The 72089-nt window shown below is 41.3% G+C and overlaps 2 pseudogenes; both read right to left on the bottom strand.

Annotated features, from left to right (window-relative positions):
* Window positions 20296-20935, bottom strand: LOC103694732 (60S ribosomal protein L19 pseudogene; annotated as a pseudogene).
* On the bottom strand, window positions 45851-66274 carry LOC134484518 (Y-linked testis-specific protein 1-like; annotated as a pseudogene).
* Between the last annotated feature and the right edge of the window lie 5815 nt (window positions 66275-72089).

Here is a 72089-nt window from a genome sequence, read left to right as displayed (position 1 = left end):
TGCTAAGACTGAACCCCCAGTGAATGTGATTGTAGGGGGAAGGGCGGTAATGGGGGGAGGATGGGGAGAGGAACACCCACCCCCCAAAAAAAAAGAAAAAAAAAGAAATACATTTAAATGAAAATTGTATACTTACAATTATACAGAAAATATTCTAGATTTTGTTAAAAAACTAATGAACAATAAATATACTTACCAAAAAAAAAAAAGAAAGAAAGAAAGAAGGAAAGAAAGAAAGAAAGAAAAAGAAAAAAAGAGAAAAAAAAAGAAAAAAAGAAATGGTGTCCAGGGCAAGAAAGATGGGATATAGATTTTAGCAAATAATAATGTGGGAATATCAGTGGGGGATAGTTTAGCCATTCAGAGGTTAGGAAAAGTGAATGAGTAAATACTATCACTCTGGGGAAAGGAGAAGGGAGATGTAGGAGCAGTCACAGAACGCATGGCAAATCTCGTTATTTCACCTGCATCAATACATGAGACCTCTTGCAGAAATATGTTCACAATATACATTTTTCATATGCTTGTTATTCTCTATAGTTTTTTTATTTTAATCATTCCAGAAAAACTAAAAATAGAAAAGGTAAGGATATCATATTATTCTAGAAGTTATGATCTCTGCAAATTTCATAAATACCAAAAATTAGAGTCTATACTCTTAGACATTGAAAACTAATTACTCTATAGAACAGCTCATACACGAGAAACATTGATTAGCAATACCCAGGCTCCATGCAGGTGGAAGAGCCATGGGTCTACAGAAGACTAAAAAGAGGAAAAGTCAAAATAAGAAGACAAAAGTATGCAGTCATAACAATGAAGGAATTGTAGAGTGAGAACAATAAAAGACTCAACCAAACAAATGTCAGGCATTATAAATACAAAGAAATCTGAACCCAGGTGATCAAACTGAACCCCGCAAACAGCAGAAACACAGTTCCTGGAAGCATCCAGAAAAGAAACAGAAATTTCCCACGAAAGAGGGATAGCAATTGACATAAATGCCAGAATCATCTTCAAAAACATCCTCCATAAATGAAAGAATGTAGCTATCTAAAGAAAACTCCATGAATTATGGAAACTATCTTACAAGAATGTGTTTAAGGAACATGTATGGCTTCACATTGGAGAAGGATGTCGACACTATTGTAATCCACACTCAGTCTTAGCCACAGCTCAGCAACAGCTCCTTATGTCACCTGAAAGAAGAATGATAAATTGTGTGAAAGAACCAGTGAAGGTTTGACCCAAAGGTTTTAAGTCTGTATCACCTAATATTCCAAGGAGGTAATCTGTAAATTCCAGGAACACTATAATGCTATAAAAAAGCCATTTAAAATGAAAATATACAACATATAAGGCCAGATATTTTGAATGTTCCTATGCTTTTTCTGGTTTAGAAAGTCAGAGATAAAGGTTAGGGTTTAGGAGATTTATATTTGAACACAAAACGAATTCTAAAAATTAATCACAATTTGGTTATTTGAAAACCATTCAATAGAGAAGTACCTGATATTTGAATGAAAAAATTCAGTTGTGGACATCAAAGCCATAACCTACTGTGTGCCAGTCAGGCCCTGATCTATATTTCAAGCTCTTAGGATTTTGAAAAAAGTTCTCATGTTTTTCATGTTAGCCTTGTATTAACTGCTCTGAAGGTCTCATATGTGAAGCTCTGGCCTCCTACTTGTCAAACCCTTCTCAGATTTTTATGGTATAATTAAAGGTATGAGTCATTACTAGTAAATGAAAGCAAAGCAAAGCAAAGAAAACAAAACAAAACCACCTTTGAAAGTATATGTTTTTTCTTGAGTGTGTGCCTTCATATATCAATGTGTGTGCATCTCTATGCTTATTAGCATATACGACTGCACATGAATATGTCACACTTCACAAATGGATAACTAGAGTCCAACTTTCCAGCATTGAGTCATGGACCCAATGATGTCATGAATCTTGCACAGCAGTTACTCTTATCTTAAATCAATTTTGAAATCACTTCCAACAGTTCTTTTAAAAGCAAATTAATTTACCACTAAAGAAATGATGTGAAGTTTAAATGTTTCAGTATATTTTTTCCTGGATGTCTACATAGTTTATATTAAAATATGATAGTAATTTGAGACACTAATTTCAATTTCTTTCATGTCCCTACATGAAAATTCGAGCAATGGTGTCTATAAATCAGACCTACACATGAGAAAGGATGAAGATGCATCTTTGTGGAGAGGAGATAATCAAGCTTAGTTTGCCTTTCACAGTAAGGTAAGTTCTTGTCCCAACTTTATATTTATAACAGACTTAATTTCTAATCTACATACAGACACAATATTTTTACCTTTACCTATTTTATTCCTCATGAAAATGTAGAATATTCAAGGTTATGTATCACAAGGTAAGTTATTTTATTTCCTTGGAGTTAAAGAATAATACATTCTTTTTCTCATTCCAAAAAATCAGAAATAAAACATGGTATAAAATATTTAGAAATAATTAAAATAAATATTTGATATAAAAATAGTGGTGATCACTTCAGGACATATCAGAGCTAAGTTGCATGGCTAGAAAGAGTTATGTCCCGTTTTTCATTATGTATATTTTTAAATTTGTTGTTTTTTTAATTACCAAATGGTAACATCCCCTGCCCTTCTGGTTCTTTGCTATAACGGTTATATTTTAAAATGCTGAATTGTTCAAGATGAATTCAGTAAATATGTGGCCTATAATAAATTTTGATTTGAAGAATAGAACAGAATGTTTGGTAGTGAGAAAATTTCTGTATTTGGAAATGCAACATTGTGAATTGCTACAGAACTGGACTATTGTGAACCCTCTGTCCAGTTGCAATGCAGTAGGGGACACAGAGGCAACACAATAACCGTGCAATTCATGTCTGTATCAGTTAGATGGGACAGAAATTCTTTGTACAAATGATCAAAATAATAAAAGGCTCGTTGGGTTCCAAACCCAATGTATGTTTTAGGGGTAGATGTGGAAGTTTCTGATGTTAAAGTTGACATAAAAGACTTTCTGTGACCTAGACTGAAACATACCTTATAAATCTAAAATCTTGTCCCAAGTCTAATGACAGAATAAAGAAAGTCCTGAAATCTTTTTCAGCGCCAGCCATTTGTATAAAAATAAATTCCACACTTGGAAGTGCATTGGAAGAGCTGAGGTGTCATGCTAGATGAGGAATGGTTACTGTAGCAGAAGGTGATTGCTTGTCAACCCAAGTCACAGTGACACTCATTGGAAATGGCTCACTGCACATCACACATCAGAGGATGTGCTATGTCTAAACATCATCGGGTAACTGCTTACTGAAATGTAGAAAAATAAGTGAGAGAGGTTCCCATTGCACAGGACATACTCTGGCAAGAGACAGAAGAACCGTGTGTCACAGATCAGAAAAAAATTCCTCCAATTATCAGTTTCCCTAGTCTATGTCATAGATGAGAAAGTGTACTCCAATTATCATTGTGCCTAGGCTATGTCACAGATGAAAAAATGTCCTCAATTATCAGTGTACATAGTCTATGTCACAGATCAGAAAATGTCCTCAAATTATCAGTGTACATAGTCTATGTCACAGATCAGAAAGTGTCCTTCAATTATCAGTGTACCTAGTCTATATCACAGATGAGAAAATATCCACAATTATCGGTGTACCTTGTCTATGTCGTAAATGAGAAAATGTCCTCAATTAACAGTGTACCTAGTCTAATCATGCCCACATTTGAAGAGTCATAGAAACATAGTAACTATGTCTGAATGCGTAATGGAACACATGCAAACAAACGTCATCTTAGCCTAGACCTGCATCTCAGTGAGTCTCCTTTGTTGGGAAATGAAGCCTCTTCAAAACCCATTCCATAAATATTTTCTTTGTAAGAAGAGAGTAAGTATGCAAAGCATCTTTGTTCAGTTTGGGGAAAGATTCTAGATGATCTCCAACTTTTTGATTTTAAAATATCTAGAAGTACATTAAGACTATTGTAGGTGTGATCTATTTCTCCATCTTCAATATATATTTGAGATGAACTTCTTCCAAAACTTTGATATGTTGATTCATTAAAGTGTCTCCTTCAATACCCCATCTCCATTCCATTGTTTACTTGATTATTTCTCATTTCCATTTCGATTGTTAATCCCTTTCCCGGTTTTCCGGCCAATATCCCCCTAGCCCCTCCCCCTCCTCTTCTATATGGGTGTTTCCCTCACCATCATCCCCCCATTAATGTCCCCTCCCAACAATCACGTTCCCTAGTGTTCAGTCTTAATAGGATCACGGGCTTCCCCTTCAACTGGTGATCTTGCTAGGATATTCATTGCTACCTATGTGGTCAGAATCCAGGGTCAGTCCATGTATAATCTTTATGTAGTGGCTTAGTCCCTGGAAGCTCTAGTTGCTAGTCATTGTTGTTCATAAGAAGTCTCGAGCCCCTTCAAGGTCTTCCAATTCTTTCTCTGATTCCTTCAACGGGCATCCTATTCTCACTTCAGTGGTTTGCTGTTGGCATTTGTCTCTGTATTTCTTGTATTCTGGCTGTATCTCTCAGTGGAGATCTATATCCGGCTCCGGTCGGCCTGCACTTCTGTTTTTCATCCATCATGCCTAATTGGGTGGCTTTAAATGTATGGGCCACATGTAGGGCAGGCTCTGAATGGGTGATCCTCTGTGTCTGTTTTAATCTTTGCTTCTCTATTCCCTGCAAGGGTATTCTTGTCCTCCCTTTTAAAGAAGGAGTGAAGCATTCACATTTTGATCATCACTCTTGATTTTCATGTGTTCTATGCATCTCGGGTAATTCAAGCATTTGGGCTAATAGCCACTTATCAACGAGTGCATACCATTTGTGTTTTTCTGTAGGTGTGTTACCTCTCTCCAGATAATATTTTCCAGTAAGAACAATTTTTCTATGAATTTCATAAAGGCATTGTTTTTGATAGGTGAGTAATATTCCACTGTGTAGATGTACCACATTTTCTGTATCCATTCCTCTTTTGAAGGACATCTGTGTTCTTTCCAGCTACTGGCTATTATAAATAAGGCTGCTATGAACATAGTGGAGCATGTGCTTTTTTATATGTTGGGGCATCTTGTGGGTATTTGCCCAAAAGAGGTATAGCTGGATACTCAGTTAACTCAATGTCCAATTTTTTGAGGAACCTCCAGAATGATTTCCAGAATAGTCTTACTATTCTGCAATTCCACCAACAATGGAGGAGTGTTCCTCTTTCTCCACATCCTTGCCAGCATTTGCTGTCACCTGAGTTTTTGATCTTAGCCATTCTCACTGGTGTGAGGTGAAATCTTAGGGTTGTTTTGATTTGCATGTCCCTTATGACTAAAGATGTTGAACATTTCTTTAGGTGTCTCTCAGCCATTTGGCATTCCTCAGTTATGAATTCTTTGTTTAGTTCTGTACCCCATTTTTAATAGGGTTATTTGTCTTCCTGCGGTCTAACTTTTTGAGTTCTTTGTATATTTTGGATATGAGCCCTCTCTCTGTTTTAGGATTGTAAAGATCTATACTCAATCTGTTGGTTTCCATTTTCTCCTAACCACAGTGTCCTTTGCCTTACTGAACCTTTGTAGTTTTATGAGATCCCATTTGTCGACTCTTGATCTTAGAGCATAAGCCATTGGTGTTTGTTCAGGAAATTTTTTCCAGTGTCCATGTGTTCAACATGCTGCCCTAGTTTTTCTTCTATTAGTTTGAGTGTATCTGATTTAATGTGAAGGTCCTTGATCCACTTAGACTTAAGCTTTGTACAGGGTGATAAGCATGGATCGATTTGCATTCTTCTACATGTTGACCTCCAGTTGAACCAGCACCGTTTTCTGAAAATGCTATCTTTTTTCCATTGAATGGTTTTGGCTCCGTTGTCAAAAGTCAGGTGCCCATAGGTGTGTGGGTTCATTTCAGGGTCTCCAATTCTGTTCCATTTCTCTATCTTTCTGTCTCAGTACCAATGCCATGCAGTTTTTATCACTATTGCTCTGTAATATTGCTTGAGTTCAGGGATGGTGATTTCCCCTGAAGTCCTTTTATTGTTGAGAATACTTATAGCTAACCTGGCATTTTTGTTATTCCAAGTGATTTTGCAAATTGTTCTGTCTAACTCTTTGAAGAATTAGATTGGTATTTTGATGGGGATTGCATTGAATCTGTAGATTGCTTTTCGTAAAATGGCCATTTTTACTATATTAATCCTTCCAATCCATGAGCATTGGAGATCTTTCCATCTTCTGAAGTCTTCTTCAATTTCTCTCTTCAGAGTCTTGAAGTTCTTATTGTAAAGATCTTTTACTTGTCTGGTTAAAATCCCACCGAGGTACTTTATATTGTTTGGGTCTACTATGAAGGGTGTCATTTCCCTAATTTCTTTCTCGGCTTGTTTCTCTTTTGTGCTGAGGAAGTCTACTGATTTATTTGAGTTAATAGAATACCCAGCCACTTTGCTGACATAGTTCTCTGGTGGAGTTTTTGGGGTCACTTAAATATACTATCATATCATCTGCAAATAGTGATATTATGACTTCTTCTTTACCAATCTGTATCCCCTTGATTTCCTTTTGTTGTCTGATTGCTCTGGCTAGAACTTCAAGAACTATATTGAATAGTAGGGAGAGAGTGGGCAGCCTTGTTTAGTCCCTGATTTTAGTGGGATTGCTTCAAGGTTCTCTCCATTTAGTTTAACGTTAGCATCTGGTTTGGTGTATATGGCTTTTACTATGTTTAGGTATGGGCCTTGAATTCCTATTCTTTCCAGGAATTTTATCAGGAAGGGGTGTTGAATTTTGTCAAATGCTCTCTCAGCATCTACTGAAATGATCATGTGGATTTGTTCTTTCAGTTTGTTTATATAATGGATCACGTTTTCCGTATATTAAACCATCCCTGCATGCCTGGAATGAAGCCTACTTGATCATGGTGGATGATTGTTTTCATGTGCCCTTTGATTTCATCTGCCAGAATTTTATTGAGCATTTTTTCACCGATAATCATAAGGGAAATGGGTCTGAAGTTCACTTTCTTTCTTGGGTCTTTGTGTGGTTTAGGTATAAGAGTAATTGTGGCTTCATAGAAGGAATTTGGTATTGCTCCATCTGTTTCAATTTTGTGGAATAGTTACGATAATATTGGTATGAAGTCTTCTATGGAGGTCTGATAGAATTCTGCACTAAACCCATCTGGACATAGGCTCTTTTTGGTTGGGAGACCTTTAATGACTGCTTCTATTTCCTTAGGAGTTAGGGGATGTTTAACTGGTTTATCTGTTCCTGATTAAACTTGGGTGCCTGGTATTTGTCTAGGAAATTGTACTTTTTTAATCTGTAAGCCCCCCCCCCACACACACACACTCACACACACACAAACACACACACAAACACACACACACACACATACACACACACACACACACACACACACACACACACACACCGAGGTCAAAGGACAACTTGTGAGGGTCAGCACTCTCCTTCCATCATGTGGGTCCTGGGTATCACACTTTGGTTGTCAGGCTTGGGATAAGCCTGGGTCAAGCATATTCAAAGCATGATGATGCCTTTATCACTATAGGCTAGTTTTTGCTTCCTGGATTATACACATGGATTAAGGATACAAGCTCTTGTCCCTACTCTCTTCTTTCAAGATTTCAAGTTCAGTCCTTGCTTCTGCCTGGCTGTATGGTGGCTGTGAGCTTTCTTTTGGCTCCTTCCAGGCAAAGTCATAGAGGAGGATCAATAACAGTTAATCAGTATTTTCAACACATTACTCTATTATCATGGGTCCCCAGTGCATGGTCCAGTATTGCAGGGCAATAACCAGGCTAGCTTTTACTTGCTCCTAAGAATCTTTTTTAACGATTCTCTTCTAATCATCCTGGTCTACAAAGCAAGTTCAAACCCAGCAAAAGCTATGTTGTAAGATTTTGTCTCAAACATAAAGTGCAACAAAATACAATAAAAAATAAAATATAATTATCACAAGAAAAATAAAATTATATAGCTATAATCATAGAAAGATTATTTGTCCTCAATATTTATGCTTGCATGTCAGAACAGGATTCAATGTACAATTGTCTTAACACTCTTCCAGGCAAACCACAGATCCAGGGAGGGGCTGATGTGAACTGAGCTGTTCTCGCCATACTGAACGTGTTACCTTTCATTGTCTGTGGCTAAGATCTTTATGAACAACCCTAAGAAACCTAGGCTCTCCTGTTCTGTCTTCAACTCATTTAGTCTCTCAGAAACCACGTTAGGAATCCCAGTGTGTTCCGTTACCATAATCTTTCTCTGCCTGAGTCATCTCATCTGTAAAATAAGAACAAAAAGCCCCTTTGTTTAACACTTAATGTTGCTGAGACCCGGGAGCTGTCCTATGTTCTGAACACAGAGTACAGTCAGACATAGCCTTCAGTGCTCATGAGAGTTAAAAGCTGAGCTGGGAGAGATACATAATTAATACGATCATATATTTATATAATAAAGATCTTGATAGTGGAAAAGCTTGAAAGAAAAAAGTAAAACAAGGAAAAGAACAGATAATCAAAACAGAAGGTACAGTTGTGGTTAGACTGGACATCACGCCCACTGCAAAACAGGAAGGATGGCAAAAGTTCACTTCCGAAATAAATTACTCTACAGTTCCAATTCTGTGCTCAGAAGAAAAAAAAGTGCCCATGGACTGACCCTGGACTGTGACCTCATAGGTAGCAATGAATATCCTAGTAAGAGCACCAGTGGAAGGGGAAGCCCTGGGTCCTGCTAAGACTGAACCCCCAGTGAACTAGACTGTTGGTGGGAGGGAGACAATGGGGGGAGGGTGGGGAGGGGAACACCGATAAGAAAGGGGAGGGGGGAGGGGGATGTTTGCCCGGAAACTGGGAAAGGGAATAACACTCGAAATGTATATAAGAAATACTCAAGTTAATAATAAAAAAAAAAAGATAAAATTTTTAAAAAGTTTTGTTTTTTTCCCAGACAACATCTAATGGAATTGCTAACCTACTGGACTAATTGAAGAAATGTTAAAAGGGTGCCAGAGGGATGACAAAGTAATTAGGAATGCATACTGCTTTTACAGAAGATCTGAGTTTGGATTCAGGCTACCGTGTCCTGTGACCAACAACCACTAGTTATCAGCTCCACGGGACCTACTGTCCCCTTCTGGCTTACTTGGACATCGTGCTCGTATGTGTATACACACACACACACACTCACACACACACACACACACAGATAATTAAAAATTAAAAAGTAGACTTTGAAAAAGAATGTTACAGAAGAATCAATTAAGGAGATGAAATAATGAGTCAGAAATTCATATCCATACACAGAAATCAGTGCATGAGGAACAGAGTAAAGAAAGCAAACTAAAATTAACATTTTCAGTCATGATTGCTCTATAACATGAAATAATAGCAATATATTTTCACATCTGAAGTAAATATAAAATACACAGCAAGCTAGAGCAGATGGGAATGAGTAATTGGAAATATAAGATCCCACGGGCTACGTATTAATACAATTAAAGAAGTATTTAACTAGGGGTGAGTCTGGAATCTTTGACACATATTGTAAATACCAGGTGTGGTGGGAACACATAAAGCAAGTGTTTTAATATTTTTAATACATTTCGATGCTGAGGATCAGGGACTCCAGAACATCTGCTTACATCCTGCTACTAGAAAAAGACTGGACTCATCTTTAGTGCCCATTCTTGGGAAGTTAAAAAAAAAAGCCGGGTTATGTCTACTGGGTTTGAAGAACATGTGGACTTTGATTAATTGGTAGCCAGAGTGCCTGCAACATCTACAAAACACAGTACTGGAGAGAAGAGTGAAAGATTCAAAGAAGATCACACTGTGCCTGGCCCACCTTCTGCTGACTCTTCTACTGAAAAACTTATACAAGTAATTTCCCCTCACATTCCAGGTTCATATAAACCTTCCTCTCTTGCCATAGAGATCTTGAATCTTCCACTTTTCCAGTAGTTTATGGAACAATCCAAATATTTCTAAGGATCTATAGGTCATTCCACATTTGTCCAGGTGTCCAAAGTCTTCCCACAGATCCTAAAAAGAAATCATACATTATCCTCTTCCAGAAGTAGTGTCTTTTTTTATTCGATTTTTATTAAATTGGGTATTTTTTATTTACATTTCAAATGCTACTCCATTTCCTGGTTTCCAGGATAACATCTCCCTAGCACCTCCCACTCTGCTTCTATAGGGGTGTTCCTCTCCTGATCCACCCCCACATTCTGCCCTTTCCCAACAATCCCATTCACTGGGGAGTTCAGTCTTGGCAGGACCAGGACTTACCCTTCCACTGGTGCAGGACTCCCAGCAGCCAAGATGTTTCTTTTCGCCTCATGTGCACACACGTGTGCTGATAAGCCCACAAACCCTCTATTCCTCGGGGAGAACATTGCCCTAGAGATATAACAGCCAGAATATAGGTATCGAGGCAATGGCAGACTGAGAGTTCTGCAGAGGCAGACAGTCTCCACTGCCCCTTCTGTGACAATTAGTGTTGAATGTCTGGAATTCTGAAGTGGCTTTTGTTGTATTGACTGCCTTGCTAGCAAAAATGTGAGAGCATCAGTAAACCACACAGAGGTGGCTCATATCTCACAGGTGAGGCACTTGTGCTTGCCCAGATGTCCTTCTATGGTGTGGATGTGTTTCTCTCCCTCTCCAAGCAGGCTTCCATGCAGGGAAAAATTCCGTTATCTCTTTCTCCATAAAAGGATATTCAGCTCTGGATTGAAAGTCAAACCAAAAGTCATGTGTGCCATGGAACAACAATGGGGTCAGATTCTTTTTCGTTTGCAAATGTATTCCGACTGATACTTTGGATTTATAATTGAAAAATTACTACCAGCAGGTAATGAAATTAAGATTTAAATATCTCACTCCATTTAAATGGCAGTTAAGCTTAGGGCTGGATCAGGAATCAACACATTGTTGGTTAAATACTAATCGGGCTGTGATGGCATCCTGTAATTAGATAGGGCTTGGGGGAAAATAAGATTTCCTTTGCTACCTGCCACTTTAGCTCAAGGCAACTTTGAGGCTTCAGGGTTTCCATTAGAAGGAGTAGATGGTTGAAGCAGTTCTCCCAGCTCCAGGTGAGAGTCTAATTCTAGACCTGGGTAATAAGATCAACAGTTAGATCTAACTGCAGACAAACAATAGGATGCAGTTCAGGCTGATCAGCCACACAAAGCCATTAGGTGGATCAATGAAAAGTAAGCATTTCTTTTCCTGAGCAGAAAAATCCACTCTGGAGCTGCGCGTGGGTGGCTGCAGGCTCGAGTCTCTACAGGTGCTCTCTGAGCCACCTGCAGGTATAGGATGGGATACAGTCTTTGTCCCAAGCCTACAGTTAAGATGTACTCATCCTGTCTCCGGGCTAGAAGGAACTGAAGTTCAGAGATGTCTTTGTTCAGGTCCACACAGCAAAGGGCAGGGCAGAGAGAGATTCACTTTCGGTATGTCTGACTCTTTAAGACATCCTCAGAGACACTGCTGCAAATCTCCAACCCCAACCATTGATCCCAAAGAAAAGTGACCATCAAGATATCTAAGACTTGACTTCCACTGTGCACGGAGAAAAACTTCTGTACGAGATGAGGTCTCTTCTAGTGTGCACAAGGAAAACCTTCCTCCAGTCCCTCCCACCAGCTCTGGGGTGGCAGGAGAGGAAGCAGGCAGGGTCCTTCCATCTTGACAGTTGCAAGGGTTTTTCAGGCTCAGTCCCCACCTTCCGGGTTTAGGGTGGGTTGGGGGTGGGGGTTTGGGGAGCCCTCCCTGGACTATCTGAGATTGAAGAACGCACAGAGGGGCTCTGAGCCACGTGCGCCCTCTAGCGCCTTTCAGAGGGACTATATCTCCCTGACTTCTCACCTGTGAGACCTGCATCCACCTCTGACCTGGGCACAGGAGTATTCCTCCAATTTGAGTAGGCCACCGGCCGTTTGGTACGTCAGTGAGCACCTAATAGGGCTACAGGAAGAGCATTTAGCTGCACAAAATCTTGTATTTGGTCTTCAGCGCTACTTAAAGAACAAAACAGGGCCTTTCGATCAACCCCTTTCTTTTTACATCAAAAACGGATAAATGGAGCCTAATTGCAGTTTCTACTTATGTATTTTATCTATCCATTTCCTTCTATCTTTCTTTCTTTCTTTTTTTTGTGTGTGACAGATATGTATGTGTACTAATGTGTTTGAATGTGTATCGTGCAGACATATGTGATATGATGTCATAGATTTTCATTGCTTTCCTATCAGATAGTCCGCAACAAGGTCTTTCAGTCGAAATCAGACTCATTGATATGAGGAGTTCTGCTTTCCACTTTCCTCTCTGGATTCCCTAACTCTGCCTTCCCAGGCTTTTATTATATGCAACCTCCACACCCAAACCCTTTGACTCCTCCCCCAATTTATGTGGGTTTCCCGGGGAGGGGAGTTGTACCTAGGTCTCTGTGGTTCAATGGAAAGTGCTTTAGTTGTGGACCCATCTCCCTGGTTTCTGTAGTGTATGTTGAATGCTCATATTTGACTGATCAAGTGTTTTGAAATTGCAAAGGAATGATACCTAAGCCATCTCAGGCCAGGAGGCCATGGCTCTTTGTGCATTTGGATTGTAGGTGGCGGTCCTCAGCCTCATCAGTGTTTCTGACGCTAAAATTGTAAACTTTTCTTTTTCCTTCTTCATTTTTTTATATCAGTGTCTATTCATTATCCACAGTGCTGGGTTGCATCAAGACAACTTCCTTTAACTATGTCATGTGCTTTACCCCATCCAACCTTCCTGCTCACCCCCATCCCCCACCCCCTGCCTAGTCTCCTTCCTTCTCTAGGCCTTTGTCTGCCTTCCTGACATATGGACATAGTTGAGTTTTTTTTTTGTTTGTTTGTTTTGTTTTGTTTTGTTTGGTTTTTTTTTTTTGTTTGTTTGTTTGTTTGTTTTGGATCTGTTAAGAACCCATAAAGACTCTGTAAAGAATTACAGGAATCACAAAGGAGACAAAAATTACAGTATTTGCTTCTTGGTGTCTGGTTGATTTTGCTTAATGTGGCAGTCTCCAGTTTTCCTACCAAAGACCTTAATTCCATCCCTTTTGTGGCTGGATAAAATTCCATTGTGTATGTGTACAAGGACTTATTCAAAGGTCTAAGGATGGATGCTCAGGCTGATTCCACATCTTGGCTACTGAGAATGGTGCCACAGAAAGCATGGTGTGCATGTGTCCTCTGATATGTTGCCCCTGAGTCCTATGTGCACGATGTCCAAATGCTCAGGCTGACTGCCATTCACCGAGAGGCTCTGAGCCTAAGCTGTGTGCTCTCTCTCTGGATGGAGGCTTTGCATGAGATGACTGTGTGTGTGTGTGTGTGTGTGTGTGTGTGTGTGTGTGTGTGTGTTCGATGAATGACTGTGCACCCTTACATTGGGACTCTTCATGGAGTTTACGAAAGCTATAGCTGTGTTGGTGAGCATTGGAGATAGATGTTTACAGCACCCCATCCCTCTATCCCTCCTTACCCCTCTGCTTCTTTCTGCTCCTTTTCCCTTCCCCTTATTCCTCCACTCCCCCTTTCAAGACAGTGACTCACTATATGGCCTTGGCTGGCCTCATGCTTGCAATAATTCCCCTGCCTCAGCATTCCAAATACCAAGAAGTCCTTTCCTTGGAGGAAGAGAAATAATTTCAGAGGTGCAGTTGTGGGTATGTTTTGCCAGGAGAGGAGTAGACACCAGACAGTCTGACTTTGTACAAGGAAACTAGGACCAATGCAGATAGCATTGGGGACAGTGAGGTTGGACACTATGCCCACTCCTTGTCCCTGGCACCTAGAACCAGAGCATTGGCATGTCATGTTTTCTAAGACATCAAGTCATTTCAGTGGTCAGATAGAACATGGCACAGGGATCCTTGGGAACATGTAAAGCAGAAATTATTACCTACAATTTCTAGTCTAGGAGAAGAAAGGTACACCCAGAATCTGTGTGTGTGTGTGTGTGTTTGTGTGTGTGTGTGTTTGTGTGTGTGTGTGTGTGTGTGTTTGTGTTCGTGTGTGTGTGTTCATTAGTGGGGTCATAGCAGGAAACAGGGTGGATAGCTGGATTTCAAGATTCTCTGAAATTAGTGTATTTTCCACGTGGTATCCTGGAGACCATGGCTTCTGGGTAGAGATACGGCTGTGTGGGTCTGTTTGGTATCTGATCTTTTAAATAGAGAAGGGCTTATATTGGTAGTGCCCATCCCAAGCAAAATGGACAAATACCATTGGTTTCCCCTATTTTGGGGGCACTAACATTCTTTAAATATTCATTGTGCTCATAGAAAATGGGAGAAGGAGGTCTGCGGGAGGAAGGGGGTTGAGCATAGACCTTGCTGGATGCAGAGGAAGAGGTGCTCCTACTCTGTTAGCCAGCAGACTGGCCAGGACAGCATCAAGTGAACAGGCAAAACATGTTGTCATAACTTGGGGGAACCAGGGTGAATTAGGATGAAAAGCATCTTTCCTGTCCAAAGCCATATTCTCCAGGGCCTCTGGGCCATCTCAGACACTGACTAACAAAGGAAACAATATCAGAGCTGAGAGATCCACATCTGAAACTAGTCATATTTCTCAGTTTCCCCTCTGGAAGAAACAGATCAAATACAGTCAGGACCAGCTTAGGCACAGCCCTGGTTCCAGCTGCGTTTTCCAGTGCAACCACCAGCCTTGTTAGTGAAGGTGCTCTGGCACTGATGAGTGGGGTGCGTTCTTGGGTTTTGGTTATTCTAATACAACCACTGTAGGAGACATCTGTTGCTGGACATAGCACTGTAGTCATGGCCATGCCTGGTTGGTTTCTATTAATATCATTCATGAATCACAGGCTTAAGTGGATGGAGGGGTGAAAAGGGTTTACAGCTGTGGGACAACTTCCCTACTGGGGACTTGGCAGGACTTGGTCTACCCTGGACTTTCTCCAGTATCCTCCTGTTTTGTCCTCTCCAATTAAGGTGTTAAATCAGAGAGAGAATGGGTCCAGGTGGTATCATGGCTCTGACATCACTGAAACATCATATGATCAGGCTGAATTAGCACACACTCGATGTTCTCATGCTCTTCTTCAAGTCAGTGGCCTCTGCACTGAGCCCCATGATTATTGATTAGTGAGTGAATGTAAGACTGAAAGGGGGGGGCTGCAGTATTTCCATGTACTGGGTAGCCGGATGTCTTCCTGTTGGCAGAGCCCACATCAGAATGACTATGGCTCCAGACAGAGTGCCCTGGGCTGAGAATTTAAATTCTGATCCTTGAATCTCTAAGGTAATGAGCCATGTCCCAGCCCCTGGTGTTTTGTCTGATGAATCTGCAAGTTGCATGTTTAATATGTAAGGAATGGGATCTATGAGGAATGGGAAAAAGAGAGTATTTGCCTCCTCTGACCACCCTGTCTGTTCCCAGGGAGGTTGTGGCAATGGCAGGGTGCCCTCATCTTCTCAGTGAACTGGACTTCGGGGTTGTTCTCAGGACCTTGGAGAGGGCCAGAGAGGCTGCTTTGTTCTGCAGGATGTTTCTGACTCTTGAAGGTTCTGGATGAAATCCAGGTGAATGGATACCTTTACTTCACAGAGAGGGAAATCAAGAGGCTCGATTATTGCACCAGCATCTAGAGTCTGTGGGACATGTGAGGAGGATTCTGTACTTTTTCAGCAGTGGTGGGGACACTGGATACTGCAGTCAGAGCCTGAGCAGTTCCTGTCCCACTCAGGGACCTCCATTCAGGTAAAGCTGGAATCCCTACTATACCACAGGGGGAAATCAGTGAGTTTATTACACAGAGAAGGTGACTGTCACTGTTTCTGATTTGAACATGGGCATTTAGAGAGAGCTATATACACAATTCTGTGGCTTTTCAGGCACCATTGCTCAAAAGATATAATTTACAAAAAGGTTGAAGGATAAAGTGAAGTTTAAAAATTAGGTAAAATATAGTGATTGAATATACTTGTTTTTATTTAAATTTTTTAGATCTATTTTGATATTTTATTTGTCCCTGCAACTATGTGCGTGTGCTATATGCATACGGTACCCTAAGAGATCAGAAGAGGGTGTCTGATCCATTTGAACTCAACTTATGGATGGTTTTGAGCTGCCACGTGGGTGCTGGGAATGGAACTCGGGTCCTCTGCAAGAGCAGCCATTGCTCTTTACGACTGACCCCTCTCTCTAGCCCATCACTTGTTTCTCTTAGGTGATTTTCTTTTGTAAATAAAGTTCAAGGATGGTTTTATGAGTTACACCGTTTGGGTCTAAGAATGAGAGTGGATTAGAAAGAGCGTGAAACCAGAGGCCATATACTTCCTGATCCTCAGTAAGGACAGCTTCAATTGTGTATGTGTGTGTGCACACACGACTGCGCGCGCGCATGCGTATTGTTTGCAGATTCCCTTGGAGGACAGAAGAGGACCTCAGATTCCCGGGAGCTGATTTACAGGCAGCTGTGAGCTGCTTAAATGTATCCTAAAAACAGATTTTGGATTCCCTGCAAGTTGGAACATGCTCTTAACTGATGGGCTATCTCTTCAGGCCCATGCGTTTCTCATCCTTGACTGAGGTATCTTTAGGAAAACATGCACTGTCGCTGCAGGCAGCCTTGCCTGGTTCGGTTGAGTTGATGTTTCTGAATCTCAGCCATCAGGAGTCAATGGCTAGACACCAGAAGATAGCTTCTCTCCATTTTAGCGTCACTCTTAACTCTCCAGTTCCTCTATCCTCTCTTGTTCGAACCATCGGCACAATGCTGCTTCCTCCAGGATTCAGGAGGTGTGTTCTTGTCCATTGAGCAAGGACTTGAGGGTATGAGTAAAGGTCAGCATGACTCAGTGCCTTTGATGTACTACTTATGAAATGTTTTGGCTGGAATTAGGGCTCGGCTGGTTCAGGTATGTAAATTAGTGACAGCCTCAAAGTCTCTTGAGTTGATCCTATTCTATAACTTTAGAGGTTCTCAGGGGAGCATGTCACCAACCACACCACCTTTACCCCTGAAAGAATGTCTGAACACAGTTTTTGGGGCTGAGATACTTCAGCAAGCTGTGAGAATGTGGAGTCAACCTGCTGTCCGGTCCTCAGCTTCCCAGCTTCTTTCACATGCAGCTCTTCAGCTTGACATCACAAACTGGAGGGGAAGAGAGCTGGGAGCTCATTACCATGGGTGTCCTGGAAAGTTTGGGGGCGAGTTCTGCATTAATTAAACCTCATTTAAATAACTAGCACATGCTATTTATTTTCTTGGAGAGCTGCTCTGAGGGAAGCAGAGAGGTGTCTCCTACAGGAAGCCTGGTGGCCTGTGGGACTGCCGCCCATCTCTTGGGGATGTGAGGGGGAGGCAAGTGTGCTATTTTAAACTCTCTGTTATTGAAGGAAACACCCATTACTGGAACATTGTGGGGAGGTTTGTCAGCTGTTTCTGTGAGAAAAGGCCTTCGGTCAGCCAACGACTTCTCCAGTCCTTTCAACGCTGCTCTCTGCCGTGCATAGAAGATGGTCTAAAATCTGCCCATCTCATCTCCCGAAATCATGTGTTCTACTTCATCTGTTATGGGGCTGTGCAGAATGGTGGTGAACTTGGGATCATGTGGCCACCTTAGTGGTCATGAGTGGGATTCCACAGGAAGAGATGTGTTCTCACACCAAACACCCAGATCTACCTGATCTTTCCATGGGTGCTTAAAAAAGAGGGGCATCTCTGCACCAAAAAGCAATGATTCCTCTGTACATATGTATATTTTAATCAGTTCGGGGCTCATGATCTAGTCTAGGTAAAACAACCATCCTATGTTCCTTTTCTCTCTGATTTTTTTTTTGCAATGGGCTGCACAGAATGACTTCATCTCTCATGTGTACAGGAAGAAATGAGCCAGATTCCTTCAGTTCTGTAATTAAATCACATACCATCATGCCTTTCATGCCTTTGGCTTCACCCAGCAATCATCCTTCCCGGAACTACTTACCCATCCTTCTGGGCCAGAGTTCGGAGTCATAAACAAAAGTACAGAAGGGTCAAACCTGAATCTGTTGAGTGTGCAGCTCAAGAACTCACACATGCCGGCACTTACGAGGCTGCAGACTGGAGCTGCACATCCTTAACATTATGATATTCCAGAGGATGGGACGGGCTGTGTACACATGCCAATTTCATACTTCAGGGAGATACAGGACTTCATGTTCTTGGGTTTTGGAGTCACCCAGACCCAAGGAAGGTTCTTCAGGCAAACATCATGAGTCTTTAAGCAAGACTTTAAAACAATGGTACAATTATCATATATGTGAAGAGACCCAGTGGTGGTTTGAATATGCACTGCACTGGAAATGGCACTATTAGGATGTTGGCCTTTTTGGAGGAGGTGTGTCCCTGTGGGGGTGAGTTCTTGAAATCCTTCTGCCAGTCATGTGGGAGACAGTCTGCTCCTGGCTTCTTTTAGATGAAGATGTAGAACTCTCATCTCCTTCTCCAGCACCATGTCTGTCTGCACACTGCAATGCCCTCTGCCTTAATGATAATGGACTGACCCTCTAAACCTGTAAGCCAGCCCCGATTACAAGTTGTCCTTGGTCATGTTGTCTCTTCTCAACAGTGAAAACCTAAAGAAGACCGCAGAGTAGATAGTTCATGGGGTTGCTTAAATGTCCTTGTTACCATCACTCTTTTATCTTCTTCAAAGGCCCAACCCACTCTCATTACATTCCAGGGTGCTTCTCCCATCTTGGTCCTCACAGGACTCTCCTATACAAGGCACCCTCCCTCAGAGTCTTCTAATGTCTACAATACCACCAGCCATGGCATTCTCTTCATTGATAGGGTGAAGTCTATTCGTGAGGGTGGCCAAAAAGTCTCCATGTGGTTTTGTAGAGTAGCAAAGCATCTCCAGGGACAGGGCACAGATTCTTGGACTTAGAGAGACGGCTCAGCCACGAAGAACACTAGTTATTCTTGCAGAGGACCCAGGTTCTATTCCCAGCATCCATATGATGGCTCACAGTTGAACTGTTAGCCAGTTTCAGGAGATCTAATGCCCTCTCTTGGCCTCCTCAGACATCACACAGGCACGTGGTGCACACAGTTCTGTGTAGCCAGAACATTCAAACATTCAATAATATAAACACATCTGATTTTTAAAAGGTATGAGCTTTGGATTATGGGCATGGGTGATGCTCAGTGTGGATCCCAACAGCTCTTTTTTAAGGGGAGGAGGGACACCAGGAGTTTGAAACCCGGTGGCTGTAGGTGAGGGAGCACCGTATGGTCATGTCAGTATAATGCCTCCTGGTTTGGAAGTGCTCATCTCAAGGCTCTGATGTTGCCCATGAGGCAGAGTTCTCAGCACTGAGCTTGGGAACAGTTAGCACTGGGGGAAGGCGGCAGGTGAATGACTATGTCTTTCTTCAAATACAATGAAAGAGGTTCTTTTCCCCGTGTTTTCTGTCATCATACAGTTCAAAAAACCCCCTTGGTCCAGATGAACTTAATTTGGAAGTCATTAGAGTGGGATGCAGGGGTGTGAGCTGACAGTTCATTAAGGAAATATTTTATGAACCAAGAAAAAAGTGCCAAAGTTAACATTATAAACATGATAAATGAGCAGGGTGGCTGCAAAACTTCATAAAATAAAATAACAACACAACATGCAGGTGCTCGTCTCTGTTGGCCCGACAGGCTGCTGACAATGTGTCCTGATTTGTCTGTGTTAAATGGTTGATGCTGTAGGTTGCCCACATTGCCAATGATATCTCTAATCTGAACTTGACAGGAATAACTTTATGTTTTTGTGAACAGAGATTACTAATGCCTTAATCATTTTCGGTGATATGGGCTCGGGGGTTTGCCAGCCAGTCAGGGATGAAGAGGCTTAATGTGTTTCTTCTTTAAAAACAACAACAACAACAACAACAACAACAGCAACAGCAGCAGCAGCAGCAGCAGCAGCAGCAGCAGCAACAACAACACCCCAAAACAAACAAAAAACCAACAAGTTTGTATTTTTTTTTATAAAAAACCACAACAACTTCAAATTCACTAGAAAAGTAAACTGTAATTTATGTTGTCCAGTTGGGGACTTGTTCCTCTCTCTAGAGCGCTATTGTATTAGGGTTTCCAGAGAAACAGAAATGGCAGAATGAATACACATTGTCTTAGTTAGATTTCCATTGCTGTGAACAGACACCATGATCAAGGTAACTCTTTTTTATTTTAAGGCTTTTTTAATTTAATGTCTGATCATGTAAGGGCACAGTGAGGTCCCTATGCACAGACGTGAAGGAAGCTTTATTTTTTGGTCTCTTCTCCCTTGGACAGAGTCTTGATGATCTCCTCCTTCTTGGCCTGGAGGCACTCCTCCCACGAGTTTTTGTGCTACCTTGGTCTTACACCTGGGAGTCTCAGCCTGGTCAGCCAGTAGCTTCTTGTGGACCTCTTCTGCCTTCTGTTTCTGCATCTGCTACAAAAGAATCCATTGGTATTTGGATACATTCCTTTTGACCTTCAGGTACAGGCTGTGATACATATGGTGGGCAATCTTCTTAGATTCCCAGTGTCTCCTGAGAAGCTGGTGCAGGATCCTCATCCTTCTCATCCAGGTCACCCTCTCAGGCACCCAAGTGTTGGCAATACCCTTTCTCTTCCTTATGAATATGCCTGCCCTTCAAGGTGTTTTTCTGGCAGTGAGCCTGAGAATGGACAGTTACAGGCTTCCAGATGATCAGGCCATCCACAATCAGCTTCCTGATCAGCTGAGGGGAGTTGGCATTGACAATATTACTGGTCTCATTGGGGTTCAACTGGACCTTCTTTTTACCACAGTGGAGGACACTAGAGACAATCCTATTCTGTAGCCTGAGCATGCTCATGGCTGCAGATGCAGCAGCCAAGGTAACTCTTATAAAGGCCAAGATTCCATTGCAGCTGGCTTACAGTTTCAGAGGTTCAGTCCATTATCATCATGACAGGAATCATGGGAGCATCCAGGCAGAGTTGGTGCTGGAAGAGCCCAAAGTTCTTGATGCACAAGCAGCAGAAAAGGATTGTCTGTACCACTGAGCATAGTTTGAGTATATACAAATCTCAAAGACCAGCCACCACAGTGGCACACTTCATCCAACAAAGTCACACCTAATCTAACAAGGCCACACCTACTCCAACAAGGCCACACTCACTCCAAAAATGCCATACCTACTCAAACAAGGCCACACCCACTCCAACAAGGCCACACCCACTCCAACAAGCCCACACCTACTCCAACAAGCCCACACCTACTCCAAAAAGGCCAAACCTCCTAATAGTATCACTTCTAATGATTCAAGCATTCAAACACATGAGTCTATGGTGGCCAACTCCTATGCAAACGACAAAACACATTAAAAGGTAATTTGGCTTACAGGACACTGTCTAGATATTCTAACAATGGCTGTCTCATTCAAGGGTACTGAGAACCCTATTGGCTGCTCAGTCTATGATGCTTGATGGCTCAGCCATCTTAGCCTGGTGCTGAAGGCACGTGAGTTTCCTGTAGCCATTGGTCTTCAGTCTAAAAGGAAATACCAGAGAAGGTGTTTCGAGTATTAGCAAAGGAATGCAGGAGACACAGGATTAATGAACTTTCCAGTGAGAGTGAAGGCAGGCAGACAATAATCAAAGCCACCTTCTTTAACATTCTTAAATCTGGATTGCCACCGGAAGGTCCCAGCCACACTTAGGACAAATATTCCTGATTCAAATAACCTGATCAAGAAAATCCCCAGGGTTGGGGATTTAGCTAAGTGGTAGAGTGCTTGCCTAGCAAGCACAAGGCCCTGGGTTTGGTCCCCAGCTCTGAAAAAAGGAAAAAAAGAAAGAAAGAAAGAAAATCCCTCACAAGAGTGCCCAGATGTGTGCATTTTAATTGAATTCAGAACCACTCAAGTCAGCAACCAAGATTAGTGATCATGTCTGCCAACTCTCTCATACAATTTATTATTCTTGTTTTCTTTATATTTTGGGCCCAAGATTAACCAAGCCGTGCCACTCATATTGCTTAGCCTTGAAGCCTTCATCTACATTCTGTTCTCACTAGAAATCAAGAAGCACATTGTATGTTCACCCCTCTCCTGGCTGATCCCTGCCTCACTAAGGAACCAGCCAGGTTGCTCTCATTGCAGTCTCAGAGACTGGATGGCTGATAATGAGGCTTCAAGTCCATGATCAGAATCCTGGTAAATTTACTGAATCCTGCTATCTGGCTTGTAGATGGTGCGTTCTGCCTATATTTTCATGGGATAAGAAAGTCCAGCAAGCTCTCTGGGAGTTCTTTTTGAACATAGGTGCACCAATAACACAGAGGAGGATTCATCTTTATAACTGAAGTCACACCCTCCAAAGTGCTGCTTCCCAGTGATGTCATCTTTGGTGACCTCTTCCTAGTGGTGGGATAGGGGAGACATTTAGATCACAGCAACCTCTACCGTTGGAGATGGCTCTCCTCCAGCCTTCACTGGCATAATCACGCTTCTGTGTGGAGGCAGCACAGGCAATGTAAGTCCCAAGCATGTCCCTGTTATGTCTCCTTGGCCCTAATGTCCCCTGTACCATGTCCCTCACCCTGCAACAGCTGCCCTTATGTGCACCAAAGCTCAGCTTCCCTGATGTCAGGCACCTGGGATCTACCTCTATCTCCTTTTAAACTCATTTGTTAGCTAAAGGACCTGGGTCAGTATGTAAACTGCTTGGTGCACATGCATGGAGACCTGAGTTTGGATCCGCAGAGCCAACTTACAAGTCTAAAGCTGTAGCATGCACTCTGACCCCAGAATCAGAGAGACAGAGACCTGGGGACCTCTGAAGTTCACTGGACACCCCATAGTCAATGTTTTACTAAGGGTTATATTGCTATGAATGGACACCATAACCAAAGTAACTCTTATAAAGACAACATTTAATTGTGATTGGCTAACAGGTTCAGAGGTTCAGTCCATTACCATCAAGGTGGGAACATGGCAGCATCCAGGCAGGCATAGTGCAGGAGGAGCTGAGAGTTCTACATCTTCATCTGAAGGCTGCTAGGAGAATACTGGCTTTCAGGTATCTAGGATGAGGGTCTTAAAGCACACACCCACAGTAACACACTCACTCCAACAAGGCCACTTCCACTCCAGCAGGGCCATACCTTCTAAAGCTGCCACTCCCTGGGCTGAACATTCACGCGCGCACACACACACACACACACACACACACACACACACACACACACACACACGCAGGCACACAGGCAGGCATGCACCCAAACCTTCACAGCATCAGTTCCCAGATCCCAGTGAGAAAAGCCTACCTCAAAAACCAAAACAGGCACTGGCAAGATAGCTCAGCATGCAAGGTCACTTGCCACCAAGCCTGAGGATCTGAGTTCAATCCCCAGGACTCACCAGGTTGAAGATGAGACTGTCTTCTACAACATGTCCCTTGGTTTCTACATGTGTGTTGTAGCATGTATGTGTCTCACCCGACTACGTAAAATTATTTAAACGAGGAATGGCACCCAAAATTGTCCTCTGACCTCTACATGCATGCACATACACAAGTCATGAGTGTACACACACACACACACACACACACACACACACACACCACTTGTCTTGGAGACCAGTTTCATGTAGATGTTTTTCAAGATAATACTGGTCTTAGTGCAATTCTTGTTCTATTGTCCAAAGGGAGACACATCTCTAATAGGGCTGGGTATGCAGTAGGCTTTTCCATCTAACGAATAGGAAATGGGAACGCTATGTTTCCCAATTTCAGGATGAAAATCAATGCATTCTGCTCTGTGACCTTGCACCTTCCTGCTTATCTTCAGAAGTGATAGCCAGCCATTTCTGTCACCTGGTCAATTGGAAGTGCCAATATGACATTGGGGTGGGACAGGGATGAGAGACAATCTGGTACTGGGCTACACACTAACCCACAGCTGGAGGGAGCCGCTCCCCGCTTCATTTGGCATAGTAGGGGCAGCACCAGTGGGAAAAGGGCTTATGCCTCTTAAATAAGAAACAAGCTTATGCAGTTTCATAGGAAATAAGCTGACACAAGCTTTGGTTTCTGGTGATTCTTGATATGAGTGAATGGAGACACAGTTTTCAGCTTTCCCTAATAGACTCTGGGTTGTCCTGAAGGTTTTAATAGCTGTCACATGTTTCCTTTTAGCATTCTCATCTCAATGCTCCAAATTCCCACTCGTTGTGTATAATACCCTTATGGTGCTTGAATCACTCTGGTCAGGCCATTATTCCTCATAATTTCATAATGTCTCCTTTTCAAACACACTGCTTGTGATGAGGGAGACAGCTTGGGGTGAGACTGAGGGACTGGACACAAGGTAAAAACTAAGCATGGGTAAAAGTTCTTGTACCAAGAGTTGAAGAATTACTGGGATTTATTGCTGGCTCTTCTGGCCTATACTGGTGAGATTCAGGCCACAGAGAGACCCTGGGTCAAAAACAAGGTAAATTGGACCTCTGGCCTGCATGTCACACACATGAATACATACACACATAGCACTAATGCATATATGCATACACACAAATGGGAAAACATGTTATTAAACATCCATGCATGTAACAAATTTTCCTCAGAAAACCCCCAGAGTACTTTCTTTAAAGAGGTAATAGTTGCAAAAACAGATGCAAGGGAAAAGAAATTGAAATGGAAAAGTTTCTGACACCCCTTCATTATATGGGGATTCATGTAGACTTAGATTTTTTTCAAACCTACTTTAATAAGGATTCTCAAATGCTTAGAGCTCCCTTCTAGCCCACTGTCCAAAGGTAGGGGAGAAAAGATGATAAATAGGGCAAGTGGATGTGGACCTGTTTAGAAGTAGTTCTTTGGGACATATCCAATCTGAGCTGTCAGGACACCGGCAGTCCAGTAGTGTCAGGATACCAATAGTCCAGTTAAAAAAAAGGTAAGCAAACACAAATCAGCACTGGTAGCACAATTTAGCAGAAACAGTCAGGCCTCCACCAAACTGCCACTAGTCAGCAGGAGTGACCAGAACCAACTTGAATACCAGGAGCTCTTTGCCACACCTCAATAAACTAAAGGTCAGTGAGAATCAAGACCAAGGAGGGATTGCAGGGCAAACAATGTAAGCACCCCATCAGTGTCTACTGAGTCATACTCGTAATCTCTCCAAATGTCACATGACTTGCTTTAACGAAACCCCACATGAGTCTGCAACACAGGACAACCAGAAATTTCCACTTCAGTCACCAGAATGTGAGTAACAAGAGAGAGACTGAGACATGTGGAACAAACAGGGATATCCCCTTGTATTGTAACATGTCCCCAAATGACTGGGAGGGGAAGATATTTCTTTGCCGAGCTGCTAAATTCCATTTAAATCACAGTGGCATCCAACTGGCATGTTTCCTAAAATTGTCTCTGTTGTTACCTGATACACAGGCCTTATACTTTGTGGCTGATATTGGACCTTCATTCAATAGCTCTAGCCCTCCTTTTGCTCCTTAGTAGGTTCTCCTTTCTTTCACATTCAACCCACTAACACTAGTTAGGACAGAAAAGAGGAGAGAGGGAAAGGGGTTCTAATACCATTAGACGACCTCCTGTTGATTAGGGGCATCGAGTAACTTGGGGGACAAGTTTGATCTTCATTGTCAGGATGTTTAATTTCTTCTTTTGGCGTGACTATTTAACACACTGCAACCAACAGCAGCACACTTATGGGGCTCTAGCATTTATATGTTGTCTGAAAGGTCTCCAGCATTCCAAATGTTACACACTTGCAAAATATATCTGCTGCTGGCAAAATCAGGCCCCTGCTAGAGCACCAGGCAAATCATAGTCAGCCACTGTTGACAATCGGAAGCAACCCTATAACCCACAGCCTAGATTAAAACAAAAACATACTCATATATATCTATGTTTTTAAATACACCAAAATTCTCACTGCAAATAGCCAGTTTCATTTGGATATTAGTATAACTGACTTTCTATTCTTTAATCCACGGAGGGCATCCTGATTAGTTTGAATCAGTCACACTAGCTTTGTTCTTTGTATATCACTGGTGTTGAGGTGCATCAGAAGACTCAGTGAGATACACCAAAAATCTTGTGAGGAAAGATTTTTTTTCTGCCTGTCAAAAATAGGGAGCTATCCAAGACAGTTTCATCTCTTTTACTCTTCCTCCCATCCAGTTTGGAGTCCTGCTGTGGATGAGTGTGATGTGTTCTCTGGGGATGCGGCAGCCATCTTGTGACTACATTATAGCCAATCTGCTGAGGGCAGTAAGATGAGAAAGATGGATGAGACAAGAGTCCTTTGGGATGACTGGGCTGTTGAACTGATGCTGTGTGTGCTTTGGTGTTTCTTCCCAATTAATTCACACCCTTTGGATTAAGGGATACTGATTGGTTTTATATTACTGTGACCAGACATATTCCCAGCAGATATATTTATTGTGTTTGCCCTTCTAAGGCCAGAATTATTGCCAGCCTCATTTGAACTCATCTTCTGTCCTATCGGAACCCCAGTTTGCCAGCCCCTCCCCAGGCCCTCCTTAACAATTAGCAACCACACACTCAAATAAGGACCAATGTCCCAGGAGGTGGATGTGATACAATAATTAAAACACACACACCAGGAAGGACAATGGAATATTATTTAAAATGTTTCTGCCCAGAGAAGAGTGAAGTCAATATAATTTTAAAGTTACATTCTTTTATCTCCCCCTCTCCCCGTTAAATGTTTGATAACTATCTGCTAAATATCTGACTTTTCTCAGGACCACACACCACAGATGATATCCACACCTGCCTTCTTCATGATTACTGTGGCTGTTAAGTTATACTTCATGGACTAAAGGTATTTACTTTTTTTGTGAAGCATAAGGCAGATAAGGTTTCTTACTGAAACTTCACATTTTCAAATGCAAAGTGCCGCCCTATTGAGAAACAATGCAAAATCCTTCATAGCTCAACATGGCTTCCTGTCTTCTAATTAGAAATTTAACGCACATTGCATTGTCATGGATGGAATGTGAGCCTTACAGAGAGACTGTGGTCTGACAGAGAAATGGCTTTCAAAGGATTTGAGGTGGGGTTCTTGGGCTAAGGACCTGACTTAGCCAGTAAAGTGTTTGCCATGAAAGTATGAAGGTCTGAGTTCGATCCCTAGGACCCACGTTAAAAAATAAAAGTCAGACATGGTGGCCTGGAATCCTGGTACCAGAGAGGTGGACAGATGCATCCCCAATGTTCTCTGGTCCACCAGCTCGACTGGTATGTTTGGGGTGTAAGTGTGAGACTTTGTTGCAAGAAAACAAAGAAAGGCAGGGTGGAATTGTCTCAGTTACTTCTCTTTGGTCTGATGAAATACTGTGTGAACTATCTCAGGGAGGAAAGGGTTGAATTCATCTTGATCAGTGCCCATCAGGAAGAAAGTCAGGGCAGTAATTCAAAGCAGAGAATTGAAGGCAGCAAGTGAAGCAGAGGCCATGGAGGAACAACTGCTTACTGGATTTTTCTCATTGCTTGGTCAACGTGCTTTCTTCTGTAACCAGGACCGCCCACCCAGAGGTGGAGCCAACCACAGTGGGCCTCCACACACCAATAATTATTCCAAAAGATGTCCCACAGATCTGTCCACAGGCAAATGCAATGAAGGCAAATCCTCAGCTGAGGTACTCTGAAGTAAAAAAAAAAATTAATAAATCCTGACGCAGGGATACTCACCTCAATGGTTTCTGTTCCCAAATGAAAGAAACATGCCCAGCCTCTATATCTAAAGCAGCCCATAGCTTGGTAGCTGCCTACCCTCCATGCTGTTAGAATCCACCTCCCAGCAATAACTCCAAGTTACTATTTACTAATTTCTATCCTTCAACTTGGGTGTTCTTGACTCCAAGGAGCAGCCCTCTGGGCCATGATCTCTTAGCCCTTTTATACTGCACATTATTTCCCTTCCATGGCAGCCTCTGTCTCCCCTCCTCCACACTCCCCTAAGGCATTGTGGACCTCTCTTTCCTGCTTGCTCGAGGACCCAAGCCAGGGAACCCTAAGTCCTCTCTCTCTCTCTCTCTCTCTCTCTCTCTCTCTCTCTCTCTCTCTCTCTCTCTCTCCTTCCCAGCTATTGGCAGCTAGCATCTTTATTCACCAATCAGAATTAACTGCGGGGAGGTTCCCAGAAGCTAGGTGCAGACTTTCTCCTGCAAACTAATTTGGGGAACCCAATTAGTATTGGAAAACAAACAGTTACAATCTTCTCTTCCCAGGTGTGTCAACTTGACCACTGAAGGGAGTTGAGCCAGTGACTGAGGAAGACAGCTAAAGTTGACCTCTGATCTCCCATGCTTATGCAACCACACACACATATGTATTCATCTATTTAATTCCAGAGCAGGATATTGGGATACAAGGCAGGGAGAGTAAATCTGAGGACAAGTAGATAAAATAGAAACAGGTATTTGTAATCACCACAGAGAGCTCCCTTCTTTCCACTCAGAACAAAGGAGACTACAACCAGAGTGTCCTCTGCCTAACTCTGTAGGGGCTTCTCAAGTGCAAACTCCAAACCTGCAGGGTTTCCCCCAAGCCTTTGTTCCATGATGTGGCAGTGTGCATTAAGTTGAAAACAAAAACTTAAACAAAACAACAAAACTCCCCCAAATAGGTATAAAAGTACCAGGAAAGATTAAAACCATCTTGTTTAACAAGAGACACATGTTTATTCCTGTTTGATAAACGGGTGTTTCTCCAATAGTTAGGATTTTTTTTAAATTATTATTAAACAAAGTAGAAATAGAGTAGAAAGGACGAGAACAAGACAAGAAGCGGTTGCTGGTCGTCTGGGGAAATGCTAGGTAGAATCAGGGAAATTTTAATTCTGGGAAAGCTCAGGTTTGACAATGCGGGCTGTTTGTAATTTCATGGTGTCTCGTGAACTCATCTGAAATTTGATTTTGCATACGTGCACTGAGGCACCCTTCTGTCTTGAACCTGTGTGGTGTTTTGCATGCTCCGGATGCCCTTCATTCCTCAGAGAGCTACACTCAGGATTCTGTCAGGTGCTAAGCACAGGTTGGTGATAGTCCTACATGGTCCTCTCTTTGGTGAGCCTGAGAGTGAATGGGACAGGGGTCAGCTAATAAAGCTGACCCTCTCATGCAAGTGACAGCTTTATAATGTTTTATTCATGAAGAAATGGTAATTTACTTTAATTAATTAGTTAATTAATTAGTTAATTAATTAATTAGTGTGTGTGTGTGTGTGTGTGTGTGTGTGTGTGAGAGCTTGCCATTGCAAATATGTGGACCTCAGGTCCTCAGGCCTGGAAGCAAGGGCCTTGACCTGCTGAGCATCTCACCAGCCAGGATCAAAATGCTTACCAAAGAGCAGTGGGCCTTGAATGAAGTGTTTTCTTTTTCTTTTCTTCTTTTTTTTTTCCCGATGATGGGGATCAAACCCAGGACCTTGCACTTGCTAGGCAAACCCTCTACCACAGACCCAATCCCCAACCCCAGGTGTTTTCTTTTCGATCTCTTTTATTAATGTTTGAGAATTTATATAGATGCATGTAAGGGATATTGGTTCAAATCCAGCCCTTCATTCCCTACCTTCCAATTCCCTTGTTGCAAAGTCTGTGTTACAGGAAATTTCTAGAGAAGTGTGGATTTTTGGAAGCCCTGGGTCAAGTCTGAGCTGCTCACATTGGCCCTTCAGGAAGACCTGGTGATTAGCGGGACCAATAGCCACTTAGTGGGTGGTAAATGCCCCATTATTTCCATTTTAAATATCTAACTAGGCACAGTGGGTGGCAATTCTTATCACTTCAGAACAGCCTTCAGTCCCTTGACACCTGTCCCCAGCCCAGTGGCAAACCTAGACTGCTCTTGTGTTTGTTGAGGATTGTCCTGGTGTGCTCTGGGTTTTCTGCATTTGCTTGAGGACTCTGGGTATTAGTGTGACTCAGACAGCACAGGGCTCCTAGCTTCTCTGGATTTCCATGAGAGAACTCCAGTCCTTCTGCAGACTTGTTTGACAGGGTATCAGTACTGCTATTGGCGATCCCATTAGGGGCTGATTACCACTCTGGTTCATTACCCTCTCACTGGAGTCTGGCCTCCAAGGTTGACCCTTCAGACTCTTTGTCTTTACTTCTGGGAGGAAGCATAGAGCAGGTCTTAGCAGAAAAGATGCTGTGCTTCTGAGTCAAGGGAGAGTGTGAACTTGGGACAACTGCAGCTTTGCCTGATGTTTAATGTCTGGATATGCCTTCCCTGAGATTTTTGCCAACCTCCCCATCCCTGCTACTTCCTTTCTTTGCCCTCCCTTCCTGTCCTCCATCCTTCCCCACTTCTTATACATGGTGAAGACAATTAACATAACATCTTATTATTAGACATAACAGAAGCAAACATATTGGACCTTGTACTCACATGACTTCACACAGGAGACAAAGATACTCAACATTCCAGGCTGAAGAGGTTGGTCCCTGCTTCCCTCTGGTGCACCCCCTCCCTTTCGAGGACAGTTTGAATGTGAAATGATCCTCAGAGACTGTAAATGCAGAAACACAGCTCTCACCTTAAGGAACTATAGATGATTTATTCTGGAGCCATGTAGAGTGATAATGGTCCAGGAACACAAATTTAGGTCACCCCTTATTCCAGTGTGGACGCAGTTTCATGAAGTTTCATAGTTTTACAGAACAAAGAAAGTTATAATGCAAGGCAATTGTACAATATGGTGGTGGGCAAACAAGCAAGGCAGTTAAAGCAAATTGGGGGGATCTTTTCTATGTCCCCTCGATCCTATTTGATGGCATTCTTAGCTCTTGGATTGGTGGTAGCTAGGTATTTACTAAGTTAATAGATTCCAATTTTTTTTTAAATCTATGACATAGATTAGTTTTGACAAAGTGGTAGGCAAAGAATTCTGGGGGCTAAAACTATCAGGTAACTAGCCTCTGGATCAGCAACACTCCAACATCTCCTCACCACTACAGTTCTAACCAGCCAGTCAGCTTTCGCAGAAAGCATCTTCCTAGAAATTCTCATTTAAAGGGCACACATGTTTAAACAGTTGGGCCTCAGTTGCTGGTCCCATTTTGGAAAGGGATTGTGGAATATCTTGGACAAGGGGACAAGCTGGCAGCCATAGAGCCACAGAGTCAGACTGCAAGGTTCATGGCCTGCCTGTTCCTGACTCCAGCCTGGTTTTCTATATGGTGGGAGCTCGGTGTACAATGGCAGCCTATTTTTTTCTTCTGTCAGGTACTTTGTTTCAATGGTAAGGGAACTGATTAGCGCAGTTAAAAACAGTTCAGCTAACTAGAAGCAGTCTTGAGAGCCAAAGGTAAAGTTCTGGCTTCGTGCTGGGTGAAGAGTTCGTGAAGATCCTGTTGTCTCCTTTCAGAATGATGAGTTGACATCTTTACATGCAAATGTCTGTGGTTGTCATTGATTGGAAGGCAGGGCCTTAACCACTGTAGCCGAGTGAAGCTGCTCCCATATGGACTGGAGTTGGCTCCTGCTCCATTGCTGTGGACTTCTGAGCCCATGAGAAGAATGGGAAGCAGAGAAGGTCAGCAGGGATGGACGATGTGTCCACAAGCCAAAGAGTGATTGCATCCTGCAAAAACAAGAGGAATGGCAGGGAGCTCTCTCTTTATCTCTCTTTCTCTTTCTCTCTCTCTCTCTCTCTCTCTCTCTCTCTCTCTCTCTCTCTCTCTCTCTGTGTGTGTGTGTGTATGTGTGCGCACGCACACGTGTGTGTGCACACACAGCCCTACTGACACTTAGGCTCTAGACACTCACCTTCAAGAATGCTGAGAGAATGAGCATCTGTTGTGAAATCCCCCATAAATGGGCATGTGTTGTAGCCACTTTAGGGCACTCACACTGAATCCCTTGCTGCTCTCAACTTGGCCCAAGCTCAGTGGCGATGAAATTTCCACACAGAAGGGGAGATGCTTGCCATGAAATAACCCCTGTAGATCCTGTCATAGCTCTCAGCTCTCTGGGTTGAGTGGTTGTATATCCCAGGGCCCATTTGTAGTCAGGACCCTGTTCTTAAGCAAGTGTTATTCTTGATAGGATAAGCACCCAACTCTTAGTAGAATGTCTGCTGCTGGAGCCACTGCTGTAGCTTCTCCTGGGACAGTGGCACTGAATGTATGGGACTATTTCTGTCTTCGTGTCAGACACAAGGTAAATCCAGTCACCCCCTGGACTGCTTAGTGTGGGTCTTGTTCCTCCCCTTCTGTTTATCACCATCTGAGAATTCAGGATGGGTCTTTATGTGCAGAGCTGTAAGTAGTTTTCTCTACCAGTTGAGCCACTCTTCTCTTCACTTCCCCAAAGCTTCATGTCTCATTCATGTCAGCATAGAGGAGACACGGCTAATGGTGTAGGAAGTTCTTCTTAACTCCACTGGGAGCTTGTCATAGCTCCTTAGAGGGGCAGAACTTGTGGATTTCTGCCTGCAAAGGCAGGTCCACTCTGTGAAGAAGGGAGGGGGCAACAGCCTGAAGGGTAGAATTGAGTCCAGCCTGCTCTGCGCTCCCTTGGGTTTCCAGTGCATCTTCATTACACAGTTTTGTTTGCTCAACTCAGTTTTCGGTAGCATCACTCTGGGCCTCCTTTGCTTGTGGTTTGAAATTTTGAGATAATGCTAATGTAACCTCTGGAAAGGGGTGGAGCTGGGAGATGTAGTTTCTTCTGTTCAAGTAAATCACAACTTTGTATGCGGCGGAGGAGGTTGTTGCAAGTTTATATATTTTTCTCTCTGGGTTTCTTCTATCTTCTTCTTTGAGGCCAGGGAGTTGGGCAGGGATCCTGGCTGTTTCACACTGCACACCTTAGGTCTTAGGATTTGCTGCTGGGGAAACAATAGCCATTCTGTACAGCACTCCCTCTCTTAGCAATGGGAAATTGGGAGACATTTGGTCTCCAAAGGACAGCACTCACCAAGAACGTTCTTTGCTCTGGCTTTAGTTACATTGACTGAATGTCCTCTAGACATTTATTTATTCATGGATTGTGTTGGGAATCCATTGGTTTTGAAGCATTGCATTCTGGAGGTAAAAGGAAGCTCAGAAGATTCAGGAAGCTTAAGAAACCTATAAGGCTTAGGATTCTCGAAGGTTATGACGCTCAGGTCCTGTTCCAAAGAGCAATAAGATGAGAACAATTGCCCCTGAGGTTGGGGGCAGCCATGATGAAGGGGGCTTCTTGGGTGGAGTTGCCTGCTAGTTGGGATGAAAGCTACAGAATGTAGCTATTTTGAGTATCACCCATGATGGAGTGGGTTTCCACCGATAGAGTTGTCTGAGCCACTTGTATGCTTCTGAAACCATGATAAGGTAGACCTGGCTGGAATCGATTATAGTTGGAGGCCTACATGAGGTGAACACACAAAGTTCAGGTTTACCCAGGATGGGTCATGTAACATAAGCTGCTAGACATTCGTGTAGTTTAAAAAGTAGCAGAAGTCACCCTATGTTAACATGACCAGAATTAGGTAGCTAAGGGAGCAAAGCTAATGCAGGGTATTGGGCACAGGTTCTAGAGGACCCAGGGGAGGAAGGATGTTCCTCATCCTCGCCCCTCATCCCTGCACCTCTGTGCTGGTCCAGATACCACCAGGCAGGACGCCATCCTACAATCCACATTTACACTGGTTTACCGCCCAGATCCAATACATCAGGAACCTACAGCACTACAATGACCTCACTGACTGCAGGGAGGACACAGCCAGTACAGAAGCTGCTTAAAGTTAAAGGAGAACTATCACTCGTGTAGGTAGAGAACCTTTTCACTCTCCAGGAGCCTTGCGTGAGAGCTCGGGCCTCCTGGGATCCACAGTTCTTACTTCAGGGCTCAGCAAAGCTCAGGTCAAATGTAGTCATTCGTCGGAGCTGACTTCCTTGCTAACTGAGGTGCCGTTCTTTTATTTTCTGCCACAATGAAATTAACACTTAATTAAGCTGGCATGTTTTTCATCTTGTGATACACAGTGCTGACCCAGGAAGGCACAGGGAAAACATCAACATGTTTCCACCTCTCTGCTAGAATAGGATGCTTGTATCCTGCGGGGAAGTTGTGAGTTCCCCTGTGACACAGGTTATGTTCTGAAAGGGAAGGAGGGGGGCTCCAATATGTTCTGTAGTAGTTGCATTCAAATACAATGCTGTCTATTTATCTTATCTGTCTGTCTGCCTGGCTGTCGATCTTATCTATCTAATCTATCATTTGTCTATCATCTATCATCTATTTATCCATCCATCCATCCATCTACTTACTATCTAGGTATTATCTCTCTATCTATCTATTACTATCATTTGTCTATCTGTCTATCTATAATTTGCCTATTTACTATCTATCTATCATTTGTTTATCTGACATCTATCATCTATTTATCTAAGGTCTGTGCATGGGTGTGTGTAGATGCATATGTGTACAGATGTGTGTATATAACTTCACATTCAGGTAGACTCAGAGAACAACCTCAGGCCTCATCCTCTGGTATTGTCTGTTTTTTCGAGACAGGGTCTCTAATTGGCCAGGAGCTTATCAATCATGCCAGCTGTGGTGGTCAGCAGATCCTGGGGATCCTGTCCTTGTTTCCCCAACTGCCATTAGAAGCTTTCTCCACTCACATTTTGATGTGGGTTCTAGGAATCAAACCCACGTCTTCATGCTTATGAGGTATCATGGTTTGTTTTCACTGACATCTTGACATAACTTAGAAGAGACTTGACATAGAGTCACCTGAGAAGAGAGAACCTCAACTGAAGAGATGCCTCCATCAGATTGGCTTGTGTCCTACTGTGTGAGAGACTGTCTCGACTGACAGTTGATGAAGCTGGCCCCAACCTACTGTTGGTGTCATCATTCCTAGGCCAGGGTGTCTGGGCTTCATGAGAACGCCAACTAAGCATGGGCTATTGAGTAAGGCTGTGAGCAGTAATCCTTTATAGTTTTCTCCTTGAATTCCTGTCTGAATGGCAACATAAGCTGGTAAGCCAAGGTGCAAGCCAAAGATATGTTTTCCTTCTACAAGTTGTTTTTGGCTAGAGGGTTTTATCAAAGCTGTAGAGAGGCAGATTAATATGTGAAGCAGACACTTTACTGACCTAGTGACCTGCTTATTGCAGTCATGCATTTTAAAAGAAAAAGCTTTAGGAATGGGCACCAAATGGCTGACTCTTTCGAGGGTGAATACAGAAATCAGATACCACAAAACTAGGATATAGTGTGTGTGTATATGTGATATATTTATATATATATACATATATATATTTATGTATATATATATGTGTGTGTGTATTGATATATATATTATATTGTATATATACAGTATAAAGATATCACATGTGTGAAACTAAGTGCACACACGCTAATATGTATGTGTATGTATTAAATTATCAGAGCGTTCCATGTTTATATGCTTATGCGTGCATATATGAATGTGTGCACTTATTCGTGGTGTGCATATGCATGCGGATATATGTGTCATGCATGTCTGTATGCATGTAAGTGTATGTCTGTGTTGATGCTACTTAGTCTTGTCCTCCACGCCGTAACCGGCCTGCTTCTCAGTGTCACATTAGATGTAGCTGGGTGTCTTCTCCTTCTGTTGGGAAATGATGGACCAAAAGTGAATATGATCATAGACTGGACACTCCAGCAGAGTTCATACACACATGGTGGGAGTGGCTCTGTACTCAGTTAGAAGCAGGTACTCAGGTCTCTGCCCTCTTGTCTATGAGCCAGGGAAGGACACCTTTCCTCTCTTCTCCCTGCCCTGGTTCCCATGAAGTGTCCTCCTGCTGCTCCTATGAGTTGCTGGTAGGACGCTCCCTGCCTGTTGCCACAAGAGACAGACCTTCACCCGGAGAACTCCAAGTGGGCACAGCGGGTATCTGCTGGTCCCAAAAACAAGGTTAACTCCAGCACTCCTGCTGATCACGTAACAGAGCTGTGCTGTCAGTTGTGGTGTATAATGATCGTTCCCAACTGCCTTGTAAAACTTGGGCCATTATCGTTCTGGTCCAGGCTTCAGATAATGGCCATACAGTGAGTTTTGCTACTACCTTGCCCTGGGAGAGAGCAAAAAAAAATTTAATAGATATTATTAAAAGTCTTTTAATCCATGAACACAAAACCAGCTGATATGGGCTGAAAGTGCCATTGTAACTGAACGGAGGATGTGTGACCATCTTTATCTAATAACCACCATGTGCGATAATAAAGATTTCTAATCAAAGCCGATGAGTCAAGTTCTTTTCTTTAAATCTGCTCCTGCCAATAACCCTACACATCACTAACTCATTTTACTGCCATCTCTTCTACTGAGAGTGGAGGCAAAGGCTTTCTATTCTCCCCAATATCCCAACAGACTCAGTACTGATTCCTTTGGGCTCTCCGTGGAAGGGTACTTTTAAACCTAAACCCACAGGCACTGTTTGTTGGTGGGTTGTGTGGGGTTGAATGTCCCATTTGTGTGTCCAGCTTGCGCTCAGTTCTCACATCGCGTTCTTTTATCCGCGTGCTCGCCCACACCGAATCATTTCAGACAATGTTGTACCCGCTGTCTTATGCCTAAGTGGGGATTCTGTTCTCTTCTTGTCTCTTGGGCTTCACGGAAAGGGTCTCACCCACAAGACCCCTGAAATAATTGAGAAGGTAAAGCACATCATTGGGTGACCAGCAGGGGTTTTCAGAGCTAACAGGCACAGCGGAAGAAATATTGGTAAGATTTATTAAGTCATGAAGTAGTCCCAGGACTAATAATATATGGAAATAAAAGAAAGAAACCCAGATTAAATAACAATGCACATGCGCACACACACATAGACACACAGTCCTTCTACATAAGCATGCACACGCACTGAGGAGTTTACAGTTCACAGACAGGTGTCATCTTCTTCATTGTTCTGACTGTGTTCACAGCTGGCTGAACTTACTGTGGTAAAGCCTGCCACCTATTCGATTATAAAACCATGCCTTTGCCTCCTGGGCATCCATCTCAGTGATATTGCCTGGCATCCGTGGACTGAGTGCCAATCAGAATGGCCTGTGTATATGACTGGATTACTGGCAGCCTCCTCTCCACCCCTTCGTGTTGTTTCTCCCCTACTTTCTTGCTACCACTTTGGGTTCTTAGGCTCAAAGTAGGGCAGAGCTATGGGGAACGGTAAACTTGGGTCCCAGGAGACAATATGTTAAGAAGGTAATTGCTGCCAGAGAGAAGGTCTGGGCTTTGGGTTGTCAGCTGATATTTCAAAGGCTCTTGTCTGAGTCATTTATTGACTTCCTCTTCAGAGATAACTATACTAGGAGAAGCAATCCTCTCTATACCCCACCAGCTGGAAAGGAGCTTTCTTTATTGAATTTCCACAATTCATTTTTTATTTTTGTAATGTATGCATCATGTGTACTCACGGTTGTGGCACATGTTTGTGGAGGCTGAAAGACTGGTGTCAGTCTCGGGAACACCACCCACATCATCTGCAACAAGGTCTCCCTTTGTCCTGGATCTCACCAGTTAGGCTAGATAGGTTGCCCCCGCAAGCCCCAGGATCCACCTGTCTCTACACTTCAGCAACGGATTAATAATATACAGTGTGCACACACACACCCGGAATTTCCTTCAAAGTAAGAGCTCGGACTTATGGACTACAAAGTTAAAATAATCAAGGGACTGGAGAGATAGCTCAGAGGTTAAGAGCACTGACTGCTCTTCCTAGACATCCTGAGTTCAAATCCCAGCAACCAAATAGTGGCTCACAACCATCTGCAGTGGGATCTGATGCCCTCTTCTGGTGTGTCTGAAGACGGCTACAGTGTACTCATAAATAAAGTAAATAAATAAAAATATTGAATGCAGTGTTTTTGTGGCTTTCCTAGAGCTGCCTCCTTCTCTTCTCTTTCTTCTTTTTTTTCCTTTTCCTCCTTTCCCCCACATGCCTCTGTGCTTACACCCAGAACAGAGTGTCTCTTTTATCAGGAGAACTTATTCAGAGGTGGACATGTTCTGATTGCAGCCTCTGATGTACAGAGAAGACTGGCTGAATCTTCAAGACTTGGGCTTTGTTACCCTGTGAACTGAAAGCTGGTGTCCCTCCCTGAAGGATGAAGAAAAGTAGAGAAGAATGAGGGAAAGAGAAGGAGGCAAAGATGGATGGGAGAGGTTGAACTCACATTAAAAGTTCCAAGTTAGCATCAAACCTGAAGAGTAGAAAGGGAGAAATGGACAGTGTTACTGCTGTCACCACACACACACACACACACACACACACACACACACACACACATACACACACACACACACACACACACACACATGTATCTCCTGTGCCTCAGGTGTCATTGCCCCACTAAATAAAATGCTCTATTAGGCTTATGTGTCCCTCTCATGAGTAGCCTCTAATTAAATTACAGCCTTTTAAAATTCTGCTAGTCAGTAAGAAAGCCATTTGAGCATTTTCCTTAGCTGATGAATTACATGGACCAGTGGTCCTTGATAAATAGCCCTGTTCTAAAGTGATTCATGAGAAAAAGAAAACACTTCTAAAACAATTGATGGGGGATTAGATTCCACTTCTTGGGCCTCACTCACTAGACTCTGTCCCCAGCAGGGATCAGAGCCCAACTAGGACCAGCTGCAAGACTGGTCCTCCAGAGGGTTTAAGATGCAGAAGGGCCAGTTCAGGGGCTCTGTCAGATCTAGCTTTTCCCAGAACAAATGCTGTTGCTGCCCATGCTGAGCCACTGAAGCGGAAAGAGTGAGGACAAAACAGCTCGCTTTGGCTACCATCTCTCCTAAGGAAGTTCCCCATCAGCACCAGAGGTTTTTCATTTCTGCTTCAAGGCATGATCATGGCTATAATGGCTGTTTGTGGTTCTGACCTTTTCCTCATAAAGTTCTTTCTAAAGAGTAATTTTTCTCCTCCTCCTTCCCATGGAACCCACCATGCCATTTACATAACAGATGTCAGCATATCTTTTTAAAGAGAACAGAACTCAATACAATTCTACCCTCTGGCATTCAAAATGCCAAATCATTTTCATAGCCAAGTACTTCAGAGTGCTGACTCACTTCTGAATCAAAAATCTCATCTAAATCAGTTCCTTGTCAGACTCAGGTATGATTCATCATGGGGCACATCTCTGCACGGTTTATGAGTCTACAGAATCAAGAAAGCAAGATGCATGCTGCAGCTAGCATAAATTGGTTAACTATGACCTCTGATCAACTCAGCATTACTTGAAGAGAGAAAAAGACAGACAGACACACACACACACACACACACACAGCAGAAGGCAGGGCTTGAAAGTTGCAATAGACCATATCATGATGGGGACTGGGAAGATAGCTCAGTGGGAAAGAGTCTTTGCTTCGAAAGCCCAAAGAGTTCAAATTCTCTCTGCACCTATGTAAAACTCCAGGCATGGCTAATCATGTCTGCAACATTGTAGGGGGGAGGCAGGTGGATTGCCAAGAGTATCCTGGTGAGCCACACTAATCAAAATGGTGGGCTGTGGTTCGCTGAGAGACGGAGAGTAGTGAGGAAGAGAATGCATATTCTATTCATCTCTGCACATATGTACACAGGTATGTGCCCTCACACTTGGGACAAGCACTCAACTCTTACACACACATGAATCCCCCAACCACACCCCTGTCGAACCCTGAGTTCAGCCGCTCTATAACCTATGTGACTGAATATTCTAGCAACATGAAATTTTACATTCTCCTTGCTTGTAAACCCCATTTTCTGTAAAGTTTACAAACACAGGAAGCTAAACTTATGATTTCCCAGGCTCGGGATGGTTTGTCATGGCTTTTGGTCTTTCTGGAACAGCATCTGTCTATCAACAGAGGGACTTCAACAGAGGGGCTTTCCAACTTACCCTCAGTGACATGGAGACATTTGAGGGTTTTAACCGGTGACTGGTGTGCTCATTTTCCCTTTTGAGAAGTAGATTGGACAGAATGTACAACATCACTCAGTTACAGGATGAACAACACTTTAGAGCCTGGGAATGGTGAACTGATTGTCACTGGGGTTTGTGTATGTGGAGTATGTTAAGACAGTTGATCTGAGAGAGAGAGAGAGAGAGAGAGAGAGAGAGAGAGAGAGAGAGAGAGAGAATGAGCTTGATCTTAAAATATCTGTTCAATGTATAATGTGATCAGAATTCTACACCTCATACTTCAAATGTATACAGTCTCCACTTGTCAAGCATACTTGATAAATTTCAAAAAGAAAGGTAAAGGGGAGTTGGGACAGAAAGTTATGGAAGGGGCTAGGGAGAGAGTCTAGCAGTTAAGCCCTCGCTACCCAGACATGTAGCTCAGTACCAGAAAGAAGTAGGAGATGTTGAGTAACCTACCCAGTTGTTTCTAGTGTGAGGTGAAGTTTAGACCTCTGATTCAACCTTCTGGCCCTACCCTATGGGTTTAAGATACACATTGTCTCAGTACAATGTTCAAAGGTGGGACTTTGAAAATCGATTGGACCCTGTGGGCTGTAATCAATGAGTTCATCTGTTGATGGATGTGTATGAAGGTGGTAGGAAACTAGGAGATAGGAAATTAAGAGACTTGGTCATTTGGGACATGTCTTGGAGGGTGTTTTTTTGTCCTTGGTCTCCTCCTGTGTTGATGCTTATTGGATGCCAGGGGGGTTAGCAGTTGAGCTCTATGGTGCCTCTTTCATGGTCATGTGACCATGGACCAAAACGTATGAAATTAAGAACCAAAATAAGTTTGTTTACTATGTGAGCAGCAAGGCAACTTGTAAGAGTGATGAATGGGATTAACATGAAAGTGGCCAAAAGTGATGCTGACCATACCAGGTCAGGTCCGGATTTGATGTAGGAAGAACCATGACTTAATCCTTTAAACTGTTTGTCTGGAGGCTGCATGCTAAGAGAAGACACAATGTTTCGCAAGTGGTTTTATCCAGAAGATTCTGCCAATGTATCTGTTGTCTTAGCAAATCAAGAACCTTGCTGCTTCCCACTCTGGTCCTTCTCCTGACTTCACTTCTGTGTTTTTAATAGACTTCAATATCGTATGAACTAGTGGGAAATGAGTATTAAAAAAGGGAAGGAAGCTATAAGTTTTGCTTTAAAATCATTAAATTACACACTTAAAATAAAAGGATTTTTTAAGTATGTAAATTATACTTCAATAAAGCTGCAGAAAAGGCTTGGCCAACTGTGATGCTTGTTGTATGATTTGCTATTTGTCATAGTTCCTGTGACTTTTCTCTTAATAGTAGTGGGTTTTATTACAGATGACTCAGACACCAGTGTAACCATGCAGAGAGAACACTCCATTCTGTCAGGGAAAAAAATCAAGTCAAATTCATTCATTTTCTTGATGAGGGTTTTTCTGGTCACAGTTGAGTTGGCTGGAAGTTGGACAGCTATTGCCTGAGAGCAAAGATGGAGAGAGCACAATGTTTACGGGGATAACTGAAGGTTGTGCTCCCGAAAGGGGCTGAGATTCAGAGAGTGCAATTGCAGAAGCTCCAGCGGCTGATGGAGCTGGGACCTAGGACCCTTGCAAGACTGCCATTATATGTTTTGTGATGTCATGGACGAGTGTGAGATAAGGCTAGATGAAGTAGAAAAATTTTGGTTTCTTTGGAAACTCACTTGTGTCACAGGATGTTTTTCTGGAATCTATGTCAGGAGTGGAAGTTTTGCTGAAGCAGACACATGAGAAGGCATGTGATATTTCGCTGGAGCACACACTTGAAGGAGGACAGCATGTTTATGGAGAACTTAAATGTAATCCCAAGGAGAGGGAGAGGCCATTTTTACATTGCTACACTTTGCAAGGCTTCCATGGTCTTTGCTGGTGTTCGTTCCATAATGAGAAATGCACAAAAGAACATGAGCTATTTGGGCTGCTTGTGGGTGCTTCTGCTGCTTCCTGTTGGTTTGTTAGAGCCTGTGGTCTCTGCGAGATCAAGGCACTGCTACTGATTCATGTTTTGCATTTGCTATTGGACCATACTGCACAATGAAGATTGAAGTTGCCCCAAATAATTACTTCTAAATAGGTCCACAACTCTCTCCCTTTTCCTAGTAACTTTCTCTCTCTGCTACATCTGGTTTGTGGGCTAGAAGGGTGGTTGAAGTGTTTAAGAACCCTATATAAAGTAGGTTTTGAAAAAATCTAAGCCTACAGATAGAATCATGGGTTTTGAGAAAGGGCTATGTCTCCTGCTGTGATGAGATGATATGTAGGTTGTGACTTTTTGGTTCTGTGGTCTACTGTGACCCATTAAATTACCAGTGACTGAAAGTTTCCCAGTAAGTGTAGCACACACTAAAATGCTTTTGCTTGGCGTTGGGAGCTGTAGAATGTATTCAATTATTGTCACATATCCTCGAGTATTCATGTTGGTGAGAGTAGTTACTCTTCAGTTCTGCCATACAGGGAAGTGGGTCTATACACTGAGAGAAGAGAGTGGCTGGTGGTGAGTATGTAACATGGAGTAAGAGAAACATTACAATGCTGGGTCTCTGGGTCTCTCGCTTTTTTTTATTTATTTATTTTTTTATTTTTTTTCCCAACTTGACAATCTGGAGCCGACTGAGAAGAGAGAACAATTCAAAAAGTGTCTCCATTAGATTAGTATTTGGGTAAGTCTATGGAACATTTTCTTGATTAATGATTGTTGTGGGAGGGCCCACCATTGTGGGCAATTTCATCAGTAGTTATGTATAAAAAGAAGAGCCTTTAAGGCTGTAAGAAATAGTAAGGGAGCATGCCATGGGGAGTTTGGCGGTTTGAATAAGAAAGGCACCCACAGTCTAATATTTGAATATTTAGTTAACAGGGAGTGACAGTATTTTCAATGATTAGAAGGATTAAGAGGTGTGGCCTCATTGGAGGAAGTGGGTGTGTCGACAAGGGTGGGGTTAGAGTTTTCAAGAGCCCCATGCTTAGCGCTCTCTCTCTCTCTCTCTCTCTCTCTCTCTCTCTCTCTCTCTCTCTCTCTCTGCTTACAGAGCAGTAGCTCTCTATTGCTCCAGTGTTTTGCTCCCTGCCATGATGATGGACCAGGCTTCTGAAACTGTAAGCTAGCCTCCAATTACATGCTTTCATTTATAGTAGTTGCCTTGACCATGGTGTCTCTTCACAGCAACAGAACAATGACTGAGACAGGGAGCAAGCCAACAAGCAGTGGTCCTTGTTACCACTTCAAGCTCCTGTTCTGGTTTCCCTCAGTGATGGTCTGTAAACTCTAAGGCAAATAACCCTTTCCTCCCCAAGTTAGTTTTTATCATGGCATTCATCAGGGAGAGAAGAAAGCAAACTAGAAAGTCACAGGTCAGTACATGAGCAAGTCTTACCTTTATATTAAAACAAAGTGTCTATACATTTCTATTTGTGGTTATGAGGTAAGTGTCTATGGCTCTACTAGACACACTGTTTCTATAAGAAATTGTCTCACATAGGGTTTCTATTGTTGTAAGGAAATAGTGTGAACAAAGAGAAAGTTAGGGAGGAAAAGGTTTATTCAGCTTAAACTTCTACATTGCTGCTTATCTCCAAATGAAGTTTGGACAGGAACTCAAACAGGACAGAATCCTGGAGGCAGGAACTGAGGCAGAGGCTACGGAGTGGCACTGCTTACTTTCTTGCTCCTCATGTCTTGCTTAGCTTGCTTTCTAATAGAACTGAGGACCACCAGCCTTGGAATGGTGCCGCTCACAGTGGGCTGGGCCTTCCCCCACCAATCACTAAGAAAATGCCCTAGAGCTGGATCTTATGGAGGCATTTTCTCAACTGAGGCTCCCTCTTCTCTGATGATACTAACTTGTGTCAAGTTGGCATAAAATCATGGTGGTAGTTATAATGTGATTGTCCCATGGATATTGTGGCACAAGTAGGATGTGTGGCCTTGTGGGAGGAGGTGTGGACTTGTTGGAGGCAGCATATCACTGTGGGGGTGATATGCTTCTTCTCCAACACCATGTCTGCCTAGACGCTTCCATGCTTCCTTCCTTCATGAAAATAGACTGAACTTCTGAACCTGTAAGCCAGCCCTAATTAAATGTTGTCCCTTATAAGTTGCCTTGGTTATGGTGTCTTTTCGCAGCAATAAAACTGTCAGATAAGCCATCAGTATAAAAAGCCCCAAATAGCAGAATTAATCAATGATAGAAAGTATTTTCAAGTCCTGCAGTGATAAACTTATTCTTGAGAGAAGAAACAGCAATGAATGAATCCATGATAAGGTTGCCTCCAAAGACCCTCTTGGAGTATAGATGTGGCACAGGGGGACCCCATGGAGTATACAGGGTCTTCTCAGGAGGATAGACCTTCATGGTCAGGAACCACAAAGCATTTTAAAGTCACGGCAAATGGCATAGGAAAGAGCTCAGCACCTCTGCATTGAGGCACCGTCAAGAGTTTTCTGAGGATAAGATTACATGTGAGTAAAAGACGGGAACTTCCTGGGGCTAGATAGGGTAAAAGGGCCCACAGGTGTGTAGGAAGCCATCCAGTCGAAGGAGAGCCAGGCAAGACAAACCAGTGCAGGAGCTCTTTGTGGTCATCAAGGTGCATTGAGCAGAGACCTCAAAAAATATTACAGGATGCAACAGAGGCAATCAGTGCTCAGGGTAGCTTAACACAGGATCCAGGTAACACCTGGAAGAAGCTAGTGGCATCCTCATCTTCTCTTTTAAATTACTTTTTACTGATCATACAAAATAATGGGATTTATGATACTTTCAGGAATCAATAGACATAAACTTAGTTTGGCATTCACTACTCTTGAGTTATTCTCGTCAAAATGTCCTCCGGGGAAGCCTCCATCTCACATCCACCTTCTGTAGTGATGGCTTGGCTGTTTTTTTAAGGAACCAAAGAGACAAATATGGATGCAGCCGAAGTTCAACTCATTCTAGACCCTTTCTGTTCTTCCTGGGTCCAGCTTCACATTTTGAGAACTCCATCTTGGAATTCCTTTGTCCCTCAGTGTCCTCTACTCCCTCATGTGTTCGTTAGTCTTTCTTCCACATCACCATCAATTTAATCTTTCTTACCCTCATCCTGGTCTCTTCTCTGCATGTGAAGGTTGGATGTATTTAAAAAGATGACTTTGTGGCTTGGAGAGATGACGAATGGATTAAGAGCTCGTCTGCTTTGAAAGAGGACATGGATTTGTTTCTTTGAGCTCATGTCCAATGGCTCCCAACCACCTTTAATTGCAGGTCCAGGTGACCTGACTATTCTTGTCTCTGTTGTCTCCTCTATTCATGCCCTCTCCCCACCCACATAATTAAAAATAATACATCTACAGATGAGAAACAGGTTTCATTAGGTTTCGTTAGTCAAACAATCCCCGATCTTCTCTGATTCTGAGTCTGCTTGGATCAGTTTATTGGGTTTCCCCTTGAGTTCCAAGACCACCTCCCTGTTACCTGCCACTCTTACCCCAACTGTCTGTTTCTCCCTCAAACTTCACCTCAGAGAGTCTATCTATGTCTGGCCCCTCTCCACTGCTTCCTAAACATCCATCTCTTTTTTTCTCGTGCCATCCCTGCTCCTCTAAGCCTCATCTCCAGTTCTTTTCTCTCCCTAAAGACCAGACCAGCTCAGTCCTGTTATTTTTAGCCTACGTGACATTAGACTCACTGTTACAGCCTCGACCTTTCCTGCTTCCTCTCGATGTTCCATCCACCAAAGCCCATCTCCTCCACCAAAGTGTTCACACACAACATGTCACATCGCACATTTTAATTTTTAGACAAAAAACAAATTCCACTGGAAAAGATACTGGGGTTGTCAAAGGCCCTTGGGTATCTGAAACACAGAAAAACAAACATTTCCCCCCAATCCTATAAATTATCCATCTATGTCCCCCACATTTTGTGAATTTCACCTTATTGGATCTTTTCCATCAGATTATAGATGTAGATGCGGATGTCGCCATCAAACTTGATGAAGTACAAGGAAGGTTGGCTAGAACTTGGTAAATGACCTTGCCGATATTTTTGGACCCGTCACTTCTGGTGTACTGCAGACATTGACCTGTTAAGATGTCGCTGTCAACGTCTGACTTCACCTCTGCTGGAGGAGTCTCTGGAATGATACGGAGGTTACCTTCTGTGTAATCATCCAGGAGCTGGTAGATGTATAGGACTGGATCTTTCTCGTAGGTGATGTAAAACCAGTCCTTCATGAACAGCACCTGGGCTAGGACCACCCCGCTCCAGTTGTCCTTAGAGCCATGTTTGCCCTCAAATTTTTGCTTCACATCTTGGCCAACCATGGCACTTGCAAGATGGGCGTCTTTCTTTGGGGAAACACTACTTTGTGAGGCAAGACTTTAAGCTTTAAAATCATCTCATCAGTGTGAATTTCCAGTCTGCATACACAGTCAATTCCATCATACTTGACCAGATAAAGAGAGGGATTTGTTGGCAGTTGATCAAGAATGATAGCCTTCCACTGTGTGACGGGCTCATCACCTTCCTTCCATCCATGAGAAATTCTGTATCCCACAATGTTCCCCAGGTCCTGAGAGAAGGCTTCCTCCTCCTCCGATTCTGGAAGTTCGGTGTGCTCATCCTCCTCAGAGACATCCTCTCCTTCATGGCTGTAGACCTAGTGTGGTAGGCCACAGCACTCCTGGTCCACTGTCTTGTGGCTATCGCTCTGTGTTCAGGATTCATACTTGCCCATGGCTTGGGTTTGAAGAGCTTGCCTGCTTAAACCAGACACAATGCTGCTGCCTCTGTCATATGAGTGCCTGCAAGAACAATGGGTGTGGGGTGGGGGAGGGCACTAGACCAAGGCTCTTTTCTAAGAGAACTTTGGAGCAGGTGAGGAAGGCAATGGTATACAGGTTTGAGCATCTGAATCTAATTCTGTCATAATCAGAAGTTCAAAGGAGGGCTGGGCAATGGTGGAGCACACCTTTAATTCTAGCACTCAAGAGGCACAGGGAGGCAGACCTCTGTGAGATCAAGGCCAGCCTGGTCTACAGAGTTAGTTCCAGGATAGCTAAAGCTACCCACAGAAAAACCCTGTCTTAAAAATCAAAATCTAAAGTTTAAAGGGAAATGAACAAATGGTTCTCTACAGCTCAGAATAACATATTCAGACACATTTCTTCAGCCCGAGGCACTTAGCCTCTGCTGAGGAACCTCTCCTTCAATGGCTAGGTCAGTGTGGGATTAAGTATCCCTGTTCCACACTTTAAGTAAGCAGAACATAGAAAGGATAGCAAAGGAGCCAGAAGGGTGGCCACACCTCTCTTCTACCTCTAACTATGAGCTATGTGGGAACATCCACAAGTATCTGCCCAGAGACAAATTACACCAGTCCACTGGCTTCTTGTATTGGGCATCCTGACCCAGCCCCAGGTTTATTCCACGAAACAGTTGCATCTTCGAACAGACCAAGAGTATTTTGTCTAGGCAACAGCCATTTGGAAATAATATCTCCTGGGCTTGGGATTTAGCTCAGTGGTAGAGCATTTGCATAGCAAGCACAAGGCACTGGGTTCGGTCCTCAGCTCCGAAAAACAAAACAAAACAAAACAAAAAAAAAAAACAAAAAAACAAAAAAACAAAAACAAAAAACCAAAACTAAAAAAAAAAAAAAAAAAAAACAAAATAGAATATTATCTCCTAAAATGCACAGGCACAGAGAGGAGCTTTGGCATTTTAGTAGAATTATAAATTAGATATTGTTAGCAAAGGAAAATAAACTCCGGAGACTGACTAGTCTAGACCATCCACCCAGCTCTCACACGTGGAAGGCATTAGAATATACGGTTACTCGCTGTAGGAGGGAAAACTTTTTGCTTTCTGGGCTACAAGGGTCCCAGTTATCTTCATAAACTTATTTACCGAAAGAAAATGTCGTAGTCGTCCAGATTCTGTCTTCTGAAACCGGTCAGGTACCAAAAGCCTGTAAAACAATTGTGGGGTTCAGGAGCTGAACTGGCTTTCACGCAGGGCTGCGAAGATAGTGAACCCACCGTCAAGGGAGTCTACCGCCCGCAAGTGGAAGAGATGCGCAATCTCCGCTCTGTGACATCATCCAGGCTCTGCTTACGTCATGGAAGACCTCTCAGGCCAGTTCCTTCCCTAGTTAGGCTTAGAAACTTCCAGCATCTAGGTTTTAGCTTCTCATGTACCCTCGTGGAGACCCAAAATAATGTCCCCACCCAAATATTCTGATGACTCGAGTCACAATCTGCCCAAGTAGCTCTTTTCATGCATTTTTTTTTTCTGAAAAATTCTTTGGTTTCTGAGTCACCAACATCCTTGGTGGTTATTTTCCCAGCTCCTATCTTTCCTTTGGTTATCTTTAAGCCATTCTCTGTATCAGAAATATTGCTAGCCTCTCTCTCTCCGAGGCAGCCCACTGTAGAGTACACCAAAATTAGCTTTATCAAAACCCACAATTAGAGGAGAGCCATTTTTATTCAAACAAAGCTGGAATTTGCCAGGATTAAATATCTTGTATTGAAGTCAATGGCAATCATGAATTATGGATTCTTTGCAAAGAGCGAGAAAATATTAGCTCCTGGACCCTCTTCCAAAGTCGGTATAAACTGATGACAAACCCGATATCCACCAGTCATATTTTAAATGTTTTTAAAATTTACCAGCACTTCTCGTTACAAGGAATTTATTAGATAAATGCAGCAAAACAGGATGAAATAGATGAGGTTATTTTATTTTTGAAATATGGGTAGACAGAATACTAGGTGCAGGTAAGTATGTAATTTACCTGTAAATTACAGGGCACTTTAATTGTTTGTGTCACATATTTCTTCAGATCTTCCAAAGGATTCTTTTCAGAACCCTCTCCTGTCCCCACTACACTCTGACCATCCGTTCCCTCTTCCCAATAATTCCCTTCCACTTTAACATTATAATTTTTTTAAATGTACTTAGAGCTTAACAACATATGGCAGATTTTTAAAATCTGTCCACTTCTCTAAGTGCACCGTCTTCTTTTTCTCCTTTCTATCTTAGTTTTAACCACATTTTCCTTCACACTTTGAGTTTTACTCTCTCTCTGCTCTTATGACTCCTCTGCCATTATGTGCCTGTTGGTCCACTATGTGGCTGACCTCAATGTGGGGTTAACTCAAATGACATGATTTTTCCCCCTTTTCTCCCCTTCATCTTCCTTCTCTAGGCTCCTGCTGAGATTTACAACCTTGGGGATTTTTTTAAGCCTGGAAAGCACACACACACACACACACACACACACACACACACACATACACACACGCATACATGCACTTACACAGAAACACTCATACGTACACAAACACGCAATCACACACATACATACACACACAAACACACACACACATGCACACACAAACACACACAAACAATCACATATACACACTCAAACACACAAATACAGAGAGAGACAGAGACAGAGACAGAGAGAGTCACAGAGAGAGACAGAGAGCCCATGAGAAAACATGTAATATCATCTTTCTAAGAACAATAGACAGAGACAACTTTCAAAAAAGTGAAGAACAAGTAGGCAACAAGAAGAATAATCTCATCATAGCCATCAACTTGAGGAGGAAAGATATTGTCTCACTCTAGGCTTCTAGGTACCAGTCTGTTACTGAGAGAAGTTGGGGCAGGAACTCAGGCAGGACTCTAGGGGCAGGAAAGGAAGCAGAGACAACTTAGAAATGCTGAGTACTGGATTGCTATCCATGACCTACTCAGCTTTCTCTCCTTCTCATAACACCGAGGGCCACCTTCATAGGGGATGACGCTACGTATAATGGGCTCGACCCTTCCACATCAACCATCAAAAAAATTCCTTACAGATGTGGCATTTCCTTGACTGTTAACTGATATTGGAGGGCCTGGTCTACTGTGGGCAGCACCGCCCTATGCGGGTGGGTCTGGACTCTGTAAAGGTAGTTGAATGTGAGCTTAGAAGCAAGCCAGTGAGCAGTCTCTGTAGTTTCTGTTTCACAATCCTGTCTTGGTTTCCTTGATGATGGGCTGAAACAGATAAGATGAAATAAAGATTTCCCTTCCCAAGCTGCCTTTGGTGAGTGTATTTATCAGAGCAACAGAAAACCAAAAATAAGCAAAAATCACAGTGCCAGTTGTGGGATGTCTTCCTGAAAGTTGCTGACCAGTCAGAAGCTGAAAAGAAACCAGATGTCCCTCAACATAGTAATGGATAAATGAAATATTTACACATGTGTGTTCTTCTAACCTATCAAAAACAATGTTTGCATAAAATTCTTAGGATAGACTAGAAATTATCACTCTGTGTGAGGTAATCCAGTCACAAAAGAACACAAATGGTATACATTTATTGGAAGTGTGTATCAGCCCAAAAGTGTGGAATACATAAGAAAGAATTCACAGGTCATGTTAATCCCAAGCAGGAAGAAGACCAAAATGCAGATGTTACATTCCTAATTAGAAGGGATAAAAAATATTCATGGGAGGAAATTCAAGGATAAAGAGTTAAGCAGGGACTGAAGAAAGGGTCAACCAGAGACTGCCCACGAGGGGATCTGTCCCATATGCAGTCACACAAACCAGTCACTATTGCTGATGCCACCAAGTCCTTGTTGACAGGAGTCAGATATGGATGTTTCCTGAGAGACTCTGAAAGAACCCTACTGACACTGGTAAGGATGATTGTAGCTAAACATTGGATTGAACAAGGGGGGTTCAATGATGTTGTTAGAGAGTATACTTAATGAGCTGAAGTGGTTTGCAAATCCCAAGGAAAAACAACAATATCAACCAAGCAGACCCACCAGAAATTCGAGGGATTAAACCACCCACTAGTGAGTACAGATCGAGGGACCCATGACTCCAGCCACATATGTGGCATAGGGTTGCTCTGTCTAACATCATTGGAAGGAAAAGCCTTAATCCTGTGAAGGCTTGTATCCCCGATGTAGTGTAATGCCAGAGCATTGAGGTTGAAGTTGATTGTTGGGAATTGGAACAACCTCACAGAAGACGGGCAGGGATGTTATGGGAGAAAAAGGAAAGGAAATAACATTTGAAATGTAAATACATAAAATATTCAGGAAAAATTATTAAATAAAAATGATATCTTGTCTCATTAAATTAATAATCAGTAATTATCATTTCCCAATTCTGATATTGACACAAATATTAGAGGTTGGTACTAATATCCTTTGGTTTCTTTTGCTGTCTATATAATATTTCCCTTTTTGTTATGACTTCTTTAAATAAAAATGTATTTTACAATTTAAAGGAAAATGGAATGAAAAAATATTGACATAATTGGTGACTTCCCTTTATTAAAATTTGGACAACTCCTTGAAGAAATTTTAATGGATAATATCAAATAAGTTTTTAGTATTTGTATATCAAATATTTTTTGTTAATAGCCACAGTCAGGCAATGCTTCTTATATTTATGCATTATGGTATTTGATTTAGGGAAAAAAACTGAATGATCTTAGACTTTACAATAATGTACATAAGTCATTTATTCTTAAAATTTGTTCACAGTAGGAAGTTATCAATGAATAAATATATACAATGTAGTACATATTTCTAATGTAAATAGAACAAATTAAATATATATATATATATATATATATATATATATATATATATAATGGACCAAAGATGAACAATCATGTTTAAAAGGAAAATATAACATTGAGTGTACCTACATTTGAAGTTTAGATGATTCATGCTTCAATGTATTTCTTTCTAAACACCTAATAAGATAAAACTAGTGTTGGAAAAAGCTAAAAATGCAATTAGAAGGCTTAATCTAGTATACATATCTAAACAGTGCTTTGAAAAAATATACAGAACATATTTTCATATATATATAAGTATATATGCATTATATATACATATATATACATATATATATACATATACTTAAATAAGAATATATATATAAAGTTTATATATAAAGTATATACAAAAATTCTCAGTGTTCATAAATTATCATTATCATTGAAGCAATTTCCTCATCATATTAGACTTGAATTATCAAACAGAAACACACACACACACACACACACACACACACACACAGTTACCTAAAATTGAAACGTATTAGCAAATAGTATTCATTCAGATAAAACTAATGAAACGGATGAATTAAATTTACAAAATAATGTTCTCCCAAAAGTATACTTTCTAGCAAATAAATATTGCCTCATGATATGTGGTAAATCTACACAAAGGAATACTACTCAGCTATCAAAAACAATGACTTTATGTGATAGGCAAATGGAGGAAACTGGAAAATATCATCCTGAGTAAGGTAACACAACCACAGAAAAACACACATGGTACGCTCTCATTGATAAGTGGCTATTAGCCCAAATGATTGAATTGCCCTAGATGCATAAAACACATGAAACTTACGTCCGATTATCAAAATGTGAATATTTCACTCGTTCTATAAAAGGGGAAATAGAATAACCTTAGCAGGGAATTGGGAGGCAAAGATTAAAAAAGTGGCAGAAGGAACACCCATTCACAGCCTGCCCCACATGTGGCCCATAATATACAGCAACCCAATTAGACAAGATGGATGAAGAAAAGAAATGCAGGTTGACAGGAACGGGATGTAGATCTCTCCTGAGAGACACAGCCAGAATACAGGAAATACATAGGTGAACGCCAGCACCAAACCACTGATCTGAGAACAAGACGCCCGTTGAAGGAATCAGAGAAAGGACTGGAAGAGCTGTAAGGGGCTCGAGACTCCAAATGAACAACAATGCAAACCAACCAGAGCTTCCAGAGACTAAGCCACTACCCAAAGACTAAGCATGGACTGACCCTGAGCTCCAACCTCATAGGTAGCAATGAATAGCCTAGTAAGTGGACCAGTGGAAGGGGAAGCCCTTGGACCTGCTAATACTGAACCCCCTGTGAACGTGCTTGTGGGGGGAGGGTGGTAATGGGGGGAGGATGGGAAGGGGAACACCCCCACAAAAAAAAGAAAAAAAAGGAATACATTTAAATGAAAATTCTATACCTACAATTAAACAGAAAATCTTCTAGATTTTTATAAAAAAACTAATGAACAATAAATATACTTACAAAAAAAGAAAGAAAAAAAAGAAAAAGAAAAAAAAAAGAAATATGGGCAATTGCATTCTAAACACGAGTATACAATTTTATCTAAAACAAATGTACTTTTTGGATCCAGGAGAAATAAATCTGTTTTCTTATACAAACTGATAGCCTGTATATTATTGGTGTGGGACAGTTAATGCTTAGCGTTATTTCTTTTTTTTTTTTTTTTTTTTTTTTTTTTTTTTTTTTTGGAGCTGGGGACTGAACCCAGGGCCTTGCACTTGCTAGACAAGCGCTCTACCACTGAGCTAAATCCCCAAACCCTATGCTTAGCGTTACTAATGAGGAGTATTTATGGGTCTGTTTTATTTTGTTTTTGCCACATACTTTTTCCCTCTTCCGATGAATTACTACAGGGTTATTTACTATTTCTGTCCTCTTGAGAATATCCCTTATTTTCAGAATGATGTTTCCCATTTTTAGACTGAGATTACTGAAGAGACATGGCTTCCTGTTGATTAGGCTATGTAAACTTTCTCCTCTAGTGTTGATGTGAATGATACATTTGCTCACTAATAAATTCTAGGCTAGTATCTGTATTCTTTGAAAACGTGATGAAAGGTGATCACAGACCATTTATATTTTAGAATATCCAATGACAATTCAGGTGTTAGTCTCATGTGATCAGCTTTACGTGTGACTTAGTCTTTTTCCTTTAAAGTTTTTCTATTTTTATTTCTCTGTTCACTTAGGCTTTGATGATGATGATGATTATGATGATGATGATGATTATTACTTTATTTTAATTATTATTTATTATAATTATTATTATCACTTTTATTATAATATTATATTTTTGTTAATATTTATTATATTATTATTATTATTATTATTATTATTATTATTATTACATGTCTCCTTGATATTTTCTATGATTCTAGTACTTTAACAGGTATCTCTTTCTGTTTTGGAGAATATTGTTCCCAGAAAATCACATACAAATAATTTTTGTAGCTGACTTTGTTCTCATGCTTCTCATAGTGTCCTGATCTTATGAATCAGGGACCCTGCCTCAGTTGGTTCTGATTGGAAAATAGAGATATTGATAGGCAGTATCTAGGCAGGGCATACAGAGAAGGAGTTTCAGGATGCTTGGACAAAGGTCCAGAGAGGAAGAGGGCATGGAGATTCTCCAGAACAGACTTTCAGGACAAAGAAGCAGCTGACATAGAAGGGCATGAGAATAAGCAGACCGAGAAGAGATGCCCAATGGTGTCCAGGGCAAGAAAGATGGGATATAGATTTTAGCAAATAATAACGTGGGAATATCAGTGGGGGATAGTTTAGCCACTGAGAGGTTAGGAAGAGGCCTTGCCATTGAGCTGTTAAAGGCATAGAAAAATGTAAAGGCTGTATGTGTGTGGCCTCCATCCTTAAGCCCCCTATCCCTATCCTCTTCTGCTGCCCTGTCTTCTTCAAAGGTGTTTCCCCCTCCGCAAAAACATCCCCTTGCTGCCTCCCCAGCATGACATTCTATTTACTGGAAGGTCCAGCCTTGTCATGACCAAGGGCTTCTCCCATTGGTAAAGAACATGGTCCTGCTTTGCTACATATGCAGCTGGAGCCACCAGTCTGTCCATGTGCAGTCTTAAGGAAGTGCTTTAGTCCTGTGGAGCTCTGGTTTGTGACCAATGTTGTCCTTACTGGGTTGCAAGGCACTTCATCTCCTTTAATACTTTCTCTATCTTCTCCAAAGGGATCCCTGTTCTCAGTTCAATGGTTGGCTGGAAGAACCAGCCTCGGTATTTGTCATGATCTGGAAGAGCCTCTCAGGAAACAGCTATATCAGGCTCCTGTAAGCATGCAATTGTTGGCATCAGCAATATTGTTTAGGTTTGGGGGCTGTATGTATGCCAACTGGATCCCCAGGTGGTATAGGCTCAGAATGGCTATTCCTCCAATCTCTGCTCTAACCTTAATCTTCATATCATGTCCTTTGAATATTTTTGTTTCCCCTTTTAAGACAGACAATCCTCACTTGATTCATCTTTCTTCTTGAACTTAAAGCGGTATGTGAATTGTATATTGTGTAATTCAAGGTTTGGGGGTACTGTGTGTGTGTGTGTGTGTGTGTGTGTGTGCATGTGTGTGTGTGTGTGTCTTTGTGTTCTATTTTTGTTTTTGTGTGTGTGTGTTTGATTTGGTTGCCTCATTCAGGATGGTATTTTATAGTTTCATTCATTTGCTTATGAATTTCATGATGTCATTGTATTTGATTACTGAGTTGCACTCAATTATGTAGATGAACCACATTTTCTGTATACATTCATGTAGTCTAATCATCTGGGTTCTTCCTAGCTTCGGGCCATCATGAATACAGCTGCTATAAATATAGTACAACATGTGTCCTAGTTAAATGTTGGGGCGTCTTTTGGGAATATGCCCAGGAGTGAGATATCTAAGTCCTCAGCATATAATTGTCCAATTTTCTGAGGAAAGCCCAGAGTAATTTCTGGAATATTATACCTCATTTCAATCCCACAAATAATGGAGGAGTCTTCCTCTTTCTCCACATTGTGACCAGCATCTGCTGTTAACTGAATTTTTGATCTTAGCCATTCTGCCTGGTGTACCTTTCGATTTGCATTATACTGATGAACAATGACATTGAACATTTCTTTATGTATTTCTCAGTCATTCAAAATTCTTCTGCTGAAAATTATTTGTTTAGATCTGTACCCCATTTATAATAGGGTCATTTGACTTTCTGGAGTATAACTTCTTGAATTCTTTGTACATATTGAATATTAATTCTCTTTCAGATACAGGATGGCAAAGATCTTTTTTCAAGATATTAGGTGCCATTTTGTCGTAATGACAGTGTTCCTTGCCCTACAGACACTTTGCATTTTTACAAGGTCCAATCTGTCAACTCTTCATCATAAAGCATAAGCCACTGGTTTGGTGTTCTGTTCAAGAAATTTTCTATTGTTATCAGGTGTTCAAGCTTTCCCCCACTTTTTCTATTGGTTTGTGTGTATCTCTTTTTTCTGGATGCCTTTAATCCACTTGGACTTCAGCATTGTACAGCGTGATAAGAATGGATGGATTTACATTATTTTACATGCTGACATGTAGATGAACCAACACAGGTGTTCTACTTGCCTGTCTCTGTACCAATACCATATATTTTTATCAATATTGCTGGGTATTCAACTTGAAGTTAGGGATGTTGAATTTCTTTTATTTTGAGAATAGTTTCCACTTCCTTGTTTTTTTTTCTTATTCTAAATGAACTTGCATATTTCTCTTTCTAACTGTATGAAGAATTTTGTTGAAATTACGTTGGGGATTGCATTGAATCTGGAGATTGCTTTTGGCAAAGGGCCATTTTTGCTATATCAATACTGCCAATCCATGAAGATGCAAAGTTTTTCCATATTCTGAGATTTTCTTCTTTTAGAGAAATTAAATTCTTTTCATACGGCACTTTCCTTTTCCTGGTTTGAGTTACACAGAGGTATTTCTTGCTATTTTGACTATTGTGAAGAGTGTCATTTCCCGTATTTCTTTCTTGGTCTGTTTATTCATGGAAGGTTACTGATATGTTTGAGTTAATTCTATATACAGGACTTCGCTGAAGTTGTTTATCACGTGCAGTAGTTCTCTGTTGGAAATTATGGATTCACTTAAGTATACTATCATATCACCTGCAAATAGAGATATATTGACCTCTTCCTTTAATATTTGTATCCCTTTGTCCTCCTTTTGTTGTCTAATTGGTCAGACTAGCACATTGAGTTCTATATTGAATAAGTAGGGAGAGAATGAATAGCCTTGTCTAGTCCCTGATATTAGAGAGAGCTTCAAGTTTCTCTTAATTTAGTTTGATTTTTGGCTATTGGTTTGCTGTACATTACCTTACTGTTGTTGAGTAGGGGCCTTGAATTCCTATAATTGTAAGACTTTGGCTATGAAGGGGTGTTTTATTTTGTCAAATGCTTTCGCAGCATCTAATGAGATGAAAATGTTATTTTATCTTTCAGTTTAATTATCTAGTGGATTATGTTGATGGAATTCCTTATTGAGCTATCCTTGCATTCCTGTTATGAAGTCTCCTTGATAGTGAAGGATGATCATTTTGATGTGTTCATGGATTTTGTTTCCAAAGATTTGATTGACTATTTTTGTCAATATTCATAAGGGAAATTTTTTGAAGTTCACTTTCTTTATTGGGTCTTTGTGTGCTTTAGGTATAAGCATAACTGTAGCTTCATCGATGGGATTGGGTAGTGTTCCTCTGTTTGTATTTTGTGGAATATTTTGGACAATGGTGGTATTTGATTCTAGAAAGTGCTGATAGAATTTTCCAATAAAATCATCTGGTCCTGGGATCGTTTCCAAGTTGGGAGCCTTTTAATAATTGTTTCTAATTTTTTAGGAATCATGGTACAATTTAGATATTTTATCTGACCCTGAGTTAACTTTGGAAGCTGCTCCCTGTATAGAAAAATGATCATTTGATCCAGATTTTCTACTTTTCTTGAATATAAATTTCAGTAATATGGTATGATGATGTTTTGAATTTCTGCAGATTTTGTTGTTTTGTTTCCCTTCCATTTCTGATTTTTTTTACTTGGATACTTTATCTGTGCCCTTTTGTCATTCTAACTCAGGTTTATCTATCATGTTGATTTACCCTTGGACCTAGCTCCTGGTTTTATTGATTCTTTGTAGAGTTATTTTTTTCTCCTTAGTTGATTTCAGACCTTAGTTTGATTATTTCCTGCCTTCTGCTCCTGTTTGGTGTATCTGCTTCTTTTTGTTTTTGAGCTTTTATATTTGTTGTCAAGCTACTAATGTATGCTCCCTCCAGTTTCACTTTGGATACTTTCAGAGCTTTGAGTTTTCCTCTTAGCTATAACATCATAGTGTCCCATAAGTTTGAGTTTGTTGTGCCTTACTTTTCCTTAAACTCTAAAACATTTCTAATGTTTTTCTTTAGTTCTTCCTCTACCAAGTTATCACTGAGTAAAATATTGTTCAATATCCATGTTTATTAGGGCATTCTGACATTTTTGTTGTTATTGAAGTCCAGTCTTAGGTCATGGTATTGTGAGAAAATGCATGGAGTTATTTCACTCTTTTGTATCTGTTGATGCCTCTTTTTTTTTTTTTTTGTTTCTTTTTTATCGGAGCTGGGGACTGAACCCAGGGCCTTGAGCTTCCTAGGCAAGCGCTCTACCACTGAGCTAAATCCCCAACCCCTTGATGCCTCTTTTATGACCAAATGTATTATCAGTTTTGGAGAATGTGGCATGAGTTGCAGAGAATAAGGTATATTCTTTTGTTCAAGTATGAAATATTCTATAGATATTTCTTAAATCCAAAACCTGTTAATTTCTCTGTGTCTCCAGTTTCCCATTCCATGATCTGGCCATTGCTGAGAGTGGGTTGTTGAAGTCTCCCACTACTATTTCGTTAGCCTGAGCTTTAGTACGGTTTCCTTTATAAATATAGGTGCCCTTGGATGCAGCATATAGATATTCAGGAGAGAGAATTGACCCTGGGGAAATTTTTTTCTTTGAGGAAAATGAAGTGTCCTTCCTTATCTTTTTTTTTTTTGATAACTTTTGGATGAATTAGATACTGGAATCTATGCTCCAGGATGTTTCTACACACCATTTTCTTGAAAAATTTTTTCCAGACTTTTATTCTGAGATACTATCTGTCTTTGTCAACTGAGCTGTGTTTTTTTTGGGGGGGGTCTTTTTTCGGAGTTGGGGACCGAACCCAGGGCCTTACCCTTCCTAGACAAGTGCTTTGCCACTGAGCCAAATCCCCAACCCCAGCTGTGTTTCTTTTATGCAACAAAATTCTAGTTCTTCTTTATGTATGAAGTCTGTTAGTCTATGTCTTTTTTATTGGAGAATTGCGCACTGATGCTAAGAGATATTAAGGGATAGTTATTGTGGTTTTCTGTTATTATTTTTTGGTAGAGGTGGAATTATGTTTGTGTGACTCTCTTCTTTTGGGTTTGTTGAAAGAGGATTACTTTCTTGCTTTTTATACGGTGTAATTTCCCTCCTTGTGTTGGAGTTTCCCATCTATTATCTTTTGTAGGGCAGGATTTGTGAAAATATACTGTGTAAATTTAGTTTGCCATAAAATATCTTGGTTTCACTAGCTGAGTTGTTTGAAAGTTTTGCAGGGGATAGTAGCCGGTGCTGTCATATATTTTCTCTTTGTGTTTATAAAATCCACTCTGGATCTGACTTTCATAGTCTCTGGTGAGAAGTCTGGTGTAATACTTATAAATATGCCTATATATGTTACCTGACATTTTCACTTACTGCCTTTAATATTCCTTATTGGTTTTGTGCATTTGGTTTTTAGACTATTATGTGAAGGGAGAAATTTCTTTTTGGTCCAATCTACTTGGGTAAATGTATGATTCTTTTATTATTATAGGCATTGCTCCCTTTAGGTTAGGGAAGTTTTCTCCTATAATTTTTGATGATATTTCCTGGCCATTTTATATGGGAATCTTCACTCTCTTTTATATCCATTATCCTTTTGTTTGATCTATTCATTGTGTCCTGGATTTCATGGTTGTTTTCCATTAGGAGGTTTTGGGGCTTTACATTTTCTTTGATGGTTGAGTAAATGTTTTCTACAGTATCTACTACCCCTGAGATTTTTATCTTTTATCTCTTGTATTCTCTTTCTGATGCTTCTGTCTATTACTTCTGATTTTATCCCTATGTTTTCCACCTCCAGGGTTGTCTCTCTTTGTGCTTTCTTTATTGCTTCTATTTCCACTTATTGATCCTAGATTTTTTAAATTATTTCATCTGTTTGACTGTGTTTTCCTGTGATTCTTGAAGGAATTTTGTGTTTCCCCTTTAAGGGCTTCTACTTTTTACCCTTGTTGTCCTGTATTTCTTGAAGAGTTTTATTTGTTCCCTACTCAATGTCCTCTATCATCACCATAAAACATGATTTTGAATCCACATCTTGCTTTTTCATTTGATGGGATATACAATATTTGCTTTCCTGAGATAAGGGAGCTCTGATGATGCCAATTAGTTTTGGTTTCTGTTGCTTAGGTTCCTGTGGTTGACTCTTGTCATCAGGTTTTCTCTAGTTTTTTGTGGTCTTGCTGTCTGTGACAGTGGCTTGACCTTCCTGTAAAATTCTTTGTCACTGTTCCTATAGACTTGTTTTCTCCCACCAAGATGTGGGTACAGAGATATGTAGGACCAGATCAGCAATGGGTGCAGGCAGAAACAGGAAGTGTCCTGTCCCAGACTGCTCTTGTTTTCTGTGTCCTGAGGCCTCCAGCCTGTTTGCTTGGAGCAGAAGGGTTGGTCTCGCCTGTGTTCTCAGTTGTGTTACTTTTCCGGGCCACTGACTTTCATATCTGGACACAGGTAGATACTGGAAGGATCCCACCCCTTATTCTTCCTAGGTTCCTGTATCCATAGGGCTCTAAACAGCTTCCTCTCAGCACAGGAATGTGAGCAGAGGTAATGGTTTCCCCTAAGTTCTCAGAATTGTCCATGATTCTGGGAGTCCAGCTTTCTCCCCCACCGAATATGGGTACAGTGAGCTTTTGTACTATTTCATCTCTGGGCACGGCCAGAAATATTAACCTTGTATCTTCTTGATAGTGTCATCATAATAAATGGAAATATCAGGATAGGCATTTCCTCTATATGAAATATATATTGAGGGGGTTGTCATGCGGAGATGGATACAAATAGATACAAAATACACTTGAATAATCATGGATTATTAAGATACATCCTGACTAGAATTTGTGCAGAAGAATGACAGAATGTGTATTATATAAATGATTATAAAATTGAGAGGAAAAATTCTTCTAATAAACATAATATAATTTTAAATTGAATCTTCTTCATCATTTATCTATATAACACGTCTTCACTAGGCATCTAGAATATCATCAATTATGATACATTAAGGATGCAAATAAGAAAAAAAAACTCATCTTCCATAAACAGGCATTCTAGGTTTTTCGTTGCATCTTAACCAGAACCATAGATAATTCTGAGAACTTAGGGGAAACCATTAACCCTTCTCCCTTAATGTACAGGGAGAGAAAGAACTTAGAGTGTTGTCAAGCATGTGCTCACAGGTACTTACTTATATAATGGGTCCATGTTATTTATTTTCAGTGAGCTGGGTGTTTGGTGGGGGTAATCTGAGTTTGAATTTTGTGATTTATCTGTGTTTTATAACTCATTTTACATTATCATTTTTCTTTTAACAAGATTTATATTTTATTCAGTGAGTTTACTTAATTTATATTTCATTTCAGCATTTCTGCTGAGGTTAGATCTCTGCAAAGTAAATGAACTAAAGAAACCAATATTTGATATTTTACTAATATACTAGATTACCGCAGACAATGTGGCTCGTTGATTATAGGAGAGCACTAACTATGTTTCCTTTGGTATAGAATATGAAGATTAAACCAAAACTCATGTTAAATAATTCAAATAAGGTATTTGATATAATGGTGAATTTTGTAATGGCATGGATTCACTATCATTATAATTAGACCTGATATGATGTAGAGAATTAGAAAGAGGTACTATGTGACTATTTCAATACAAACACCTAATATACAGTGACTAATTTCAGTTTCATTGACAATTTGTTTGGGTCAGAAGCCTTTAACAGCTGAGGTATTTTTGTAGCCTCTTATGTGTTCTTGTGCACAATAAGTATATTTACTCTATAGTATGCAGGAGAGTTCAGAAGGACATGGCTAAAGTATTACATCTAGGTATTATAAGCATAGAAAAACTACTGTACTAAAATAATTTTAATTAATTTGCTAATTAATTTTTTACATAAGTAAGAGTAAATACTAGGATGAGAGAGACTTCTTTGTATCGTACTATTGAAAATAATTGATAGACAAAAAGAATACAGGTAGTCAATTTTTTGAACAGTTTGACTTTTACTTCACTAGAGATTACTTTCCGCTTCACCATAAATTGTAAGGTCCAATCACCAGACAAAAATATACAGTATAAATGTAAATATGTCAATGTTCAGTAAGTGTTTGTGTCCTCAATGAAATAATACCAGGGAAATGACTATCATCCAAACAGCCAAAACAAAAGGGTCTCCATGATGTGCATCATGAATATAAATTAAAGAGAAATCAGTATGCCAAAACAGTGAGCATAAAATGATGTAGAGACATATCCATCAACATAAGGAAGCTCTATAATACTATCAGCAGAGGTTGTGCTTGTTGGCTAAATAGGGTTTTTTTTTAACACATATACAAATGTAATGAGTAGTGCATAAATTAGAAGAATGGGTAGCATTATAGCACTGTGGGTATAATGTACAAACTTAATTCCCAAATAATAACTTTCCACTAAAATAATCTAGGTAATAATTCTGAAGTCATAGAAATGTTCTCAGATAGTATTTGGAAATATTAAATTTGGGGGTTGCTTAAAGGTTCCCTGGCTAAGTGTGGTTTTTTGCCAAGCTGAGCTTGAACTGTTGAGATCAATCCCTGTGACCCACATCGCAGAAGCTAATAAGTCACTTCTGAAAATTGTCCTCTCAACTAACTAGAATACTGTAGCATTTGAGCACACAAATAATGAATAACAAATGTAAGGGGAGAAGAAAAGTAAATGAGTAAATACTATCACTGTGGGGAAAGGAGAAGGGAGATGAGGGAGCAGTCAAAGAAAACATGGCAAATCTCGATATTTCAGCTGCAACAATACATGAGACCTCTTGCAGAAATATGTTCACAATATACAATTTTCTTAAGCTTGTTATTCTGTATAAATTGTTTATTTTAATCATTCCAGAAAAACTAAAAAATGAAAAGGTAAGGATATCATTTTATTCTAGAAGTTATGTTCTGCAAATTTCATAAATACCAAAAACTAGAATCTATACTCTTAGACATTGAAAACTGATAACACTATAGAACAGCTCATACATGAGAAACAGTGATGAGCAATACCCAGGCTCCATCCTGGTGGAAGAGCCATGGAGCCATGGCTTTACAGAAGATTAAAAGGTGGAAAAGTCAAAATAAGAAGAGAAAAGTATGCAGGCATAACAATGAAGGAATTGTAGAATGTGAGCAATAAAATACTCAACCTAACAAATGTCAGGCATGATAAATAAAAAGAAATCTGAACCCAGGTGATCAAACTGAACCTGGCAAACAGCAGAAACACAGTTCCTAGAAGCATCCAGAAAAGAAACAAATTTCCCACGAAAGAGGGATATCAATTGACTTAAATGCCAGAATAGTCTTCAAAAACATCCTCCAAAATGAAAGTATGTAGCTATCTAATGAAAACTCCATGAATTATGGAAACTATCTTTCAAGAATGTGTTTAAGGAACATGTATGGCTTCACATTGGAGAAGGATGTCGACACTATTGTAATCCACACTCAGTCTTAGCCACAGCTCAGCAACAGCTCCTTATTTCTCCAGAAAGAGTAATGCTAAATTGTGTGAAAGAACTAGTGAAGGTCTGACCCAAAGGTTTTAAGTCTGTATCCCCTAATATTCCATGGAGGTAATCTGTAAATCCCAGGAAAACTATAATGCTATAAAAAAGCCATTTAAAATGAAAATATACAACATATAAGGCCAGATATATTGAATGTTCCTATGCCTTTTCTGGTTTAGAAAGTCAGAGATAAAGTTTAGAGTTTAGGAGATTTACATTTGAACATAAAATGAATTCTAAAAATTAATCACAATTTGGTTATTTGAAAATCATTCAATAGAGAAGTACCTGAATTTTGAATGAAAATTTCAGTTGTGAAAATCAAAGCCATAATGTACTCTGTGCCAGGGAGGCCCTGATCTGTACTTCAAGCTCTTAGGATTTTGAGAAAAGTTCTCACATTTTTCATATTAGCCTTGTACTAACTGCTCTGAAGCTCTCACATGTGAAGCTCTGGCCTCCTACTTGTCATCCCCTTCCCCGATTTTATGATATAATTAAAGGTATGAGTCATTACTAGTAAATGAAAACAAAGCAAAGCAAACAGAACAAAACCACCTTTGAATGTATATGTTCTTTTTAGTGTGTGTACCTTCATGTGTGGATGTGTGTGCATCTCTATGTTTATTTGCATATATGTCTGCACATGTATATGTCACACTTCACAGGCGGATAACTAGAGTCCAACTTTCCAACATTGAGTCATGGACCCAATGATGTCATGAAACTTGCACAGCAGTTACTCATACCTTAAATCCATTTTGAACTCCTTTCCAACATTTCTTTTAAAAGCAAATTAATTTACCACTAAAGAAATGGTGTGAAGTTAAATGTATCAGTATAAATTTCCAGGATGTCTACATACTTTATATTAAAATAAGATAATAATTTGAGACACTAATTTCACTTTTTTTCTTGTCCATACATGAAAAAACTAGCAATGGTGTCTATAAATCAGACCTACACATGAGAAAGGATAATGATGCATCTGAGTTCATAGGAGATACACAAGCTTAGTTTGCCTTTCACAGTATGGTAAGTCTGGTCCCAACTTTATATTTATAACAGACTTAATTTCTAATCTACCTACAGACACAATAATTTTATCTATACGCTATTTTATTCCTCATGAAAATGTAGAATATTCAGGGTTATATATCAGAAAGTAAGTTATTTTATTTCCTTGGAGTTAAAGAATAATACATTCTTTATTGATTCCACATAATCAGAAATTAAAACATGGCTTAAAATATTGAGAAATAAATAAAAATAAATATTTGATATAAAAACATTGGTGATCATTTCAGGACATAACAGAGCCACGTTGCATGGTTAGAAATAGTTATGTCCCTTTTTCATTATGTATATTTTTAAGTTTGTTGTTTTTTATAATTACCAAATGGTAACATCACCTGCCCTTCTGTTTCTTGCTATAAAGTTTATTTTCAAATGCTGAAATGTTCAAGATGATTTCAATAAATATGCGGCCTATAATACAATTTGATTTGAGGAATAGAACAGAATGTTTGATAGTGAGAAACTCAAGGAGAGGGGATGGGATTCTTTTGTATTTGGAAATGCAATATTGTGAATTGATAAAGAACTGGACTATTGTGAACCCTCTGTCCAGGTGCAATGCAGTAGGGGATACTGAGGCAACACAATAACAGTGCAATTCATGTCTTTATCAGTTAGTTGGAAGAGAAATTCTTTGTACAAATGATCAAAATAATAAAAGGCTCATTGGGTTCCATAACCCAATGCATGTTTTAGTGGTAGATTTGGAAATTTCTGATGTTATAGTTGACATTAAAGACTTTCGAAGACCTAGACTGAAACATAAATTATAAATCTAAAATCTTGTCCCGAGTCTAATGACAGAATAAAGAAAGTCGTGAAATGTAGTTACAGTGCTGCCCATTAGTATAAAAATAAATTCCACACACGGAATTGCATTGGAAGTGCCGAGGCATCATGCTAGATGAGGAATGGTTTACTGTAGCAGAACGTGATTTGTCCGGCGCTACGTCTCGCCAGCAGGAACAACGCGGCACACACAGGATCCTACTGCAGAAAAGCTTTAATGCATCTTGAGAGGGAGAGCATAAGCTTACAATGTGGAGACCCCAAGTGAGGAATAACCGTCCCTTATATAGGAAACTATCCTCGCCTAGGACATGTCACTCTCTGACTGGTCGCTGCCAATTATGCCAGATGACGTACCAAAACGTACGTGTCCCTTTGAGTAGGGAAGTTACCAGGCGCCTGCGTATTGCCCTTTTTACTAGGTGCATTCTGCCGGATGCCGATGCCATCTTGTAATGGAGTATGTGAGGACAGCTCCTCACATCTGTGAGGACAGCTCCTCGGACAGCTCATCACATCTCCCCCTTTTCTGTTTTTTTTTTTTTTTGTTGTTGTTGTTTTTGTTTTTTGTTTTTTTAAGCAAACAGGACACCCAGATATAGGAGGGCAAAGACAGAGGTCATATCCTCGTACAAAGTTGGCGAACCTGTATAAGAGAGATACCCTTAGGTTGTTGTTGGGACACAGGGCACTCCCTACCCGTCGCACTGCCATTTTTCGAGGGAGGGAAAAGTGGGGCAGAAACCCTCATGTAATATGACATGCCTTCCAGGGAGCGTATTTGGTAGAACTTCCCTGAGCGATGCTAAGCTTGTCACCCCTCATGGGCTGCTCAAGCTGGACACTCTAATCCTGTGCAATGAACCGAGGTTCTAGGAGTGCAAGAGCTGTCCAGCCGGTGACCTGTTGCTTGAGCATGGTCAACCAGATATCGGCTGACGCTCCTTGTTCAAGGGCTACAAGCGCCTGGGCAATCACTACTTTGTCCTTTCTAGTTTGAGATCTCAATCTGCAAAGCAACCAGAGGAGTAACAGTAATCCACAGCAGAGGATCACTCCAAAAAGTCCCACTCCCACCCATTCCTTGAAATAAGAGACTGCTGAGGTGATCCAGGACAACAATCCCTCCGTCAAAGACAGGTCCAGTCGGGTAGAATTTACTTGAATGATGGTCACTCTCAGCTCTCGAAGTGTCTGTTCAAACTCCGAGGTCCAATTCTGTAACAGATGCTGTGAAAGACTCTTAGACAGATTAGCAGCTCGGGTAAATTTGTCATATTATATGGAGGTGACACAAAGGCCTGGGAGTTTTTGCTCACAGCCAAGCTGGGCCAGTTGCCATAGAATGTCTAATTGCTCTCGGACCAGATCTATACGTTGGTTGACAAGCATAAGGCCTCCCTATATCTGAGTATTGGCCGAGGCCTGTCTGTCCTGAGCCACAGAGGCGGTGGCCGATAAATCATTGATAGTTTGAGTTGTCTGTACTGAATTTGACAAGGCCAATGCCGAGGCATTAACCGAGGCAGCGACTGCTGTCGTAGCAATAATGCCAGCAATAAAAGCAGAAGTACCAAAATCTCTTTTTCCTCTAAATAAGGTCATGGTCCCCGAGGTATCAACAGGGATCGGGATAAAGCAAGGCATGCGGGTAACTACTGCGATATTTTATATGAGTAGCTGTCCAGACAGAGGCAGCAGGTTTGTTGTTCCCCGTCCAGGAAAATGACAACCGTCCCTTTTCGCCCTTTCCTCCAAGTAGCATCGCCATGGATGTAAGATCAGTGCAGCTACCATTAACGCAATGTAAGGCCACCACCATAGAGAACTGTGGCGTTAGCCACAATGTCCTCCTCACTAGTGCCCCATGTGGCCTCCCTTAACCATGCAGAAGATTGATTATATAACATAATGCAAGGGAGATCAAAAGATGTTTTGTTGAATATGCAACAACAAAGACTGCCCTTAAGGGGAATAGTCCTATTTTCTTTTATTCCTTCAACCTGTGGTTCCTTAGGTAAATAGGCCAACCCTAAATCCCTGTTAGTGGTACATCAACGGCATCGGGAGTGGTAAGGTTGACATTATTCCCCATCGTAGCTCGCCATGCACCATTGCTGGCATCCATGGAAGAAGAGTGAGGAGGTGCAGGAGTCCCAGTCCCTTCTTGATCACTTGCTGTGATGCTCCTAGTAAGTCGTCCTGGGATCCATATGGGATTTTCATTGTCCTGTGGAAAAACACAGACAGCTCCCCTGGATCTTATTAAAACAGGATCCAGGCCTTTCCATTCATTTGTTTATACATCCTTCCATTTGACTAATTCTTTTGTCCTCTTGGGCTCTGAGCAATGTCGCTCAGCCGCTGTTTGTCCAGCTTCATCAAGATTTAAAAAATTTAAGGTAAAAAGGGCCAGAGCAGTGGCCACTCAGGGTGTTGGGGGGAGTTCTATCATAATTCCCCTTCTTTGTTTTATTAAATATGATTTGAGCGTCCGATGAGCACGCTCTATGATTCCCTGTCCTTGAGGGTTGTAGGGCAGGCCCGTCAGGTGGGTAACCTGCATCTGAGCACAAAACTGACAGAATTTTTGAGCTGTGTAGGCGGGGCCATTGTCAGCTTTTACACATTTTGGCTTTCCATAAGCACTGCATGCTTCAAGGCAGTGCTGAATGACATGTGTTGTTTTTTCTCCTGTAAGTGGGGTGGCATGTAGAATGCCAGAACATGTGTTTATACATACATGCACATACTGTAATTTTCCAAAACTAGAATTATGAGTAACATCCATTTGCCAGATTTGCAATGGCTGTATTCGTCTCAGGTTGACCCCGATGTGAGGAACTGGGAGGAACTGGCAGCACTGTTGGCATTGGGTGACTATATCACGTGCCTCTTTTCTAGTTATAGAGAAGCGGCGGCGTAAAGTTTCTGAGGTGACATGGAAATTGCCATGAAAGGCTTTAGCAGCCTCTAAAGGAGAGGCCAGGGCCAGAGCTATCATTTTTGTGGCTTTGTCAGCCAAATCATTCTCTGAACTCATTGGGAGTCCAGAATGGGCCCGTATATGAGTAATGTATACAGGGAATCTTCTATTTAATAGGATAATTTGGATTTTTCGGAAAATATCTGCCACCTTACTAGTGGTTTTAATTATACCGGCGGTTTCAAGAATACTAACAGCACTAGCTCAGCCTCCTCCTCTGAGTCTATGGTTTTATTTTCAGAGCTTTCAGAACTGTTGAGGTTCAGCGCTTCTAGATCTTTCACAGGGTATAGGCTGGCTCCCCCTCCTGGTTTATGTGTAGAGGAGGAAGTGCTGGAAAATTTCAACGCTTCCTTGTCTGCAGACTTACAAGGAGGGCCCTTTTTCTTTCTTAAGACTTTTTTTTCTTGCGCGCACCCAACCTCTCACTATGTTCAGTTTCTGACAGACTTTCCCGGACTACCTCGAGAGTGGCCTGTCCTTCTACTCCTGCTGCCTCAACCTTTAAACAATTCTTAACCAGCTTCCATATAGCTTTGGTCCCTAGGCGCAGATCCTCTTCCTCCAATTTTCTGTCAAGGTCTTTTCCAAGTTTCCATGAGGCAATCGTAAACGAGCCTGAACAGGCAAACCAAGGCGCCACCATCTCCACCTCCTTCACAAAGTTTTTAAGTGTTCCTCCTCCAATTTTGATGTTCCTCTGCTTTAACACTGTTTCCAAGGCCGTGACCACAGACTGTGAGGATCCCATGATGGGCCAGGAATGCCGGCAGCTTACCTACGTCCATCTGACAAGGCGTGAGGTGAAAGGGTAGAGACAGACACACTGCTCTCTTATGTACAGGAGTCTTACACGCGCCTCCCCGGACGGTGCCGCTTATCTACGTTGGCCTTATCGCGTCCTTGCTCCTCAACAGTCAAAATCAAAGGTAAAAGGGAGAGGCAGGAAGCTCACTTATATACGAGAGCCTGAGACGCGCCTTCAGCTGCTGTGATTGTCCTTTTAACAGCGAAAACGGTGAAAACAGAACATAAAGAGTAGGGTGGCTCCCAGGACAAATACTATAGCCTCAACAAATCCTTCCCAAGGCGGTGACAACCCCAGACCAAAGTCCAAGAGAGGGCTGCCTCTCCGAACGTATCAACCTGCAGTTCTGAATCCTCCTTGTCGCCAAGGGACCTCCGAAGGTGCTGACGATGGCGAGTCTTTCCCGGGTTTTTGGCACCAGATGTCCCGCGCTACGTCTCGCCAGCAGGAACGACGTGGCACACACAGGATCCTAATGCAGAAAAGCTTTAATGCATCTTGAGAGGGAGAGCATAAGCTTACAATGCAGAGACGCCAAGTGAGGAATAACCGTCCCTTATATAGGAAACTATCCTCACCTAGGACTTGTCACTCTCTGACTGGTCGCTACCAATTATGCCAGATGACGTACCAAAATGTACGTGTCCCTTTGAGTAGGGAAGTTACCAGGCACCTGCGTATTGCCCTTTTTACTAGGTGCGTTCTGCCGGATGCCGGTGCCATCTTGTAATGGAGTATGTGAGGACAGCTCCTCACATATGTGAGGACAGCTTCTCGGACAGCTCCTCACATCTGTGAAGACAGCTCCTCAGACAGCTCATCACAGTGATTGCTTGTCAACCCAAGTCACAGTGATACTCTTTGGAAATGCCTCACTGCACATCACACGTCAGAGGAGGTGCTATGTCTAAACATCATAGGGAAGGCAACTGCATTCCTGAAATGAAGAAATAAGTGAGAGAGGTTCCCATTGCACAGGACATACTCTGGCAAGAGACAGAAGAACAGTATGTCACAGATCAAAAAAATTTCCTCCAATTATCACTTTCCCTAGTCTATGTTACAGATGAGAAAATGTCCTCCAATTATCATTGTACCTACAATATGTCACAGATGAGAAAATGTCCTCAATTATAAGTGTACATAGTCTATGTCACAGATCAGAAAATGTCCTCAAATTATCAGTGTACATAGTCTATGTCACAGATCAGAAAATGTCCTTCAATTATCAGTGTACCTACTGTATGGCACAGATCAGAAAGTGTCCTTCAATTATCAGTGTACCTAGTCTATGTCACAGATGAGAAAATGTCCTCAATTATCAGTGTACATAGTCTATGTCACAGATCAGAAAATGTCCTCAAATTATCACTGTACATAGTCTATGTCACAGATCAGAAAATGTCCTTCAATTATCAGTGTACCTAGTGTATGGCACAAATCAGAAAGTGTCCTTCAATTATCAGTGTACCTAGTCTATGTCACAGATGAGAAAATGTCCTCAATTAACAGTGTACCTAATCTAATCAAGCCCACATTTGAAGAGTCATAGAAACACAGCAACTATGTCTGAATGTGTAATGGAACACATGCAAACAAACCCTCTTAGCCTAGACCTGCATCTCAGTGAGTCTCCTTTGTTGGGAAATAAAGCCTTCTCAAAACCCATTCCATAATATTTTCTTTGTAAGAAGCGAGAAAGTATGCAAAGCATCTTTGTTCAGTTTGGGAAAGATTCTAGATGATCTCCAACTTTTTGATTTTAAAATTTCTAGGGGTACATTAAGACTATTGTATGTGTGATCTATTTCTCCTTCTTCAATATATACTTGAAATGAATTTTTTCCAAAACTTTGATATGTTGATTCATTTAAGTGTCTCCTTCAATACCACATCTCCATTCCATTGTTTACTTGATTATTTCTCATTTACATTTCGATTGTTATTCCCTTTCTCAGTTTCCCGGCCAACATCACCCTAGCCACTCCCCCTCCCCTTCTATTGGGTGTTTAACCCACCACCCTCCTCCCATTAATGCCCCCCTCCCAGCAATCACGTTCACTGAGGTTGAGTCGTAGCAAGATCAAGGGCTTCTCCTTCCCATGGTGATCTTGCTAGGATATTCATTGCTTCCTATGTGGTCAGAATCCAGGGTCAGTCCATGTATAGTCCAATTTTCTGAGGAACCTCCATACTGATTTCCAGAATGGTTGAACCAATCTGCAATCCCACCAACAATGGAGGAGTGTTCCTCTTTCTCCGAATCCTCGCCAGCATTTGCTGTCAACTGAGTTTTTGATCTTAGCCATTCTCACTGGTGTGAGGTGAAATCTCAGGGTTGTTTTGATTTGCATTTCCCTTATGACTAAAGATGTTGAACATTTCTTTAGGTGTTTCTCAGCCATTCGGCATTACTCAGCTGTGAATTCTTTGTTTCGCTCTGAACCCCATTTTTATAGGGCTATTTGTCTCCCTGTTGTCTAACTTCTTGAGTTCTTTGTATATTTGGGATATAAGGCCTCTATCTGTTGAAGGATTGTAAAGATCTTTTCCCAATCTGTTGGTTGCCATTTTCTCCTAACCACAGTTTCCTTTGACTTGCAGAAGTTTTGCAGTTTTATGAGATCTCATTTGTCGACTCTTAATCTTAGCGCATAAACCATTGGTGTTTTGCTCAGGAAATTTTTCCAGTGTCCATGTGTTCAAGATGCTGCACTCGTTTTTTTTCTATTAGT

Source organism: Rattus norvegicus, chromosome Y (genome assembly GCF_036323735.1).
Source record: "Rattus norvegicus strain BN/NHsdMcwi chromosome Y, GRCr8, whole genome shotgun sequence".
NCBI lineage: Eukaryota > Metazoa > Chordata > Mammalia > Rodentia > Muridae > Rattus > Rattus norvegicus.
This window is presented reverse-complemented; position numbering and strand designations above follow the sequence as displayed.